At 40.1% G+C, this 70,216-nt stretch overlaps 6 protein-coding genes across 11 annotated transcripts in view; 4 read left to right on the top strand and 2 right to left on the bottom strand.

Annotated features, from left to right (window-relative positions):
- The first annotated feature begins 9,745 nt into the window (after nt 1–9,745).
- LOC111658272 (E3 ubiquitin-protein ligase TRIM62) lies at nt 9,746–22,142 on the top strand. Its single transcript, XM_023410739.2, has 4 exons — nt 9,746–9,925; nt 13,500–13,756; nt 15,682–15,797; nt 18,948–22,142. The coding sequence occupies exons 1-4, from the start codon at nt 9,836–9,838 to the stop codon at nt 19,496–19,498; spliced, it is 1,014 nt and encodes a 337-aa protein (XP_023266507.1). The 5' UTR covers nt 9,746–9,835; the 3' UTR covers nt 19,499–22,142.
- Nucleotides 22,143–26,018: 3,876 nt separating this feature from the next.
- On the bottom strand, nt 26,019–37,098 carry LOC111658265 (uncharacterized). Of its 3 annotated transcripts, XM_023410731.2 has the most exons (4): nt 36,964–37,098; nt 31,275–31,445; nt 30,529–30,678; nt 26,019–29,433 (listed from the first exon to the last, which is right to left on the bottom strand). In XM_023410731.2, exons 3-4 carry the CDS (start codon nt 30,674–30,676, stop codon nt 28,307–28,309), a joined length of 1,275 nt encoding a protein of 424 aa, XP_023266499.1. In that variant the 5' UTR covers nt 30,677–30,678; nt 31,275–31,445; nt 36,964–37,098; the 3' UTR covers nt 26,019–28,306. The 3 variants fall into 3 exon arrangements, with proteins under 3 accessions (XP_023266499.1, XP_087031374.1, XP_087031375.1); XM_087175248.1 differs by lacking the exon at nt 36,964–37,098 and having other exon boundaries at nt 31,275–31,596; XM_087175249.1 differs by lacking the exons at nt 31,275–31,445; nt 36,964–37,098 and adding an exon at nt 30,833–31,240.
- znf362a (zinc finger protein 362a) lies at nt 34,225–45,317 on the top strand. Of its 4 annotated transcripts, none has more exons than XM_023410730.2 (9): nt 34,225–34,392; nt 37,938–38,001; nt 39,195–39,402; nt 39,673–39,798; nt 40,590–40,917; nt 42,031–42,255; nt 43,534–43,612; nt 43,733–43,891; nt 44,014–45,317. In XM_023410730.2, the coding sequence occupies exons 2-9, from the start codon at nt 37,939–37,941 to the stop codon at nt 44,131–44,133; spliced, it is 1,308 nt and encodes a 435-aa protein (XP_023266498.1). In that variant the 5' UTR covers nt 34,225–34,392; nt 37,938; the 3' UTR covers nt 44,134–45,317. The 4 variants fall into 4 exon arrangements, with proteins under 4 accessions (XP_023266498.1, XP_023266496.1, XP_023266497.1 ...); XM_023410728.2 differs by having other exon boundaries at nt 39,162–39,402; XM_023410729.2 differs by lacking the exon at nt 34,225–34,392 and adding an exon at nt 34,436–35,079 and having other exon boundaries at nt 39,162–39,402.
- Nucleotides 45,318–49,932: 4,615 nt separating this feature from the next.
- LOC111658256 (N-acetyllactosaminide alpha-1,3-galactosyltransferase-like) lies at nt 49,933–54,057 on the top strand. The gene is made up of 5 exons (XM_023410718.2): nt 49,933–49,937; nt 50,076–50,165; nt 50,404–50,499; nt 51,292–51,429; nt 51,589–54,057. Exons 1-5 carry the CDS (start codon nt 49,933–49,935, stop codon nt 52,271–52,273), a joined length of 1,014 nt encoding a protein of 337 aa, XP_023266486.1. The 3' UTR covers nt 52,274–54,057.
- A 537-nt stretch (nt 54,058–54,594) lies between these two features.
- On the bottom strand, nt 54,595–64,965 carry LOC111658268 (uncharacterized). The gene is made up of 21 exons (XM_023410734.2): nt 64,547–64,965; nt 63,711–63,878; nt 63,514–63,634; nt 62,909–63,120; nt 62,555–62,650; nt 61,983–62,148; nt 61,645–61,695; nt 60,413–60,528; nt 59,513–59,617; nt 59,190–59,279; nt 58,898–58,996; nt 58,007–58,117; nt 57,611–57,712; nt 57,339–57,418; nt 57,080–57,206; nt 56,705–56,817; nt 56,238–56,379; nt 55,596–55,732; nt 55,348–55,465; nt 55,010–55,071; nt 54,595–54,914 (listed from the first exon to the last, which is right to left on the bottom strand). Exons 1-21 carry the CDS (start codon nt 64,559–64,561, stop codon nt 54,692–54,694), a joined length of 2,454 nt encoding a protein of 817 aa, XP_023266502.1. The 5' UTR covers nt 64,562–64,965; the 3' UTR covers nt 54,595–54,691.
- Nucleotides 64,966–67,078: 2,113 nt separating this feature from the next.
- Nucleotides 67,079–70,216, top strand: part of emp3a (epithelial membrane protein 3a (MAM blood group)) — a 3,254-nt gene continuing 116 nt past the window's right edge. The window contains exons 1-5 of the mRNA XM_023410735.2: nt 67,079–67,230; nt 68,634–68,744; nt 69,017–69,119; nt 69,280–69,420; nt 69,719–70,216. The exon at nt 69,719–70,216 is cut by the window's right edge and continues 116 nt beyond it. Of these exons, the coding sequence (XP_023266503.1) occupies nt 68,667–68,744; nt 69,017–69,119; nt 69,280–69,420; nt 69,719–69,894 (498 nt within the window). The 5' untranslated portion in view covers nt 67,079–67,230; nt 68,634–68,666 and the 3' untranslated portion in view covers nt 69,895–70,216. The remainder of the gene's footprint in view (nt 67,231–68,633; nt 68,745–69,016; nt 69,120–69,279; nt 69,421–69,718) is intronic.

Below are 70,216 nucleotides of genomic sequence, written 5' to 3'. Positions count from 1 at the left end.
ATAAGGACATACCTTTTTATATGTATGTATATATTTATCTTTATATGCATATGTTTATTTTTATCTTTATAACCTACTTCATATTCTCTATTCTTTTCTGAGGAGCAACTGTAACTCAATCTAATTTTCTCCTGGGGATCAACAAAGTATTCTGATTCTGATTCTGAAGACCTAAAAAAAAGAAAAAGGGAAAAATGATATTGGGTATTAAATGGAGAAACATGCAACAACTGCAGCTACCTAAACTACAGTTCCCATGAGCTATTTGTTGAGTTGCAAAAAAAAAAGAAAGCAGTTTTATCTTTCTTAAAGTGACCATTGTCCATTACAGTAGTGCATAAACCTTTGGCTGAGAATATGGACAGAAAAGCTTTTTCGGGAGCCCAATGAAGGCAATAGGAAATTGCATTGTCTGGCTTTTTGCAAGTGAAACAGTTACTTTAGTGCACTGATTAATAATTCACTTTATTTTCAGTGTTTTGTTTGCTCAGTGCGATGTTTCTCTAGATGGTCTCAACGTCCCTATGATTAGGACTACACGCACATGGCGTGCTTTTGATCTTAATGATATTCAGTTTAAGTTTTAGAAGCCTGACAAAGACCTGTGTGGGTTGAAAACGGTCGATACCGTACAAACAAGACATATTAGTTTTGAACAGATGTGTTTCTCCTGCTTTGTGCTTGAACAGTGCCTGAAGTTTGTTTTTTAATGTGATGATCCAGGCTACAATATGTAGATTATTGGAAGTCATCAGGGGATTTAATAACATGCAGACCTGACTGGAGGCTATACTTATAATTCATAGAACTGTACTGCCAGCGTCTGCAGAAACAGTCTGTTATTTTACAGTGTGAAATGACAAAAGAGGCATACATCCCAAATATTTATTTGATGTCAGGGGACTGAGTGAAAGAGAAGCAGACGCACACTTTATTTGGTCAGATAGAGCTGCCTAGTGCATACACAACAGCTACAACAGAATAGCTTCCAGCTGCACCGCTGCCGCTAAGACGAAGTAGAAGCAAACAAATCTGTTTGTTATCCCTGCCGTGTGGCGCTGGCTGGCATGCAACCACATCATGTTTTTTCACAAGGTGATTTGTGCGCCTGACACATACTACATGGTTTTACATTAACAACATGCTGACTATTAGAGGTTTGACTAATCCTAGGAAGCTTTTGCTAAAAGATGACATGAGCTCCTATTTGTTGGTAGTGAAAATCTGCTGGCAGTCAGACATATCCAAGGGTCATTTTCAGGGTGTGTTTACCCTGTGTGTCGACAGAATGAAGTCGCTCTGCGGCACAGAAGAGATAATAGTGTTTGTAGGAAATGCAGTTCTACAGAGCCACGTTGTTATGCCTTGATTTGAGTTTGGTTTCTGTGTGTTTGGTTTCTGCAGGGCCAGGTGGAGCTTCCAATTTTAGCTGTTTAAACCAGTCTGACTAATGACCCCTTTATTTGCAAGCTAGAAAAGGATTAATTTAAGTAAATTCAGGTATTGTGCTCACCACTGAAATTCTGCAGGTGAAACATCTGAAATAGTTTAAATGCTGAAACAGTGGAAGTTGTAGTCGAAGTGACAGTAAAAATCTAATTACTGGAAGCAAAGCAATTCAAATAGAAATGCTCTTTATTTTCCATCTTCTGTAAGACAGATCTACTACAGGATTTGCTATTAGAATTTGAAACCTTATGGATTTAAAAAAAAAAAAAGCTTGGTTGTGTCCGTTCATTCATTAGCTACACCCAATTATCCTTTGCAGAGGCGGGGTACACGCTGGAGAGATCATTAGTCGGTCACAGGGCTGACATAAAGACAACCATCCATATTCACCAAAATAAATAAGCAATTTAGTCTCAACAGTTAACCTAGCCTGCATGTCTTTGGACTGTGGGAGGAAACAAAAACTCAACCCACACAGGTTTAAGGTGAACATGCCATCTCCACACAGAAAGGCCGACAGTTTCAAACCCAGTATCTCCGTGCTGTGAGGTGATAATTGCTGCAGCCTGCTGCCCAAGGTTTATAGTTCCATCAATGGGATCAATAAAATATCCACAAAATTCACCAACACTCTCTTCTAAGGTAATATTTCTCCATCTTTTTGGTGTCACTTCTGCCTTCTACACCTTTCAGTCTTCTCTGTCAAGTCAAGACCACAAATCATATTTCCCTTGGGGGTTTTACAGCAACACAGCTTGTCCTTCGACACTTTGAATCAGAGCAGGAGGGAAATAGGAATCTGATCTCAACATGGGCCCTCGACTCACTCATCGAATCACCTCTGCTCTAGCCAAGGTGTTTACCCCGCGAAACCTAGAAACATTAGATAAATGTTTATATTACATTAGATACTTTTTTAATTACCATCTTTAACCAAACATATGGTATGAAAAACACTATTTACTGCTGAGAGACTCTGTTCCAAAGTTATTGCAAATGTCACTTCGTCTGGTTTCACTTTGACTCACAACAATATTAAACCCTGAAAAGTTTAATTGTGGTTGCTGCACAATCAGATGGAGCTTCCAAACATAGCTTAAACCAGTTTTACTAACAATCCCTCCGTTTGAAAATGATTACAGACGTCAGTGATTCACGGGTGAAGCTTGTGGTTTGTTTCTGGATACTATGTAATCTCGCAGGCTTAAAAGGAAGAACGTTTTTTGAATGTTAGTGTTTTCTTCTTTCTTTTATCGGTTGCCTGTTGACATGATGTACAGCCCTCCCCAAGATTAGCCTCTTGCTCTTGACAGGGTTGATCGATAACTCTTCAGAGACGGGTTGAAACTGGTTGAAACTGTAGTGATAACATTCTGAAATTTCACATCAGGCAATGTAAGCATTTAAACGGACTGTCTGTAAAATACATCTCCAACCTCAGTTTTGAAATGTATAGCTGTGTAGAAGCTAGTTCTGCTCCGGACTGAAGGGGAAGCTAAGTAGCTTCTGTCAAGCTGGTGATTTTATACAAGCAGCAGGCCTGCTCTTATCGCTCAACTCTGCTCAGATTTCCACTCTAGTGCCAACAACAAACCCTGTGTTCCTCTTAAATGGCTTGTCCTACGCTGTGTAGATTATCTAACCTAACACTGATGGCTCTGAGACCTGCTTGTCTTTCTTTAAACCCTCAGACATCCACCCACTTTGCTGCCTCAGTAGTACAACAAACTTTGTTCTCACTGCTCCCTCAGCCTAGTGTGTAGACTCTGTAGACCTTTGACAGCAATTCAAACATCATATAACTTTTTAATTTTAAGCATAAAAATGATTAAAACTGACATGCAGTGTTTTTTTGTTTTTTTTTCCATAGCTCTTCATGTTTGGGGTGTTACATTTGCATACTCTGTGCCCTTCCTCACTCCAGGAAGTGGAGCAGCAGCCTCTGAGCATTCATCATTTACATGACGTGTCCTATATTCAGAGGACTGGAGGAGGCTGCCAGCATTAGCGCTTCCACTCATCCCCACTGCTTTCAGCAAATGTTTCCTATGGAGTAGAAGTCATGGATGTGGGGGTCACTTGTGAGTTCATACTCAGACCTGGGATCAGTCACAGTAGATCTGTTTCATCCGTCAAGGAATGAGCATCAGAAATGTGCTGAAACTGCAATGGAAGATGGATTTTTGTGAGTGCTGCAGCTGTAAAGACTTTAAAAAGGACTACATCAGCTACAATTTGCCAAAAATAAGACCTGAATTGTAACTGAGGAGTGAATGGGCTTCACTGGCATGTGAGATGCTTACTGATATTTAGAGCTGAGAGTTTGACAGCACTAGTCCTGTGTAGTAGATGTACGCATACCCACGCCTTTTACAGTCTGCTCTCGTCTCACGCTGCCCGTCTCACTAGGACAGATGTAGTACACACTGCTGTCTCTGTCCTCCAGCTTTCTGAGCCAGAGATGCTCAGTCAGCTCAGCCTGCGCCTGCTCTGCTGGCTGAGCTCCGGCGGCAGGGACGCACTCGTGCCTCTGGAGAGGCTGCACACTCTGCTGATGCCAGAGGAAACAAAGCTTTGGGATGTAAGGCACAGCTTGAGCTCAATTTGATGTCTTGGAACAAAATACACCAGAGTTTGCAGCCTGAGACAGCATTTTTGTTGCTCTGCTTTTTGTTTCGTTTCACAAGTTTTTGTTTTGGCTGCCGCCCCAGGGCCAGAGGGGCTGGCAGCCATCACACCACACAGACAGGTGAAACATATTCATGACTGGCCTCAAATCCTTTGGCCCACGGTTTATCGTGACATTGCACACAGCTCAAATAAATCAGCCTGCATTGGCTTATCCATGAAAATGATGACCGAAGAACGAACTAAGAAACATTTAGAAAGGCTGCGTGCTTACAGTGTGTTGTATTCCCTGATTTCACTGGTCTGCATTTTTGATATTGTCCTGACTGGCACGCTTGTAAGACCAGTACGCCCGAGACGACAAAATATATTTAAAATCCTGCACCTCCCAACACGAAAGCTCACATCACAGCGAGTATTTCTGTGGTCGTGACATCAGTAGTGGCTGTTTGCTTGACGAGGTCTGCTGTTAGCTCGTTCTCCGCAGCCTGTGTCAGTGTCTTCAGGCTGCACTCGGTTTGGCATTGAGTGCTGCGAAAGGGTCTCTGCACTGTGAAGAGGAGACAGCATACAGGCTAGTCACTTGTCTTCATGTTTCACCAGGACAACCTGCTGATGAGATGGTCTGCGCTGTGCGCTGTTGGTTTTGTTCGTGTATTTTCTCTTACTCCTGGCTTCTGTATCCCAATTAGAAAACGCAGCACTTACTCTTCCTTTACGAGCAGATTATTTATCCTGGCTCCTTCCTCTGTTTTGTGTCTTACCATTATGTTCTGTTACTTTCAGCTGAATCTACTAATGACATAAGCGATTTTTCATGTTTCTTTTTGCTGTTTCACAAAATGTATTATTTCCTTCCTGTTGGTCTGGTCCAACAAAAAAAAAAAAAGGTTTAATTAATGTTCACAGTGACTTATTACCATGGACATATTAAAGGAACTGGATACTGGACTCAAACGGCGCCCACTGAAAAACTCTCACCTGTTACATGAGCCAAGAATAGAATAGTGCATGCACCCTGCCCAAAGACTTTACACTGGGATGATGTCACGCAAATAAAGGCTTTGGGAAAGAGTTTTAACTGACCATGTTCGCAATTTGATGCATCCTGTCAACAGTTTTCTTTCCTGTTTGTCCATGGGTAAAATGCTTTTTGGACCTCAGGGTTATTGTACAAAATCTAGGACGAATCAGCAGCGAGGCTGAGTGGCAATGCTGTATTCATCTCACTTAATACATGCATGCTTATTACAAGTAGACCAAGAGCTCTAAGCATGAGATCATATAGACAGACAAGCAGCTCACTGGTTGGACAATTTTGGTGATGTCATCCTGCACCATCATCACTGTATGGCCCCAATTACTAAACAAGTCATGCAGCACTTAATTGAACACAATGTGTTTATTTATATACTATAAAGGCTACACGCTGCTCACATACGGACGGGGAGATTTTTCTTAGAGCTCACAATCAGCAGATATCTTTAGCAGTATTTTACTTTTTTAAATTCCTTTATAAAATCAAATATCTACTGACGATGAGGAAAATTCACTTAATGCAGAGTTAATGGCTGTGAGTGTATAATGTGTGCATGTACTTGCAGGTGGTATTGCATCATGGTATGTTGTTGCCCATTTGACGCTGTACCTTGGCGTGAGCGACTTCTCGGCGTGGGACATATATTTCAGACCTGGTCTATGCTAAATCACAACAAGCCTGTAAAGCTTACTGGCTGACTGTAACAGCTGCAGTGTGTTCACTGCTGTGTTATTGGCTGGCGTCTTATTTACTCACCCTGTTATCTGCATTACAGAATTACACCCTCAGCTCCATGAAGGTTATGCCAGACTGTCCCTGTGAAAATCACTTGCAGTACATTGAGTTATTGTGGGCTCTGCTGGGGTTTGCGTTCTCTGCTTAATGATAAACCGATGAAAGGGATCCCACTGCAATTGTAAGTCTAAGTAGCATATTGGCTCCGCATTCGGTGCGTCTTCCAGTAAGAAGATGAGTTGCAAGTTTTCTCTGTTTATTTTTTTCCTGTCATCAGTTTGAATGAAATCACTGGAAGCTATTCATGTCTGTGTGCGAGAGGAAGTTCTCCATCCTGTAGGCTTTTTATTATTCATGCTGTGACACTGCTGCATGTTGTTTTGTTCGCCTCCTCATCGGCGCTGGCAGTTTGAAGCCAGTAACGCTCTTTAAATCCTGAACGAGCTGCTGAATATAATCAAGCTCACAGCTGTAAGGAAAGTTTGAGGAATTTGAAGCCTCGTACACACTTTCGAAGGAACTTGTAGCCTATTATTTTATTCATTTATATATAGTATATATCTACCCAAGAATGCTGGAAGAGGAAGGAAATGACAGCAGAATGAAATGAGTTTTAGATTTATAATCCCAAAGCCGTGACAACCCCCCCCCCTCCCCCAATTTCCTGCAACTTTACGACCTGGGGAAATGTCATGTCAGACTTGTGTTGGCCAGATGTGATGGACAGGAGAGAGACGCCTCCACATACAAAACAAAAACACACACTAACATACTGCTTGCACACACACAAATTTCCCTGTCACAGTCTCTGCCTGTACCAGCATTCATCCACCTGCAGGACTTGCTTTTGTTTTGTTACTTAATGATGGTCTGCTCGCCATAATGCACACTTTTTCCTCCAGATGAGTGTAAATTACATCTAATTCAGATTCAATTTCTTGTCCATATGAGTGGTGATGGACACCACAGCTGTGTCTTTTCTCTCCAGTTTTTGCTAGGAAAGTCATTACAGGACGGTTTTTGCTTCAAGGAAGATTAAAGAGGATTATGTAATTGCATGTTATGGAGGAGGTTCAGGGGATTGAAGTGTATGAAGATGATTCCACCAAGGCTGATTTTTGCTGTTTCTAAAATGCAGCTATGCCTGCTTAAATTCAACTCAACGTACACATGTTCTCCAATGTGTTTAGCATATGTTAGCGACAAGTGCTAGTGCAGAGGATGATGCAAAACTCTGAGACAGTGTGAATTTAACATTTAGTTAATTGAAAGAAACGTTCTGTAGAGGACTTTGGGTGTTCAGAGACGATTGGGTTCATGCCGATGCATCCGTCTGTTGGTGTGACGGCAGCAACAGTTAACATTGCCCTTCTCTGACCGGTCAATCAGACGATGCGAAAGCAGAAGTGTGGAGGAGCATGTTTCCTCTGCCAGTCTGTCAGTGTTGGTCTATCTCAGTGTGTGGGAGCGGCCTTTGACCTGCTGCAGACAAGCGTGTAGCGATGAGGCGGAGAGCCTGCTGAGCCTGCCGCACTCCTATCATTAACATGGAGAGTCACGCTCCCCCTCTGCACCAACCATTGTTTTCCTCTGTTTCTGTCCTTGAGAAGAAACATGCTTCAACTTCAACAGCCCACACAACCCACTGCTCCTTTTTAATTTTGCAGCTAATGATCGAGGTCAAGAAACAAATTGATGCATGGCTTATTATCTCCTTCCGAATGGTACTTTAACCTTTTTTGTCCCTGTAGACTAGATTGTTATATTATTATTATTTTTTTCCTATTCTATTAGATTTATCTGGCATTAATTTCAGCCCGGTAGCTGAGTGATGCTTGTTTTTATTAGCCCTACTAAGCTGATGGCTCCATTTGGTGGGTTTTTGCTGCGGTCGGTGTTGACGGGAGCTGACACTTTGTGGGTCACAGAGAAGGTGACACACAGGTTACATTAGCAAAGAGACCAGGCAGCAGGATGGCTTAAGTGAATTTTGAAATAAATGAGGCTTGTGTCAGGTTGTTTCATTTGATTCAATTTTTAATTTCCTCCTGGAATCAGAGCAAATGAAATGGTGCTATTTTTACACATGTATGGTCACTGTATGTAGGAGGCTTTGGTCCAATGCATAGTTAGTTCAATGTGGAGCTGCGCTGTGTATAATTAATTTCCGTCCATTTTCTTGTTTAAAATTTTGGCAAATGGCAAAGGTATCATTGGAGCGTAATTGAATTCTTTCCCCTGATGTTAATTTTTTCAGTTTTTTTTTATTTTTTTATTTTTTTTTTTTCACAAAACTTTTTTGTTGAATTCCAGTCATGATTATGGTGATGGATAGTTCAGGTTTTAATATTCTGCCTCAATAAATAAAGTGGTGGTTCCCGCTCAGATTGGGTTAAAACAGAATCCACCATCCATCAGTTTGACAAAGGGCAGGTCCATGGTGCAATGCATCTTCATACAGAAAAATGTCTGTTATATTTCATCCTTGCTGGTCTTTTTTTTTTCTCTATAAACAGCAGAGAATACCACTCGTTTGCTCTGATATAGTTTCTTTGCTCAAACACATAAGCATAACAAATAAAATGATTAAATGAGGCCACAGTATTGAAATCAGTTTGTGATTTAGGAGTGCCTCTATCCCAGTTCAAAAATCAGGTCAGATTCCCCGCAGATGTTGAGGAAAACTCTCAAAATTAAACTTGCACAACTCTTCTTCAACACACAACGCTTTATTACCCAGTTTTTTTTCATCTGGTTGTGTCTTTATCTTCTATTACTTCAAAAATAATATTTTATCATCAAAGATCAATGTAAAAAAAGGTGGCATAAACCTTTTTGATTACACTAGTGGCATAGTTGTAGGGATCAGAGAAAAATGGGTCTCGTCGCAGTGTCAGTTGGTTAATCTGGACTAAATTATCTCGACAACTATTTCAGTTGGTTCCGTCATTCATGATCCCCAGAGGATAACTCACGCTAACTGACAAGTTTTAGATGAATTTTCAAGATGATACCCACTGACTTTGGTGATCCTCTGACATTTCATGTAGCACCACATGCTAACATGCTAACCTAAAATGGGTAATATCATGCCTGTTAAATGTCAGAATATTAGCGTCACTATTCTGAGCAAGTTGGTGTTTTAGCATCTACCTGAATACAGCCTCACAGAGCCGTGGGACCCTCCTGAAACCCCAAAATGCCATCAGTTTCAATTTCCTCAAGAACCAACACGTCTGATCAACAGATTCAGGTTTTTGAGCAAGACACTGAATTTCAAACTTTCTACTTGCTTATTTGTCATCATTTGTCATCAGTTGCTTAGTATGAATCATCAGCCAAGTACTGATGAGCAAAGTGCAGGGCTGTAGAGTTCTGTACATTGCACATTTGTATATCCAAGTCTGTACTGAAGTTAGTACATCTGCTGAACCATTTCTGTCCAAAAACCTAAATCTGAATGCACTGGAGGAAAAAAAAAAAAACATTCGTGACAGTAGCCGTCCCAGCCAGCTCCTGCAGAGCCCTCCCTCCTGCCTTGGGGAGACTTGGAGGTGACTGAATGGTGCAGGTTCTGCCAGTGTGTTCCTGACTGGAGAGGAGACCCAGTTTTCTCTGACACAGCCCAATACCTCCGGAGATTTCATTTGATCTCTTTCATATCTCGCTCTCCGTCTGCCTTGCTTGCTTTGTAGCTGAGGCTTAAATCTTTGCCGCCTTGTACCAAAGCAAAGAGAGCTGTAATACAAATAATGCAGTTTAAATAAATAGAATAGAGGTTAGATTTGCAAAAATGTGTCTGCCAAATACATTGGTGTTATTTTTATGTAACTGACTTTGTGTCATCATTATTTGAGCAAACAAGTAGTTGAACGTTTAAAATGGACCTGAAATCACATCAGCTAATTGAATTTAGTTCCACAGTTGTGTCGTAGTAAAGTCCAGGCACAAGTTAGTGACCTGTTGTTTGTGTTGCAGAGGGAGATGAAGGAGCAGCTGGCCACGCTGCAGGACAGTGAGAAGGGACACACTGAGGCCCTGCAGCTCCTGCAGAGACAACTCACTGAGACCAAGGTACTGTAACATTATTAACACAAGATATATCATTTACAGAGCTGGGCCAGCACCGATTGTAGCCTGTGGGGCTGCCACTGAAAATCGTTTTCATTATCAGTATAGTCTATAAAAATGTCCAACATATTTTCCCAGGGCCTAAAGTAATGTCAGTCCAAAAATATTAAATTAACAAAGAAATAAAACAGGTTAGCAGAAAATCTCTACATTTCAGGAGCTCTGGTCTAGAGCTGAAACTATTTGCTGATTAATCAGTTAGTAAATCAAAAGACTCAGCTACTATTTTGATCATTGATTGCTGGAGTAATTTCTTAAGAAAAAAAGGTCAGTTATTCCCAAGCCTCTTGATTGTGAAAAGGCCGGTTTTTGTGCTTTGCAATAATAAACTGAATATCTTTGGTAGGGCTGCAACTAATGATCATTTTCAGTAGTGAGTAGTCTTCAAATAATTTTCCCTATTAATCATTAATCAATAAGAAGTCAGGAAATAGTTTATAAAATAGCCCAAAGTGACATCTTCAAATGTCTTTTGTCTGATGAACAATTTAAAATCTGAAGATTCTTCTTTTACTGTCGGCATAGAGGAAAAAATCTGAACATAAAGAATGATGAATAAACTTATTTTCTGTCATTTTGTAAGAAGGAATGATTAAGCAAGAAACAAGTGAGTAGTCACTTTAATTCCCACTTTGATCTAACAAGTAATTCTGCAGCAACAAATGCTGTCGAAAGTCAGTCGTAACAGAGCGTGTAGGTATCTACAGAAGCATGACATCCCTGCTTGAATCTTCAGCATCCAAATGGCAAAAGGAACATTCAATAACTAACCTCAGTAACACAGGTTCATAAAAGTAAAGGACAGGTCTGTTTAATGTGTGCAGTCTTTCAGTCACTGACTATCCACCTTCCTTCCTAACTGATTTGGACTGACAGTTAAATTCCGACACGTAAATTGGTTTATTGAGCGGCTGTTTAATCTCGACACCTTGTTTTAATCAGCCAGCCATGAGCATCTACTCAATATGTCAGTCGCACAACCCCTCACACACACACGCACACACACACACACATATATCTCTCTCCTCTCTCCTGTAGTGACATTGAAGCTATCACCCAGGTAAGGCTGTCTGGCAGAGACGATGTCGCAGCCGTCAGCGTTATTTGTCATTTAGGGACCTGTTTTTTCTACCTGCTGTCCAATGTCGCCACATCACCCATCTTTCTGTCCAGGTTCTGCACTGCAGTACCCTCTGCTGCCAGACTCAGTCTGACTGCTAGATGCAGGCCTTTCAGCTGCCCCCCATTCCTCATTGGAAATGAGCTGTTCTCATTAGATTTACATCCATTTGCAGAGTGCTCTGCCTGGAAGAGACACGCACTGTGACTGCATTGATCCCTGATGCATTTAGGCTGCCGATAATGAAATGTCTCCCTGCATAGCTTCTTCATCTTGCTAAATGTGAGGTTGCCTGAAGTTATTTTTCTTCTTTTTTACCTTATTGTTGCTAAAAGATGTGTTGATGTTTATCTTTAATGTTCATGACTGAGCTGAATTTCAGTTCTTGCACTAATGCTGCATTCATGTGCTCCTCAGATTGTTCCATTTCCCGAATTGGGAAGTCGTTCTTCCGACTTCGGTGTGTTCATGTGCTTTTAAGTGGGAATGTGGAAACAACATTAATGCTACAAAGAGGATGTGCTGTATTTTATTGCTCATAGTGTCAAAACAACATGTTGATAGCTGCTTCCAGTATTTGTGTTAATTAATATCAGGGTTACTGCTAATAAATAACTTTTCTAATTAATCTAGGTCAACAGTTACAACCTAATGCCATATTACAAATTACATTTTAGCAAAAAAATGCTATGCAATATGTTTCTCACCATCAACATAACATTTAGTTTCATCCGCCATGTTCCTGCGTATACAACCTCAACAACTCGGCAAAATGTGTACCAAAATTTTCACCAACATTCTGAGTTGTTGCTCCGACTTGAGGAGGCGTTCACGTAAATTTTTCCTCGTTGGAAACTCATTATTCCGATTATTCGGACACCACATGAATGCAGGATAAAATTGAGAAGAAAAGCACTGCAGCAGCCCAGCTCCCATTTTAACTGAATGTGCTTTCCTTGCACTCCAATTTGAGCTCTTGGCTTGTGTGTGCTTGGTTGGATCTCCGTCTGAAGGATAGACATTGTGTCCTATTCACATCCCCACCGGGGATTCGCTTGATAATCACATGCTTCCCTAAAAGGTAGCTAGCGTCCTGTCTCCAAGGGCTGCAGACTCCTTCTCAGTGCCATCACATGCCTGCTGGGCCAAAGCAGCAGGCATGTCACTGAGACTGATAGCAAGGCTGCTGCAGTCCTCCTCCTCCTTACCACCAGTTTTCAGCTCTTAAGTAGGTGGGAGGATGCTGGGATGCAGCCCACCTGAATGTCATAGCCCTCATGCTTGCAGAGAAATCGTCGTTTGAATAGGTTCCCACATGCGGAGAGAGAGAATTCCTGCCCCTGGTCTCTGAGAGAACAGGAGAAACATGCCTGCTGTTTGGAGGGGATTGATTGAATTTTTAGGCAAGTGTAATTAAACCTCAGATCACAGTTCCCAAATCCAGCTCCTCATTTAAAGATTAGAGGAGCGGTTTAAACTGTCCTCAGTTAAAGGCTTCATTCATCTAAGGTTTTGTACAGACAAGATTAATCTGAAATTCTTGTTTAGATGAACTTCACTGTGATTCAGTACTCATTAATTTTCTCAGTTGCTCTTTGATGGCCAGATGTTTGGACTTCTTTAGAGTCCGTGTACAAACACAAGTCCAACGTTTTTGTATAAAATGATGACTGCAAGAGACGGACAGGGAAAGTTTTCGCTAAATGTCTGAATTGAAGTCCAGTCTTTGCTTTCCTCAGAAGCTTCCAGTCGAAAGGATCCTCTGTGCGATTTGTACAGGGTTTTCACATCACACCCCTTTGTTCTGTCTCTCAGACACTCGGACTGCTAACACTCAGATGATTCATTCTCTTTGATGTCCAACTCCCCATTTTTCCTCTTCAGCAACAAATCAGTTTCTTCAGCTCTCAGCCTGCTGTCCCTTGCAAAGTGCTTGACTGTGCTTGTAATGACTTCTCATTACTCTTCTCCCCCCCCCCCCACTCCTCCTTGACCTCTTCTTTTTGGGTTATCACTGTCACTCTTGTTTGTTTCTGTGTAAAAGCTTTTGTATTTTCTCATTGGAAGGTTGTACTTTGACTGTTTTTGGAGAACCACTTAAAATCGATGCATGTTCAAGCTGAATCAATGAATGAATGTTAATGTAATATTAACACAATTTAGAGCACTTTGTCAGCCCTTGAATCACTGACTGTTATGTAATTAGGAGGCAGGCGATTGTAACTGAAACACTCAACAAACCCAGCTAACTATGGTACAAAGTCTATGTCACAGTCCTGTTATGGCAGTTAGAAATATCCAAGATGAGGGTGTGGTTTTTTTTTTTGTTTGTTTTGTTTTTTTTGTTTGTTTTTTTTAGTTTTTTTTAACTAAATCATCTTTTGACTTGTGTTTCAGTCCTCGGCCAAAAGTCTGCGCGCAACCATCGGAGATGCATTCGAGCGCCTTCACCGTTTCCTGCGCGAGCGTCAGAAGAGCATGCTGGAAGAGTTAGAGATGGATACGGCCCGGAAGCTCGCCGACATCGAGCACAAGATCCAGCGCTACAGTCAGCAGCTGCGCGACGTCAAGGAGGGCATCCAGATCCTGCAGGAGCGCCTCAATGAGACAGGACGACACGACTTCCTGGAGGGAGTAGCCGTCACGTCTGAGAGGTGCTTCTCCTGCCCAGACCTTGCAAAACAGTCCAGTTTCATCACTGCAGTCCCATAAGAAAATAAAAAAACACTTTTAGTCCAAGAAGGATCAGGTGTTGTCAACTCAAGTCATGTATCAACACTTTATCTAAAAAGGGAGTAAAATTGTTATAATGATAATTCTTGATAACCGACAGCTGATAACTTGCTAAATTTGGCTTAACGGCTGCTTACATTTCGTAGAAAGTACAAATTTGACCAACAGCGTCAGCAAATCCCTGAACAGATGGAGTATTAGGCCTGAAATGAACCAGCTGTAATGTTTAATCAGGGAGGGGGACTGGAGGACGATTTCATTGACCAGTTCACTCGACAAGAACTGTCCCCGGAGATTAGTAGGGTTTGGTACCAAAATGTAGCATCTGTAACACTGACAATCAAAAATGGTCAAGTATCGAGTGCAGGGCGAGACTCTTTGTCTTGAAATTTTTTTCCCCTCATATTCATTAGATATTTTCTCACCCAAATCAGGAAAAGAGCAAACCTTCCTAATTTGAGACTTTTCTTTAGTGCTAGATAACAACATTAAGCAGTGGAGCATGTTTTGTCACATGGGAGAAAAATAATATTTCACAGTATTCTTCAAACTTGGGTTCTGGAAAAGGTTTGGTCTCAATTTCCTATCAGTTTGGAAACTGTGGTATTGTATTTCCACTGGTGATGAATTTGAAATGTTGCAAACCTTACAGTCAGTAAATTAAACCCAGCCTCCGGTCCATCTTCCATGACCAAGAAAAGACAATCTTCATTAAACTGTGTCACCTCATTGCACTGACCACATAATAGTGTTGCTGTCAGGGGATCAATAGCACTGTACAGGCAGGTGACGAATTAAAGGACAAAACCTTGTAACTAAGTAGAGAAACATAACAAATGCAGATGCCTAGATGCAGGGCACATGAGGCCGCTGGATGGATTCAGGATCACATTTAAGGACCTACGGGAGACAGCACTTTATTCATTTATTTATTAGGGTCAACACACATGAGTTAACATCGGTATGATGCAAATATGTCAGATTTAGCCCAAAGGCAAATTTTCATCTGCAGTGGCTATTAATGTTATACATTAAAGGAAACAAATAAGACCAAAGACTACAGAACAACGTCAAAGCACATGCTCTCAATCCCCGTCATCAGAAAACCAAATGAAGAGATAAAAAGCTGTTCATCATCCTTCCTGCAGAAATCCCCCAATTTGTAGAGTCAATACCAAAGAGCATTAATACTTTTCTGGCGGCTTGAAGTGACTCAACACTTTACTTACCCATCCCTACACCCTCGCGTTCAAGTGGATTCATTCAGGTGGACGGTGATGGTTTCACTACCATGTCTTGTAATGAAAGATCTTAAAGTCACACAAAAACCCCAGACGAACTCGTATCATTCAAAACATTGCATTGCTGGAGCACCCTAGAAATGGTGCTTGCAGAAAAATTGGAATATACATTTTTCATTCCTTATTTTCAAGCAATATCTCACAAGTAGCCTGATGTTACAGGACATGTGTAAGCTCCGTTTTTCAACATACTGTGGTGTGACTGAGGTTTTCAGTGTGCTAAGCAACCCACTGATTGTCTTGCCTGAACTCTGGACTACATGTAGGAGTGCACTGAATGATTCATGCAGAGGTTCATCATATTGAATCACATTGTAATGGCGTTAGAGCTGAACCCCCTCCCTGCACGCCCTCTCTGATGTATTCATCTCTTTTTCATGAAGCAGTTTGTAAGCTGTTTTAACATCAATAACAGCACAGTTCAGACACACAAACCAGATTAATTAAGCGACGCTTCTGCATTGTGGGTTGAATAAGAGCCACCATTGTTTGGAAAAAGCTGAAAATTGGATTTAGACTGTTATTGATCTGTTTTTCTGTTGCAGGATTAAAGGGAAGATACATGAGACCAATCTGACGTACGAAGACTTCCCAACATCCAAGTACATGGGGCCCTTACAGTACACAATATGGAAGTCGCTCTTCCAGGATATTTCACCAGGTACAGTATGTGAACATGAGTGAAACATATGTGTAACTTAAACATGCAAGTGAGTAAATATACAGTGTGGAATCCAGTGTGAAGGGCTGCAGGTATTTGAGGAATAGTTTTGGGAACTATGATTATTCGCTCACTCGCATATCTGTCCATTAAATATAAGACTACAGCTGGAAGATGGATGCCTTAACTAAGCATGGAGACAGGAAACCATTTCTGACTCTGTCTGAAACACCGAAAGTTCTCTAACATGTTAAATCTTGTTTGCTTAATCTGTGAAAAAAATCACAGTTTAAAAACAACACTTTGGTTTATGTTTTTTTTTTGTTTGTTTTATTTCATTATACTTTTATGGAGAGTTATGTGTCAGTCTATTTCTTGGCTAGGTGCAGTGAGCCTGCATTAATATTGCGGGGATGCTTTTGAACTACTTTCCGTCCTCAGATGAGAAATGGTGGTGGGACCTGGAGGGCGGCGATGCCCTGCTGCGGTTGACAGTGCCGAGAGCAGCTCTACTCCCTCTGCCCTACAGCTATCACTTTCTCACAGGAGATTATTTAAAATAATGTGCTGAGGAATTTTTTTTTTTTACTCCCTCAATCAATCCTCCCATTTCAGCCCGCTGCCAGCTGAAGGGAGGCCAGGCACTTTTTATTTTTTTTGGCCTCCCTTGAGTGGCTGCCAAATGGAACAATTGGTTACGATCCATCACCAGCGGTTGCCAGAGACGCAACAAAGACATTCCTCCCATCATCCCTCAGCCCTCGCTGTCACCGATGGGTTAGCGGGAATAACTACCAGACGCCGTTGGTTTTTTTTTTTTTTTCCCTCTCATGTTCAGCAGCAAAAATTGCTTCTCCGCTGATGTGTGTGTGCTTGCATGTTGCTCTGCGTGGCACAAAGAGGCACTCGGGTTATGAAATTTTGATGACTTGATTGTAACAAACACTGGAGATGTCATTGACTGCAGAAGGTATTGTCCTGTCCGCTGGCTGGCCGCCAGACATTTCACCTCCATTTATCCCAGCTGATAAATATACAGACGAACTGGAAAGACGCCTTTCCCACTCTTTCCCGAGTCTCCCCTATGTTAAAGAGAGCAAAGGGAACAACCCGTTATTGTTCAGCCTGATATGGTTCCATATCCAAACCACATAACTGAGAAACATAACACTGAGAAACAGCCACCTTCCAGCCCGGAGCCTGTGGAGCGAGCTGGAGCTGCTCCCCCCATCACTGTAATTACTGCTTCACTGTATTGTTTGCACTCTTCACGTGGTCTGAAATTGCTCAAATTGAGCTACCCTATCAGACTCAGGAGAGCACTTGACTATAAAAGACTCTAGTTTATGCATGAAGGTAAAAACAGATTATAAAAAATGTATCGTGGCGTACTCAAAGTACCACTCGTTGCATAGCTCCTTGTTTCATTTTCCTGAAATAAGAGTTGTGCAGCAGTTGGGTGTGCAGTATAATAACAAGCCATCCATCATCTTTTACCGCAGGGCACGGCTTTGATCACCTCCTCTTACTCTGGCAGCAATGATATATATACTGTAATGTTTCCACCAGGTTGCTGGTCTGAAGGGGTTCAGCCAAATTGTTGAAACATATCATCTCACTTACAGTACCTCTAGTGTTATTTTGACATGGAGATTAGGTTTAATTGTCAAGGTTATATCTGATATCCTCCACTGCTAAACAATTTTGTTTGTGAAGCAATGAAAAAGTAAAGTGAAAAGTAATGAATCGGCACGCTCAACCCCATTACGTATAGCTGGGTGCAGAGTACCAAAAAGCAAAAATAAGGACGTGGTGGGGCTGGAGCTAATCCCAGGTTACACTGGGCGAGAGGCGGGGTACACTGTACAGGTCCCTGCTCTATCGCAAGACAAACAACCATTCATGCTCACTTCCACCCCTACGGGCAATTCAGAGTCGCTGCATGTCTTTGGACTGTGGGAGGAAACTGGAGTACCTGAGGAAACCCACACAGGCACAAGGAGAACATGCAAACTCCACACAGAAAGGCCCCGGCTGAAACCAGGGTTCGAACTCAGAGCCTTCTTGCTGTGAGGCGACAGTGCTAATCAATGCACCACCACCATTGTCACCACCAATATAAGTACTGTCCTAATACCAGGGGATTGTTTAGTAGAAAGTAGTTCTGCCAATGAGTGATCGGATCATCCAGAGTAACCTGGACACACACACACACTTCCACTTTCTTACTGGGAATACGTATTAAAAGCTTGAGCATCACAAAAGTGCTATTTCTTACCTCTAGGTAGTCTCCATACGGAGAGACAGAAAGAAAACATGTTTTTTATTTATTGAGTTACTGATTTTATTTCCTACTGTAGCGGGGCGAAATATATTGTGAAACCAGAAAGCTTATCCTGATTGGTGCCTTAATCAATCATTATAGATGCCAGTAATAAGTTCACAGCATATAACAGCTGGATATTTGAAAAGCTGCCTGTGGATATTATGTGCACCAGGGGGGAAAAAATAGAAATGGAGCATATAAAAACACAGGGGGTCATGCGGTGACTCCACCACACAGGATTTATGTAGATTCATACATTCGATAAAACGGTAGCCAGTCTGCTCTGTGAGGCAGGTGGGTTATGGACATTAAATGTGCCTCAGAAAGTGCCGTCTGTGCGGATTGCTCTTTAGGATGGAGGCAGAAACCTCAGAGACATGTAAATGAGATCATCATTTTCAGTGCCATCTCGGTCAAAACTTATAATCTTCAGTGTATATTTTCAGTATATATTCTTTCATTCAGACGGTGTCTTTTGTTTTTAATCAGCTGCCTGTAATGCAATCTTCTCACCGGGAGCATTTCAGAGATCCATTCTCTACCTTGACCTCACCTCTCCTGTGAAGTGGCTGAGCAGCCGGGGTGTATTCACGGACCGCCTCAGCATAAAACTGTTCTGCAATGATAAAGAAGGCGCTGAGAATGACACTGCACTCCTTACTTTTCTGTTTGGCCAAGCTGAGTCATAAAACATTGATGTGTTTGTTTTTTCTACCTGCTTATATCCACGTATCCCATTTATCTCGGCCGATTGTCGTCACTCCACATTGTTGAATTTAAAAGTAAATACTGAGTCTTCGTCTTCCTTTCCTTTGCCTCCTCAGTGCCAGCAGCGTTGACCCTCGACCCCATCACAGCCCACCAAAGACTGATCCTTTCAGACGACTGTACCATCGTGGCCTACGGGAATCTCCATCCGCAGCCGCTGCAGGACTCCCCACGCCGCTTCGATGTGGAGGTGTCTGTTCTGGGCGCAGAGGGCTTCGCCTCAGGTGTCCATTACTGGGAAGTGATGGTGTCGGAGAAGACCCAGTGGATGATCGGTGTGGCCCACGAGACAGTCAGTCGCAAGGGCAGCATCCAGATCCAGCCCAGTCGCGGCTTCTACTGCATCGTCATGCACGACGGGAACCAGTACAGTGCCTGCACCGAGCCCTGGACCCGTCTCAACGTCAAGAGCAAGCTGGAGAAGGTGGGGGTGTATCTGGACTACCCGAAAGGCCTGCTCATCTTCTACAACGCGGAGGACATGTCCTGGCTCTACACCTACCGAGAGAAATTCCCCGCCAAGGTCTTCCCCTATTTCAGCCCCGGCCAGAGCCATGCTAACGGCAAGAACGTGCAGCCATTGCGAATCAACACTGTACGCCTTTAAGAGCTACACACATCTGTGGTTTTGATTGTCCTGACAGATGAATCCATCGTAGGTGAAATCTCAGGACTTAAAGAAAAAATAATTAAATAAATCTGTTTAAAAAAAAAAAAGAAAAAAAAAGTGTTTAATAGGGTGTTTGAAATGTTTATTTCCTTCAGTTCGGTGTTAAGAATTGTGCTTGATGTTGCTCTAAAAACCTGTGCTGTTATTTTCTGTGACTTGAAACCACCATAAGATAACGGCCTGCACTTGAGCCTCATTCCACATCTTTCATTGAAAAGATGACAGTAAATGGAGACAGCGGGACCCCTGGGCTCCCCTGGGGTCTGTGGCAGCGTGTTTGAAAAAAGAAAAAAAGCGATTCCTGCGCTCAAAGTGACTGTCCCAGGCCCACCTTGCACACTCCCAGGGGACACCACTCCCATTATTAAGCTCCAGGCTTGTCAGACCTGACGTCCCCTCTCTGTCCAGGCAAGCAGGACACTGAAGACTGGTCACGTGTCTTCTCTGTGCTGTACAGTTGGCTTAGCTGTGTTTGTGGAACGTGATTGACAGCAGTCCGCTCTTTATTTTGAACTTGTCGAGTCCGTTGGCACTTTTTACTTCTGTCTGAGACCATGAACTTGGTTCCTCCTGTAAGACGTATCCACATCTGTCTGCTCAGTCTTCTTCATAACAAGGAAAGCTCCTAGTCCATGTGCACCAATGATTCTGCACGTTACCTAAGACAAATTAAATCAATGAAAAAGTTGTTCATAGGCTGCCCATCCCCATCCACTGCCCAGTCCTACCCATGCGTGATAGGAAGCTCTGTTTGGAGGTGGAGATTGTCAAGAAATATGCTGCTATTGACGGAGTAAGGACTTTCATATTTGTATTTAGTGTATTAAGGGTTAAAAGGTTTGAGTCTCTCATCATGCTGGCTCATGTTTTGCCTCCTTTGGTTTTGCTAGCCTTCAGCATACACTACACATGTGGGCTTTTTGTCCACTTTAAGTGGATTGGATTGGATTCAAGCACATTTCTGCTTCCTGTCATGATGTTTTATCATTTTGTCTTGGAATCAAAAGAATATGAAGTCATGCTGTCTAACTAGATATCCGCATGAGGCAGAGACCTCTGGTTGTTCTCAGATATGAAAATCTGAAAAGTTAAAGATGAAAATTGCTTTAAAAGAAAAAAGCTACAGAGACCAACTGTACTCCATTTATTTTAAATCGTATCTTTTATGTAAATGAAGTCAGTCTGTATGTTTTTAGAAAGTGGCAATTATCAAGGAAAATGGAGAAGGATGGATTGACTTGAGCACAACTTATGTGATCCTGGCATCGCCTTGGCTGCTGCTGTGTTACATAATAATGAAATCACTGATAATTCCTCTGAGGCTCAAGTCATCTTTTATTTCTTTGCCCCACGTGCCTCAAGTGCTCTTGTTTATCATTAGTTGCACACAAGTCCTGCAGAATCTGCTCCAAGAGGCTCTTGTCCCTCCGCCAAGTCCGGCACACTGAGAGATGTGTGTGTCTGTGTTTGAGCATGTTCACGGGTGTGTTTGAGTGGCGTGCTTCAGCTGTAATTTTAAATCAAGCTTTGGATGTGCTTGATAAAGCCCATCTGGCCCTCAAAGCAAAACCATGCAGTGGCCAAAAGTGTTTATTATGAAATTCTTTGGAATCAGAGAGAACTTGACAGATCTTTCTTCGGGAAATCTACAAATGAACAAACAAAAGGATCACCTCACCCTTCCTTTGCCACTGTACATCTTCATCCGTGCATTAGTGTATGTGTAGTCTGTGTTGTCCATTTAGAAGAAAATTGGGGCAGTGCCCTTGTTTTTGTTGGATGTGATTCCGGTATGTGCAGTATGATGCAAACTAGGGTCAAATTGTGAGCATCTCCAAACTAGTCTTGGTTGTTTGTTTTAACTTGCAAAGATCTGCAGTGATCTGATTAAAACCAAGCACAGCTCATTGTCTGTCAGTTTTCTGGGATTTACTCATTAAATTTATCCAGATAACTTGATGAGCTTGCTTGCTGAAAAATAATTTTATTTATTAATGTGTGGTTTCGAGTCCCGCATCGGACAAGCCCTTACCTGCATGTCATTCCCCCTCTCTCTGCCTCCCCATTTCCTGTCTCTTTCTACTGCACTATCAATAAAGGCACAAAAAGCCTGAAAAATTAATTTAAAAAGTTAATTAATGTGTGGTTTAGACAATCGGGACTGTATTCAGTTATTTTTCACTTTTATCCTCTTGATCTGTCTATCACTATATAAAATGTCCTTCCAAGTAAATCCCAACCTGCCTCGCTCATGCAGGTTAAAACAAATGTTAAAATTTGACCCCAGTTTGCTGTGTTGCAGACCTCAGTGCGGTCCGCCTCATTAAGACTTTCTGTTTGAATAGTAAGAAGGAGATTATCGTGAGGTGGTGTTGGGTTACTGGTGATGCTGATGATGCTAATGGTTAAAATGATTTTGATGATGATGATGATGATAATATAACTATGACACTTTTAATGATTGTGTCTTTTGATGATGGCCGCTGTGCACCCATCACTGTATGAACACACTCTAGTGTGCTTTTGCTGCTGGAGGTTTGTGGGAAATGTTTTAATGTACAATAAATTACTGCGAAAATCAGATGGTCTGTGTAACTTTGTCCTGGTTTGGATGTGCATCAACACTGTGCATCACTGATCCAATTTTCCTCTCTTCCAATTCACGTACAGAGTACTATTCCAGTATCGGAGCTCTCTTTTTCCCAGATTTATAATCTGTACATCACTGTGTGGAAGTGAATCATTTTTTATTTCGGCAACATGAACCAGAAATTGTTGCGGCACCAAAAACTAAGTTAGCATGACTGAATGAATGTAGCTGATGGAAAAAGATTTAATTTCATAATGACAATGACAGAGAAACTGTTTATTGTTGATTAGACAAGTCAAACCTGATATCTAATCAATAGTTCAGTATTGGGGTCATCCCTAGTTTCCAACTTAGGCAACATCCAAAGGGTCACGAGCGGATTAACAATTTAAGAGAGATTGAGGGGGGGGCATCCATCTGCTCTGTAAAATTATTTGTTATATTTATCAGGTACAATGTTCACATTCTCAGTTTAGCGTGTTAGCATGCTAATATTTGCTAATTGGCACTAAACAAAAAAAAACAGCTGACGCTGATGGGGATGTCATTGGCTCATTTGGTATAAACCAAAGTATTGGACAAATTTAACTTTAGAGTTCCTGCTGACAGTCAAGTCAGAGGTATACTACTATACTTCTTCCTCTGTTGGACATAAATGTCAACAAATGACAATGTTTTGGACAGACTGGTATTGCAGGGCAAAAAAACAAGCTGAGAGGGCAAAAATCAGTCTTTGCTTCAAATGCTCATAGGTCATGAAGACATGAAACCTTGAACAAGGGGTCACAAGTTAATTTGCTTAATATTAAAGGGTCACAGGCTAAAATGCTTGAGAATCACTGCTGTAGAGGACATAATCGCCAATTCACCCTAATGCTGACACTGCTTTAATGTTTTAGCCTTTAGTCAGATCTATCATATCACTTTGTGAACAAGAATATCAAAACTGAAACTCAAAATGAAAGATATCTGGGAGGCAGATGAATCCCATTTGTAGTATAGGAAGACTTTGCCTCTGCTTGTCAATATGTACTCCGGTTCAGCAAGAGTGTAATGCCAAACATTATATTTGAGATGTGCCAAACAAAAAAGCTATCCAGCAGGGAAGTGGGAGGCTGTGCGCTGTCTTTTATTACTCTTCCCTATTTTGGCATAGGCTGAGGCCCAGGCGTGTGACATGATGAATAAAAAAAGATGTCTGCAGGAGTTCAGTGTTCCCTCGCTGCGGGTGAGACGCAGCCTTCAATAGGTCCTCTTCATTTGCCATCTGTGACGCATCTGAATGACTGGTTGTTAAAGCGGAGAGAAGAAATCATTATGCAGTTTTAAATCAGGATCGAAAGCGAACATCTGAGTCATACACTGCATCAGAAAGGCTGAGAGTTGTTGTTTTTTTTTTTGTGAAACTTCGTACCCTGCTGTTTTATTAGTTCACACTCCAAAGCAATTGAGTCTTGTTGCATCATGATTACAGCTGTTCCATAACAAACTGTGCAGTTTGAAGCGGCGTGCCATTCATTCACAGCAGACCCTCAGGACAAGTGGCTCCATATTCTCGGCTTTGATTCTGGACACTTTTCTCAGCTCTCTCCTCTCTGATAGACATTTTCATCCGAGGAGAAGGTGTCCATCCTGTAATAGACATTTTTCCCTGAGGGGATAGCATCCATTAAAAAGTCACTGAGCTCTCCTTTGAGAGACCCATATCCGATTCCAGGCTGATGTGGCCCTCCTGAGGCGAGACTGTAACATTTTTAATCTTGTAAGGGATGGAAGAAACAGACATGAAGGCTCGCTTTTGTCATCAGCTGCAGCTATAATGCTGGTGGCATGAATAGATCCATCATCCCTATTATTGTGCATGTTTTCAGGATTGCTGTATATATTAGGTTAAATATGACTTGAGGGAAATTGTTATAAAACAACATCTCATTGCTGAAACAATTAGTTGATTAATCCATTACACTACCAGTCAACAGTTTTAGCACACCCCTTATTTTTTGAGCTCTTATTAAAATGTAGGCAGTTCAAGTACAGTGAATAACCTTAATGGTACAAGGTAGAAAAAAAAATGCATAAGTCACCAAAACCTGAAAAATTATGTAAATTTCATAAAAAACAGGCCTTTTGCAGAGATTAATCAATTGCTTCATTTACAGCTTTCCTGTAGTGTAAATGAAGCTTTGAAATTCGATGCAAACAATCCCTGACAGGTTACAAACCCCCTGTCTGTACGAACGCAGCGTTGGAACAAATTGTGTTACTGCACCCTATGATACATTATTAGGACAATAATGTACGGCAGGAAGTAGTGCTGTATATTTTCAGAAAACAAGTCACAAAGGAAGACAGACTGGTGGGTCAGGGGTTCATCCTACAGCAAGATAATGACCCAAAACATTAGAGGAACAAAAACAGCCGCTGGCTTCACATGATGGAAGAGTAGCACAGTCTCCAGACTTGAACCCCATGTAGCTGGAATTAATCTGGAGCTGTAACAAACTGTAGAGTAACACTAAAGATCTTCTGAAGAAAACCTCTGAAAATTACACCTGCTGTGCAACGTAGGAATGTATGTAGTGAAAGTGGGACCCATCCCACCTCGGAAACTGAAAGTTGGAAACTAGTGCAGAAAGTTGTAGGTGAATCAGAGGATTACTCATCTGGCTGGGAGCAGTTAAATCATTTGTGTGTGTGCTGTTAAAGCAATAAAACTGAACACCATTAGGAGGAAATTTATCTCAACCCTTGCACTTCCCTTTTCTCAACCATTTGCAGAGCAAAGTCCCTACACTGAAGAGTTACAGTTTCATGACTGAGGAAACTTACAGCAACTAAGACATTTCACCTTAATGTCATCATGCCCTCATTTAATATATAATCCTCAAGACCACAGCACTCATTAAACTTTTAAACTTGTCAGCAGAGCACGTCAGCTTACAGTTATGAAGCAATAATTTTCCTTGGGATACATCATTGCATTAACAGTGTGTGACTTAAGAGAGCATGAACGCACACGCAGAGGAACGTGGTCTTCTTGTGTGTGTGTGCTGCGGTTTAAGTATCTGTCTGCACAGGTCTCTGCACTTCCAAAGAAGAGGTGAGCTTCAAGCCTCTGGCTCCTTCAGAGGTAAAACAGCATAAAAAGGTCTTCTTTTGTTTCCCGAATCCCCTTCATCCCTCTCCTGTTACATCCTAAAGCTCATCTATGGCACATTTTAGGAGGCTTATGGTAGTGGGAGTTGCTGTTGTACCGGAGTGCCCTCTGGTGTTGACACCTGTGTCCCTGCTCACTAGTGGAGGAGAACACTTGTCAGCTCAGGCATGATGAGGGCACATCAACAGTTTTGCCAAATTGAGCTACTCTGTCTTTGATCGGGTGGGCAAAAATTAATTTGGGTGAGATTTTATAATTTTGGCTAATTTTGTACCTTTAGAGTGGTTTATGGCTGCTAAAAGCTCGGCTCTATTCCACATTTTCAAACTTGGTTAGAGGGAGAGACATGAGTTAAAGATACTGTGTGAGGTGAAAGGGGCAGTGACCTACAAACAACATGAAGTTAGTTATTGTAGTTTGGCTGGTAATCATCATAATCAACAGTTGCAGCAGCAGCAGTAGCAAGTAACACAGACTATTTTAAAACCCTTAATGCCCGCTTGCTGTAATTTGTGTCCAAAATTAGACATACATTTGTCAAATCTGAACACACACACATGATACACGTATTTTTTGATCCAGTTTGACGTAAACAATGCAGCGATGTTATTAGCTCCGATATCCATCACAAATAAACGTTCATAAACAGGCCTATAAATCATTGGAAAAAGATGCTCCTTAAAACTCCAGAACCTGTCTGAGAAACAAAGCAAAGTTTTCTCTCATTTATTGATGCTTGTTTTCACAGTATCCAACAGTTCATAGCAAACAGGAACCGCTAATGGTGAATTCAGCGTGTTATTTTTTTAATCCACAGCAACATTACACTTCCTGTTTCTTGTAATACTACTGTACTCATATTTAAACAAAACAAAACAAAACAAAACCCTCTACTGTAAAGTGAAAACTGGGCTACTTTTACAATGTTTGGGTACATTCAAGTCTGACCGGGCAACTCGGTCAAATCTGGCAACGCTGCACCTCGGTACCTTTGCCTGTTTAGTTACTTTCAGTGTCTCTACGTAGAATTTGCATGTATCATCTTACATTAGAAACAGTAGGAGCCTTTAAAATAGATCCTGTGATTTAAAGAAGGCGCTTATTTCCCTTTGTGCAGAGAGTCAAATGATAAGACTGATACCACTGAATTTGTGTCGGTACAGCAAATATAAAGCTTCGCCCAGCAGCTGTCAAGCTTAGTTTATCATGAATTATTACAAAGACTGGAGAGAGTGGGAAACAGCTATCCTGGCTCTGTCTGAAGGTAACAAAATAGGGTAAGGCACCATTTATAAAGGGTTTATAAACTGTGATAAATGGCTTTATTAATGGTTAAAAAATAATCTACTACAGCTTTTTGTGTAATTTATAACCCATTTATGAGAACAACTATTTGGTTGCCAGTTGTGGAAAATCCTCCTTCGGTACAACACATCTTTTTAGCTCCGTAGTTCATCAGGAGACTTCGCCAGTGGTCTATTTGACCACACACCTTTTGGAAAAAAAGAAGTAGAGCATCTGGCCCAAAATCTATTTATAAACTGATTATTACCATTGACAACCGCAGGTGTGTAACTGTTGAGATGCATGCACTTAAAGTAGCGCAAATATACACAGGAAAATAATATAAGTCAATGTGAAATGTTGATAGTAAGAGTAAGTTAAACTCTTGCATGAGTGTTTTACATGGCTATAACATGTTTGTGTGTTTCTATTCAGTAATGATGCAGTTATAAATGTTGGTAAACCATTAATAAGTACTGAAGGTGTTGCACTTTCTTATAAGCTATCAAGTTACGCATGTCAGTATGACATTAATAAAGGTTCTTGAGTTTCTTTATTTCTAATGAGCCTTTAGCAAAAGTTAGTCAGTCCCCTGCAATGATACATTTTAATAAATCATGAGTTGAACAATACGTCAAGTCTGTAGTTGTGAATGTTACAAATCTGTTTATAAATGGATTTAGGCCCAGATGCTCTGCAGCTCTTTTCCAGACGGTAGGCTAAGTGGTCAAACAGACCATTGGACAGGTCTCCCTAACGAACTAAAGACTGAAAAAGAGATTATGAGATGATTAGCTCTGCTTTACAAGTTTGTGTTTGTACTTTTCTCTAATCTTTCTGAAGTATTGAATAAATTGCCCCCTTTAAGCCTCAAACAATTATTTTAATGAAACCATCTGAGAAGGACAAATGTCTGTTTGGTGAAACTGTTAACAACTCATAAATGTGACAGAGAGCCCCACCCAGACACTGCTTATTTATCTCAAGCAAAAAAGGCGGGGGAACCACTGGTTTAATAGAGATATTGTATTTCATAAACATATCCTGTTTTTTAGTGCAAGCCTAATCTGAAAAATAACTAGTCACTATAGCTGTCAGATAAATGTAGTGGAGCAGACATGTTAAGTGGCATGAAATGTAAGTACCCAAGTAAAGTTCAGTAGCTCTAAATTGTGTTACTTGTGTAAATGTATTTAGTTACTTCCCACTTCTGAGGAGCAGTACAGTCCTTTTATAGAACAGAGACAAAACTACAAAGGAGGAAAACAAAAACCTGTGGTACACCCCCATGTCACTCAGTATTTATTTATTGCCTTATTCAGGGTTTATGATCATTATGAGATCATTACTTTCAAAACACTGTTTGCCCCTGGATTAGTCCTGTTTAAATTGGAGAGGATCATTCTGTAACCTATTGTGTAATGACAAACCGCTGCATATCTTAAGGCTCTGAATAGTAAAAGAAGGCCTTCGAGCCATCTGTTTCCGTCAGGTCTAGTGTCTTTCTACAAAGCACGCCTCAACCTGCCTCCTCAGCACCTTTCAGCAGTTTCCACATATTATTCCTCAAGTGTGAATAGCTGCTCAGAAATGCTTATTTATGCTCTATTCAAACCAGTGTTGACAGGTAGACCTGCTGCCTCTGCACATGCAATATTAATCTAGTGATCCCGCCTCCAATCAGCATCTACTTTTGCCTCTAGCCAGTTTGGTTTTATACAAATGTTTCATTGAGGGAGGCAGATGTGTCGCTTGTGTTTGCTGAAGCTCCGACTAAAGATCTGGCACACATCTCCAGTAATGTCTCTATAGTCCTGATCAGAAGAATGTTCACACTGAGGTTCAGAGGGAGCACAAAGATGGAGAGCACACCCACGAACCCTATCATTACATTCACCCCCAGGCAGGGAAAACCCCACTGTCGCCACCCAAGCTTGCTCCTGTATTGTGAGTCCACGTGTTCCTCCGTGATAAATGTCAGAGGTATCCCTCTCTTTGTCCTTTCGTGCTCCTGTCCTCCCCTCTCCGCAGACAAACACCCGGGGGAGATGAGGACAAAGTCTCCATGGTGATCCGCCGACATCTGCACAATGTTCCAGGAATATGCTCTGTGAACAGTGCAGCTGCTCTCTGTTTTCTCTGGGTCAACACACTGTGCTGGCTCTGACACCGACATCCCAGGGTTCACAGGTTTGGAGGTTGCAGAGTGGTCTGCAACTGGGTCTTGCCAGCAACTGTAACTGTTGTTGTTAACTCCATGTTTCACTTGGTGTGTGTCCCCCATATGTGCAGGGTGTCGTCTATTCGCTCCGCTGCTCGTGGTGAGGAGGAACAGGAGAAGGGAGAGGAAGGCCATGCCCCAGCAGGGATTCACTGCGCTGGGCATGGGGCTGAACAGGTTGGGCAAACATCTGATGAGGGAGTTGGTTGTGTGCAAGCAGGCCGCAGCCCAGTCTTCCTCCAGCTTCCACCGCCACCTGACATTCAGGGCGACGGCGACCCACACCGACAGGCAGCAGAGGTAGCCGGCGACGTGAGACAACCCCTTGTCTTTGTCTTTGTCTGGATTGTTGCTGTCCTCCTCCTCGTCCGCGATTCCCCCCTCAATATAACAACGCTCTCCAACAGAGTCCACTGTTTGGCTCACGGCCCTGTGAGTGACGACGAAGTGAGGCCACAGCAGTCTGGTCAGAGTCTCCACGGCAATCAGAGGTGTGATCAGGAGCAAGACTGCACCATATGTGTGGCTGAGAAACAGCAGGAAGCGCAGGGCAATGACATCACCGAGTGTGGTTAGTTCAGTCAGCCATGACTCAAAGATACAAAGGAAACTTAGGAAAACTGTGGGAAAAACAAAGCAATGCATCAGTGAGTTAGATGTCTCTGCTGGGATTGGATTAGGTGCATGGACAGACTGTAGAGGAGCTCAGCTAATTTAAGAAAGTAGAAATTAAGGGGGTAGTCCAGCTATTTATTACTGCACAACTACAAAGTCGGGGGAATAAGAGACAGACAAAATGAAGAAATCAGAGCAGCAGCAGCTTAAGACATAGAAACCCAGTAAATCCTCACAACTGAGAAGCTGCAACTAGAAGTGCCTAGATTTGGTGAAATGACTTGTCGCAGTCATTTTGTTGCTGTCCATCGAATTGGCAAGTAATTTTATTTGTATAAAAAAAATAATATCATAACAAAATGCACTTTAATATAATTGAAAAGTGATACATAACATCCAATTTAAAATCCATTCAGACACAGTCTTGGAAAAAGAACAGTGAAAGACTCGCCACTTTTATTCAACAGTTACTAAGTGCTTTGATTTTACAAAACATATAATCAACTTATAAAATATGATACATTATCATAAATTAAAGGTCCCTTATACCCAAACAGGTGTTTTGGGTTATTATGTTAATTAAACCTTCACAGGTTGGAGGTGTGCTGCTATGCTGGGATTGAGGTCACCATGTACTAATAAGAATCATAAAGTGCGAACGTGTCTCCCAACAAAATTAAGAAAAAAAACAACCCTGAATTCCTGAAAAACATCTTGCAGGACAAGATAATAACTTGGGTGCACAAATTTTTATCTCGCTAATTTGAGATTAAAATAATGTAACAATCTGAAAGGGGGCATTTTTTGCTTTACTTTACTGTAATACTTATGTACTTTAGCTCAAGTAGAATTGTGAATGCAGAACTTGTACTAGTATATAAAGTATATAAGTATTTTTACAGTATCTCTTTTGTGGTATTGCTACATTTACATTTACACAGGATCTGGTGGAATACTTCCTCCAACACTGTTCAAACGTGGACCTTTTTAACTTGACAGGTGGTGACTACAGCGCTACGGTGCATCAGTTAACAAAGATTGGAAGCTACTGGATCAGAGCCCTGTTGCGACCAGCACTCTGATCATATCTTGATAGTCACCTGTGACTAGGAAGTCGGTGAAGATCAAAAGGCAGCAGCAGCAGAAGCTGACAGGGCTGTAGGAGGCCGTCAGTGAGGGCAGGAAGAGAACGCTACAGACCAGTTTAAATACACACAACACTGCCGCTCCCTCCAACACACCATCCATGTCTATAACAAAACAGCAAATACACACAGGTCAACATATTGAAAAACATGGTTTTCTTTTTGCCTCAGGACGGAGGATCTCAGGAATTCCAGACACTCTGCTGACAATACCAACAATGAAAAATATTTCTGTGGTTTCTACATTTTATAAACTCACATTTTTACAAGATCGTTCCACTTCGAGTGAATATTTCCGCCCCGTGGTTGTGGATCAATATTTCAGTGTGTACATTAGTAGTGAACCCTGGACTAGACAAAAATGTGGAAACTCAGGAATTTCAACTGTCGTCCTCTGTCAATGTGCATTATATTTAAATGAATTTCAGCAATTATATTTAACACCATAAATGCCATTAAACTTCTCAGTAAGTTGAGCACACATGCTAATTTGCAACGGACTTGTGTGCACAGATTCTGTTGCTATGTCCAGTCTGTAAATATGTCCACCTCCTCTACAGTACTATACAGTCAGGCTGGTTCAACCTGTAAAAGATATTTCCTTTGTCTCTATCACATGGTCATAGTGGAGGATTCAAACCATGTGTAACAGAAAAATCCAGTCTAGAACAGAAACTGCTTTGAAGTTCATTAGTTCTTACCTGTGCTCGCAGGAGCCTTCACTGCAGCATGTCAATATGAGCTTCAAATGTTTCATCCGCTTTCTTCATCTCCCCCCTTTGCTCCGCCCTCTCGGTGAGGGAGGGGGGAGGGGGGTAATGACCCTCCCTCCTTCCCCTCACCTCCCCCCTCCTGTGCTCCCTGCACCTGGCCTGTTTGGAGGTGAGAGAAACATACTTGTCTCAGAAGGTGTGGCACTGTTTGTGTGGACAAGAAAACCAGTTTAACAACTGAATAACTAACAGTGAGAGATTCGAAGGTAAATGTCATAGTGTGTGTGTGTGTGTGTGTGTGTGTGTGTGTGTGTGTGTGTGTGTGTGTGTGTGTGTGTATTTACTGGGTCGAAGATGTTTCAAGGTGAAAATATTTCTGTGTTACACCCACCTTGCTCAAACTACTGTATGTTATTTCAAGGCTCACAGAAAATAAGGAAAGATTAGACAGTAGTTGACATATACTTTATCATACTCATTTCAATCTTTAGTCTATACAGCAAAGGTTTAATATTAGGTTTAGAAATATGACTCATTCGTATTTAACCTCAGACCCTAAAGTGTTGTATCATCGTGATCGCTTTTGTATCCAGTTAGTAGCCACTGTTTGGACAGGTGTGATGGTTCTTTTAAACCACTGGTACAATATTTATCTATAAGACTGTCCTGGGAAAACTGCTTCATTAACTCTGTTCTCTCATTGCATCTAAAAACATCACTTATAACACCAGGTCACAGGGCAGTTTGAGTGTAGCTGTTGCTCATATTCAAGCAGTTGCTCTTATCATATAGAGTAGGATAAAAAAATAAAAAAACATATGAGTTAAATCTCATTTTCATGTTGAGCACCAGTTTCACCATAAGGTCCATTTAGTAGCTGTTCCGGAGGTTTTCATCACATCAAATGGTCTTCTTCAGCACATGAAGATCACTGAATTATCATAAAATTATAGATGTTCATGTTTCTATTTTCTCTGAGCACTAAGTTGGATTATACTTAGGTGTTCTTAATGTCACTGAAATAGTTTGTCTGTTGTGTACGTTACTGTAATTGTGTGTCAATGTTTATTTACTTTTTAATGGGTTTTTTTTTCTTTTCTTGTACACAGGTCTCTCCTGAAAAAGATGTTTTGGTCTCAGTGAAAAAACTGTTTAAATAAAGTATTAACTACACTGAAAACAAGATTTTTTTCCTCTGGTGTTTGAAAGCCTAAACAATTTGTACGAGATGCTTGGTTTCTTGTAACTAAAACTATTTGTGAAAAATGATATCTAATCACATTTTAATCAGGTCATGGTGTTAGTGAAGTGCCAGTATGAGGATCGTAGTGTACTTTTAATTGTAAACAGAGGCATTGTTCTCTAGCAAGGTTTGAAACGTCTCCTGAGCTCTGCACTCCCTCTGTGCTTTATCTCTAATTATTCTACTTTGCATTTTGTATCCTCAGACTGACTCATGTCAAAGCGATGAGGTGGAGTTCCTATGGAGTTTTGCATTTGCTATGCTTACATGAGCATAAATTTGAATGTGTGTGTGTGTGTGTGTGTGTGTTTGCTTGTGTGCGTGTGTGTGCGCATTTGTGTGTGTGTGTGTGTGTTTGTGTGTGTACGCACCATTTACAGCAAACGTTAAGGTAATGAAGAAACAATGTGTACAGGGTTGGGCACTGACATTCAAGACCGAATTTTGTTGTTGTTCAAAGTATAAACAATACATTTATGATTCCAGATGTGATGATGAAAAAACAGACGACACGTCAGTCGTTCTCCGTCCACAATCTTCTGTTCAACTTGACACTCAGTTGGCAGTTTATTAGGTACACCTGGCTAAATATGAAACAATCCTGCAATAAATCCTCCTTCATGGAGGTTCTAATGCTCTGTTTTTATTGAAGCTGTTTTAGAGAGGTGAAGTCTCAGCTGTATGATCATTTAGTTTGTTGCTGCGTTTCTAATGAACATTTAGTAGCAGACGATTATAAAAAAAAAATATGAAAAGAAGCAGGATCACTAATTGTCAATAAAGTGTTTACTGCTACATTAATCAGAAGCACTTTATAAGAAAAAGTTTGAAGTTGCCAAGTTGTGAATAATCCCTTTGGTTTACAGTCCTCCACATTTACACGAGCACAACATTCGAAAGTGCATTGTTACCAAACACAATGGACAAACACCAGTCAAACCTCTTTTCTTATTAATAGCTTCTAAATAATAACTTCAGTAAATGATTCATTTGTTATTACTTATGACCTCACAAATTCACATAAGTTTGTAAGTCACTACAAACATTTTAAAGAGTGGCTTATTAGAAAATAGCAGGGTTTCTTATGGTCTAGATGGGATCTCCGCCATGACCTTAAGGTAGAATCTGAGCAGCATGTGTGGTTAAGGAAAGGTCAGTTAAATGTAAAGGAGTCATTCATCATAATTTCAGATGTAAAGCACCATGGTCACCAGTAGCTGAACCTCTCTGCTGTGGCAGCAGTGCCATCTCCTGCTGAGCTCAGCACAGAACATATTAGCAGCCTGTCCTGCTGCTGCTGCTGCTACTGAGAGGATTACACTTCATATTTACTGTGCATGACCGCTGTGACCTGGGACAGACTGACAGCTTCTACACAGAGTTTGAATTAGCACCTGTGATGCAACAAATCACTGTCACTATGATACACTTATACTGGACCTCTGTCTCTCTGATTACAACTATAACATCCTTATCTGTGTATATAAATGAGACTACAGTCGGCGATGACAGGCTCAGGAGAAGGTGAACCTCACACATGCAATAATATATGAACAGCACAACTGTCACTGGACAGGAAACCCATCTATGACCATCAACTTCCCACGCACGTGTACAGTTTTATCTACCGCTGCGGCGCAGGGGCGACCACAGTCACTGCCAGAAAATAGCCAGCGTCCACAATACAACCCAGAAAATGGGTTAAAAATCAGTTTCATCTCAGTGTTTTTACGCTGAACAATTGCTCGCCTGCAGCACCCAGAAGTGAACAGCAGGCGACCCGGAAGGTTTGAAGTCCGACTGAGAGCGAGCAGAAAGAAGAGACTAATCCTTTATAAAATATTTCTTCTCTCGCTGGTTCAGGTATGTTGGCCGCTCGATGCAATTTATCTGCCTGTTTTTTTGCTCCTTTCTCTCACACACAGCTCTCCCGTGTAGCTTCGCCACCGTTTCTATTCAAGTCGTGCAAAAGTTGCAATTAAAAACTGAGCATTTGCAGCGCAGATATGATAAAGACTGATTTCTTTTCTCCTCTCGAGCGAATAAAAGCTTCCATTGCGCGTCAGTATTAACGTCGACATTTGAAATTTACGGCTCGGTAGCTGCAGAGCATTCAGCAAAGGCATGGTGATTGTTGTAGGAAGTGTCAGCCTTTTTTTTTTCCTCCTCAAGCCGGGCTATTCAAACCTGCAAATCAAAGTAAACAATCATTCGTACGCTTAATGCAAATATGCCACATCCAGGCGCGTCGCGAAAGCGTTTCATTACATCTGGGGAATTATCTGCCTATAATATTCGGATCTGCAGAATATGGCGTCCAGTGCTTATAAAAATAAGACAGGGCTGCCATTTTTGTTTTCCTTTTGTCTGAAATTTTTTAATAAACTGTCTGAGAATGTGGGAGAGGCGGCGGAGAGACCGAGGCGCAGCAGCAGCAGCAGGATCGCTCCTTTGTGGAGATGTTCTCGTTTAAAACTGCTCACGTTAAGATTTGAGAGATCAGCTCCTGCTTGTTTTGGTGTTTAACGGCGGAATAATCCAGCGCAGCAGGTACAAAGATGTAAAAAGTTAACCCTAACTTTTGTTTGAAAGGTGGAGTAGTATTTCCTTCCAGAGATGATCTCACAGGAATTATCCCTTTTCTCTTTTTTACATGCAGTTTTTTTTTATTTTATTTTTTTTATATTGAATTTATTTTATTTATTTTTTTTAAATGTTTAAGTGTTTGCATTGGAGGTGCTACCTGCACACCACTGTGGTGACACTTGACCCTCACTAACTGCTAACCATCTGTAGGATTATTACCGCTTTCAACAGAATTAACAGCATGTAGCCTAAACCGATCTAATATTACATCTGGACCACTTTCTGATGCCCTTTATAAGGGTTTATAAGTTGTAACTAATGGATTTATCAATGATTATTAATTAAATTATTTATTAGGCCTATTGCTTGATAGATTAGTTATAAACCATAAATAAGATCTATGGGGTTTCCAGGATGTGGCTGGTCTCTATTTGGTGATAATCCAGAAATAATTCATGTATAAATGTTCAGGGAACTTTCTAATAAACCACCAAGTCTCCAGTTATAAAAGTTAATGATTGCATTTATAGTAACCAGTCAAAGAGATTTATCACAACTTGACACCCCCAAAATCGTCATTTTAAATGGTTCTTCTAAATCTTTACTGAACGATTTATAAACGGTTATTGAATTCATTAGTGACAACTCACAAACCTTTTCTAAAGAGTGGCTTATTAGACAGTGGTGCACTCAGATGATTAGTTGTTTATTCTGATAACTGATTAATGAGCAGAATGAAGCATGAAGCAAAAACGTTGGTTCCCGCCTTTTCTTTGTCACATATGTTAGTGAACTGAATGTCTGAGGTCTTTTGAGGCTGCTAGTTGGATAAAACAAGCAATATGAATGTGTCACCTCGGGCTCTGGAGAACTATCATAAGCATTTTATAGACAAAACAAGTGATCAATCAGTCAACAAAGTAATACGACAACAATTAATGGCAATAATTACTTGCAGCCATAAAGAGCTGAGATATTGAGCTCCTCTCTGATGCACCTGCATCAAAAATAAGTCAACCTGAGCAACCGTTTGCTGGTAAAAAATATTTAAGCCTTATTGAAACTTAGCTGCATTTGTATATAAAAAAAAAAAGAAAAAAAGAAGAAGAAAACTCTGGTGGTAAAAGTGGCACAAGTAATGCAGTTTAGATGTTTAGACTGACATCTGTATGCATAAGGAACCTGCTGATTGGAAGGACTCTGTATAACACACATCACCAAACAGGATGAATGAACAGCAATAGTCATGTAGAGCACATTGCTGTCATAAATATTTTCCTGGTGAAGTGTGTCCTTCTAAACAGTGACACAGAGATGTCCCGCAGCAGTCAAACTCCTGAGCCCGCTCCCGAGAGGCAACAAGCCTCCAGGAAGTGAACCTGATCCTCCACCGGCATCATTAGAGAAATATTTTGTGGGGTTTACTGTACGCTCGTACCCCTGGACGTATCGTTTTTGTTTCTGTTGGCTCGCAGACGTGGACTGTGTTATGCCTCCGCTAAGCCAAACAGACTTAGGAATGGTGAAGTGTGCCAAAGCACGCAATGCAAAATGTTAAAAAAAAAAAAAAAAGAACTTCATACGGGGTTGAAAAGAGAAGCTATGGAAAGAAAGGCCTTCAGATCACAACGGTAACAGCAAGCAGCTCTCTCTCTCTCTCTCTCTCTCTCTCTCTGCCTTAAACATTTCAATGTTTCTGTCAAACAGTCTAGAAAAGCAATTGGATCAAACATTGTGCTTACTTGTAGTTTCTGAAAATCAGGTATTCTCATTTAAAAAGAGAATCATGCTCTTATTTTGCAGTCACAGCCACAGATGTATAAGGAAAAAAATTGCTGTGTCACTTACTAATACGTGTTGCCTCTGTGCAGCATCCTCATTTAAGTTGTTCAGTGTTCATTCATTACTGACCTCTCAGCTTTTGAGACTGTCTATGTCATTCGGGTCTTGCTGTGCTCTGAGGTGAGACTGTGCAACTATTCTCCCATTTCCCAGCAGACTCTTACTTAACCAGCAGGGCCCCACGTGCCGAGGAGGAGACAGACAGCCACAGATTAGGATTTGGACCACATCACTTTCAGCATTTCTGTTTTCTCAGATAACCATTTTGAAGAGTTCCCTAACTAGCTGTTGTAATCACGTGAGAGCCTATCTCTAGGGCAGCGTGGCCATCGTGCAGACTTGTGGTTGGAAATCCTGAGAAAAAGCTGCTGGACTCTGTATCACTCAATGAAACATCCTCCTTTTTAAAAAAATATATATATTTCATGCTGACGGCACTCACCGCGGCAACTCAGAAACATCCTCTCTGTTGTCTGTGACGAAGCTCGGAGAAAGAGAGAGGACACTAGGACTGCTCTTGTGCTTTTGAGAGAGGAGGAAAGCTAATACAGAATGTCTTTGAAAATACACTATCACAAGACTGGGACTAGTTATCTCAAATTATAACATCAAACAGTCAGCTGCTGACTGGGTGGAGAGCTACTGACACAAGTTTTTAACCCCTGTTTTCTACACTGACAATAAATCCACACATAAATTTATAGGACATTTCTTAAGAATATTTTACAACAGTGGTTTCCAACCAGGGACAATAAACCTGAGGGGTCGTAAGATGATTACTAGGGAAAGGAAGTTAAAAAAATAATATATATTTTCTTCTATACAAACTTCAAATTTTCCTCTCATCGTTCTTTATTTAAGGGGAGCAACTGTCTAATAAGTTTGACTGCAATTATGTACTCACTACATATACTGGCAGGTCTGTTCACTGATGGAGTCATGCCCTTGTTTTGTTTATGATTCTTGTGTCTTCATTTCAGGATGGCTGAACCTCGCTTTAATAATGCCTATTTCTGGCCTCCACCTCCTGCGATGCCTGGCCAGGTGAGTGATGCTGGTATCCACACTTATTTCTGAACATATTAACACTAAGCGGCAAAATCACTGCATTGTGTGTGTAAAGGTTTATTGTATTTTTTTTTATATATGATTTTAAATGATGTAGTCTCTATAGGAATAGTTCAACATTTTGGGAAATACGCTCATTAGCATTCTGCCCCAGAGTTTATCGAGTAGATTGATACCACTCTCATGTCTGTCTGCTGAATGTGAAGCTACAGCCGGCAGACACTTAGCTTAGCTTAGCTTAGCACAAAGACTGGAAACAGCTAGCCTGGCTGGTAAATAAAAACTCCCTGCTATTATATATTAATTAACACATTACATCTTGTTTTTTAAATCTATACTGAATCTGATATGTAAAAACGCAAATTTGCTGTTTTACAAGGGGTTATGTGTTGGGAGCAGTAACCAAGAAATAGTCCCGGACACATCTACCTGTAACACTACAATGTGTTGTTTTCACGCTTTGGTTTTTGTACAAATGAGACAATGTACAATATGTTAATTTGTGACCTTTAGAGGTGTTAGTAGTTAGATTTTCTTACCTTTTGGACAGAGCCAGGGTATATGTGTCCTGGCCTGTTTCCAAACTTTATGCTAAGCTAAGCAAATTAGCTGCTGGCACAATAATTAGAATACTGATGTGAAAGTGGTGTCAATCTTCTCATCTAACTCTCACCAAGAAAGCAAATAAGCAGACTTCCTTTAATACAGTGGTTCCCTACCTGGGGAATAAGAACCCATCAAGCGGTCCCAAGATAAATCAGAACGGTTCCTACATGATTTTAAGAGATAGGCCTACAGTAAAAGGATCTCTCACACAAATTTGTCTTTCTCTAATTTTTTTTTCTTTGATTAATGAAATAATGTATCGTGTGTCTTCAGGCTTGAACATCTCCTCCGCTGTGAGAAATCCCTCAAATAAATCATACACCTGATTTTTCATTTTAAAGCGTCAAACAAACCAAAAAGGTCGGGAACCACTGGTGTAATACTTGTCAGCTCCTCATTGACGTTCAGGTTAGGCTTTAGTTACAATGTCACACGTCAGCCATTAGAGGGAACCATCGCGTCATAAACCGACACTGACTGAACTGATGATGGCTGTTCTCTTGTCACAAATGTCGTTTCCTGGCTGTCAGCTGGATAACCTAGTCTTGATCAATAAAATCAAGGAGCAGCTGATGGCGGAGAAGATCAGACCGCCGCATCTGCCCGCCGCCTCAGCCCCTTCCCAACAGCCCTTACTGGCTCCCCCGAGTCAGGTAGAAAGCGGCCTGCACGGGATGTCCAAAGCCCAGCAGATGCAAGTTCTCCACAGCCACAGCTCATCTCAGCCTGATATCGCCCTGCACGCCCGCCCCGCCTCCAGCTCCGTCACAGGTACTCCCGCTCTGTCCACGCTTGCAGATGATTTGTGACGTTTGTGGTCTTTATTATTTTTATTGTGTTATGTTTATTGTTTAAACTGTGTGGATTGTCTATATTGGTGAGACAAAGACAAAGCTGTCAGTGCTAAATGGTTGTTTATTGTAAAAATATTTTGTCAAATCTTAACACCAACTGTCAGATGTAAAGTATATGGTGTATTTTTATTTTATAATATATAGATTTGTTTTTGGTTGTTTTTTTTTTTTTTTGCATCTTTACCAGGTCGTATTCTGGGGGACGTAAACTTGAATCTGGATGATAAGGCAGCTATAAAAGCCAGAGGATTATGGGAAGACTGGCATTTGCGTCAACTCATAGATCATCCCTCCAGGACAAACCACGTCTCAGGTAACCACACAGCTCTCAGTGTGATACTTCCTGTTGTTGCAAACAAAGAAACAAAGTCTGTTGTCCTACTCAGATCAGCAGGGTTGGGCTTTTCTTCATTACCAGGACCAGAGAATTTTGGTTTATCTTTGAATGAATAACATGAACATTTAATGTAAAATGGCTTTACCTTTAAAATTACTGAACAAACTTGCTACAAAGGTGGGTCTGGGGGTGGGTTGTGGATAGTATGGTTTAGGACAGATTTAAACCTGTGTCACATGATCACAGATACCCAACTGCTGTGCCCTCAAACCTCAAACTCCCTCCCCTGGAAGTCTCCGAGCACAGAGAGTTACAGTAATCCAGACGCAGTCTGCTCGAGATAAAAAAAAAGGTGTTTAACTTTTGCAGTATTTATAAGTTGGTGGAAGCATCCTTTCACTACCTTCATATTTTGGATGTTGAAACTTGAATAAGCTCAGAGTCAAAAAATCTCATCTAAATTGTGGGCAGTGTGCTCGACATCGGTGGGACAGCTTACCAAGATTAATTTTCAAGGGGTGGGGGCCTGAATAACAGAACTTCAGATCTGGCCTTAACGAAAGTGAGAAACCTGGTTATACAAGATCATACAGTATCCAGGTTTCTGATTGTTACAGTACAGTACAGTAAATAAAGATTAATTCAATATTATCTTCTCCATGATTCATATTCATTATTTTTATACTTTCAGTGTGATGTATTTGTATGTAACCCCTCGATGATAACTTATTTCCCTCATGTCCTTCTCTTCACATCACACCCATCAGGTGTGGCGCTGGCATCCAGAACAGGCAACCTCAACACCTCAGAGATCATCACTCCCACCACGCCCACCTCGAGCAACCACAGTCGGCTGGGCGGAGCTCCCACCCCTCACATCATCTCAGGGTTAGCCTGCGGCCACGGGATGGAGCCTGGCAAGAACAGCGGGGGTTTTGTGGGACTCCTTGGGCCTCCTCCAAAGGATGAACGAGGCCGTAAGAAGATCAAAGCAGAGAATGGGTCTTCATTGTTGGTGGTGCCCTACCCGATCCTAGCCTCAGGCAATGACCAGTCCTGTGTTACCATCACTGCCAAAGAGGGAAAAACCTACAGGTAAAATAGGTTGTTTTTTATGCAGATGCTCTCACCTCCGTTCCTCTGGCTCATGGCTCAAGATTGTTTTCAGATGGTTAGGTTTCAAATCTTCCTCTGTACTCCTAGAGAGGCGGAACTACATTGCTTGACAAAACTAGTGTTTCAATCAGCAATATAGAATCAACTGCATAGAATACAACTTAATATCCACCGGACTGGAAAAATCGTCTTTGATTCACCAACACATACAGTAAGAGCTACCAAAAACATTGGAGCCACCTTAAGCCTTCGTAGCTATGGAAACCAATGTCTCATAGATAAGGATGCACAGAAATGTATGACTTAGAGAAAACTGCCCATAGTAATCACAGACAAGGGATGCGTTGGAAGAAAGGCAAAAGGCAAGACACAGTTATCAGTCAGGCCAGACATGTGACGATGACCAGGTTTAATTGATTCACACATATAGGTAAAAACTACAGAATAGCCTTATTTGGGTATGGTATGAAAACGTGTCGTAACCATGCACGTAGGAATATACGCCCTGTAGGAGAAGACATCTTCAGGAATTGGTGTGACATTACTCTGATTCACTTACTGACTCATCTATTTCTCCTTGGTGCGCATCAAGTTATCAATAAACACTCCTGTATGAGCCATCTGAACTTCTGATGAACTCCTTTTCTTCAGCTCACAAGAATTTCCACCACACATTGGAGAACTGTATAACACAGTACACTAGTGAAATATTGATAACTTCCTACAAACGGCTTATTAATATAGGCTGTTTGGTTGCCAGCCAGAGTTCAACATTTCATATGGAGGAAATGAAGGATGAGAACTGTCGGTTGGGATGTTTATGACTTCATCTCTTAATCTCAATCTATACGAAGTGTTTCAACAAAATTACACCGTTACAATTTCAAAAATTTCTGTAAACAAACAAATGTGCAACGAGGAAGCAAACACAAACCTCTAAAAAGTGAAGCAAGACAAGAGTCAGGATAAATCTGCAATTCAGCAACATGAAAGATATTGTACAGGCACCATTTGTTCTGTGCATCTGCTTGTCTCTCTTGTGCATTTTCTTCATGTGTGTCTTCTATCTGTGTCACTGTTTTCTTGATGCAGGTGTAAAGTGTGTCCGCTGACTTTCTTCTCCAAGTCAGACATGCAGATTCACTCTAAAACGCACACAGAGGCGAAGGCTCACAAGTGTCCTCACTGCACTAAGACCTTTGCGAACGCATCCTACCTGGCCCAGCACCTGCGCATACACCTGGGCGTCAAACCTTACCGCTGTTCCTACTGTGAGAAATCTTTTCGCCAGCTGTCCCACCTCCAGCAGCACACCAGGTCTGACGTTTCAATCATGTCATCATGTTTGTGACAATGGAGTTTGGGATTTTATTGGTATCTATTATTAAATATACTCTGTTTTGCCCCAGAAATCCCACCTTAATAAAAAAGTTCCATGCAATAGTTTCCTAATCAGCATACAAATATTGATCTGTTGTGGAATATGATTTTAGTCAGGTCACTTTCATGTGATATAATAATGATGATAAAATGAATTAGATTAGGTTACCTGTTGTGTGATACAGTGTTTAAAGGATAGGTTTGTTTGTTTCTTTATATAATAGTCAGGTGACCATGCGAACAGTGAAACAATTGGCGCGATGATCATCCTGTACATAATTTCTATTAAAAGATCCCTTGCTAAAATGCTTTCAATGGAAGAGATCAGGAACAAAATCCATAGGCTTCACTTTGTTGAAGAATATTCAACAGTTTATCTCTAATTAAAGGCTCCAGGAGTCTGAGTTGGAGAAATCAAGGGGATATCTTCCAACGATACAGCCTTTTTATTATAACATTTCCTCTTTAAGCTGAAGTGGAAGAGTAGTCACAAGGAGAGGGAATTTTCTTTCTAAAAAGACATTGGGAGGTACTCACTTGATTTTACAAAGCAATACTCCTGACACTTCCCCCGCAACTTCAGATAAACCTCTGAGGAGAAGTGTAGATTTTCATATGAGCACCTTTTAAGACAGACTTGAAAAAATGTGACCCTATCCTTTAGATAAAAAAAAAGAAGAAAACAGGATAATGGTATTAGCATGGCAAGCGAAATGGCAGAAATCTCAGAAATGATAAATCAAAACGTGGACAAATAAAATCAAAATCCCCTGCTCAGTACCACCAGAAGTAATATACTGTAAACTTGAGCTTGGTATATTTTTTTTGTACTTTGGGTGAACTGACCCTGTAAAACAACGTTAACTTGTTGTGACAGTGGGAACTGATGCTTCAGGTTGTTGTGTCCAGTCTGATGTGTTGAGGAGAAGCGCGCACAGTGTTCAGATGTAGAAGGGCCCTATTTTACTCCTTGCATGCCAGCAGCTTTTGTTGCTATGGGCACATGTCACTGTGTAAAGACAAGGACAGTTTCACCTACATGTTACACTGGAAACAAACCTCCACCATGTTTAGTCTTTAACTCTGAATTTAAGGAAGAGGTGAGAGATTTATTTTGGTTTCTTTTGAGAATTTGTGTCTTTAAAACTTCCTGTCTGTCTTTAAAAAAAAAAGCGTTTCATTTGTCTCACGTTTGTTTCATTTTTCCTGCATCAGAATCCACACAGGTGACCGGCCGTATAAATGCTCGCATCCAGGATGTGAAAAAGCTTTTACACAGCTATCTAATCTGCAGGTAAACATTAATTTCTTCTCTCCTCAATCATTCACTGCTTGAATTCATTTGTGACAGATAATGCGATAATGCAACAATAAGGTGACTAAGCTTCTGTATGTTTTATCGTACTTGCTCAAGTCTCACCAGAGGCAGCACAACAAAGACAAACCCTTCAAATGTTCCAACTGTTACCGTGCCTATTCAGACTCCGCCTCGCTGCAGATCCACCTGTCTGCACACGCCATCAAAAATGCCAAGGCCTACTGCTGCAGCATGTGCGGCAGGGCCTACACCTCAGTGAGTTGGAAATCCATATTTAGTTCAATTCTAAAATCTGAATTTACTGCAGCAGTGACATCTAAAAGTGTTGTTTATCTCCTGTATGTTTGTTTGTTTTGTTTTGGGTGTTTTTTTGCCAGGAGACATACCTTATGAAGCACCTGGCTAAGCACACAGTGGTGGAACATGTGGTATCCCATCATTCCCCTCATCACAGGACAGAGTCACCCACCCTCCCTATACGGATCTCCCTCATCTGAGCTCCTGACCCGTCTCCTTCCCCTCCCGTCACAGACATTTCCTGTGATATTTCCGCGTCCCTCTGATGGACTTTGAACCCACAAGTGGGTTCCAAAAATGTGCCAGATTGTTCTCGTATCTTGTGAAGAGGTGCTCTTTTGATGAGAATATCCTCCTTTCCTTTCTTGCTGACCAGATAGTATTATCGGGGACATCCAAAGATGATTTCTCAGCACTTTCAGGCCCGGAAATGACAGGCCTAAAATTTCTTTTTCTATGTGACAGAAAAAAGGTATTGCTCTAGGCAGCTACATGGAGAATCTTTTTAAACTTTCTGCGTTATAACAGATTACTTTGTCTTTTTTATATGGTCCTTTACTTTCTTTAATGAAGTCTTTGCAAAAAAAAATATATATTTAGATCAGAAATAGTCTTCCGTTAGCCGGGTGGCCAACTGAACATAAAGGTGAATGCTTATATGATGTGTATTCATGTATATTGTGCCACTTCTTATGTCAGTGTTTGAAATGTTTCACCAACCATGTGGCCATAATGCACACATACATCAATGTGTTAACCTCTTTAATTTCCACCCTGCTGCCAACATCACCTTGACCAGGATGTGTGACACATATGGATGGGTTTTTTTTTTTTAATTACAGATATATTCTGCAGCATTATAAAAATATGCTCAAGGCAAACACAAGTATTCAGTTTCATCTGGTCAATATGGTCAAATATATAACAATTGGTCGAATATGTAACAATTTATATGCCAAATTCATCACAATGAATGATGCACTTATGGTACATTTTTGTCTACTTTGTATTTCATTGGGTGCGTAAATAAATAAATGTAGTCATAATGTGACTGAAACGTTACACCACCACTCTGCTGCTGCCACACAGACATATGTGTTTGTTTTTTCCTGAAAAACATTAATAATGAGGTTCCTCTGTTGGTTTTTCAGATATAATGTGTAATTGAAGCATCAATTCGATTTGAATATTCATTTTTCTATTGTTTCATGAATGAACACTTTTCCATTTTGTATGCATTTAAGCCTTAACTTTGTTACAACTCTAGGATCCACTTAGTTGTTTTTATCACTTTACATTTTCCTTTTACGTCATAGCATGATATACACTGTAAATAAACTATAATAACTGTCAGCCTGTTTTATAATAAATAATTATATAATTACGTTCTTTCAGTTTTCCTGACTCCGCATAAACAAGTCCAAGCTTGTGAAAAAATAATCTTGGTAAACATTGTCACGTGTTGACTATCATGCTAAAGTGGAAGTGGAAGAAACCACTGATTGTTGTTAATTACTAATACATTGAGAAAATGTCAGATCCTATAGATCCTTAGCCAACACCTTTTCACAGCGCCGCAGGGGTTGAGTTTCTCTTTTCACTCCACACAGAAGTATACAGTTACCCATGAATCTGTGTTTATAGGGAAATGTGATTCAAAGCTGTGGACGTGATGGCACTTGTGACCATCAAGCATTGAGACAGATGAGGATAATGTTTCAGTTGGCTTCAGAAAAGAACGAGCTAAAAACGAACATTATTTAAGGGCTTAACTCCACTCGACTCCTTTTAATACCTCCACTCCTCTACCTTTTCATTCTTTTTCGCCTTCACCTGGGGCGGCAGGTTCTGGTAAGAGAAGTTTGCTGCTCTTTAGTTCTTGTAATTTGTATGTAAGTCTCAGAGAACCCTCATTATACTTATTTCTTTAATACGTACATAATTAGACTATTTTAATCTTTATACTTTATTGTTGTTTCAAAACCCCACTGGCCATGTGTGTCTTCCTTTTTTTTCATGTTCGAAATAATTATCTGAGAATAAAACCCCTGTTGGATTGGATATACTGTATGTTTAATGGCCTTCGTTCTTTCATCCTGCATCCTGACCCCACGCCCATGGTGATGGTGAATCAATTCTCTTCTTTTTAACCTTATGTTGAGTTTTAATAACTTGAGATCTTTCTCAATTTGCTTATTTACAAATATTATACACAATTCATCCATGTGATTAATTATTCCATAATGTTATTTATTAATTTAAATTAAATGTGAAATGATGTGACAACATGAACGGGTCGCTCATAATGATGAACCTACAGAGGATTATCATCTAAATCTGTAGTTCCCTTCAGCTTTATGGAGCTTTATAGCAAGTTTCTGTTTATAGCTCCCCTGCCCTAAAGCAGCAAACTTTTTGATGCAGAAGGCAACTGTTTTCTGCATCAAGAAGTTTTGAAATCTCACTGTACAGCACCAAACAGCACACAGACACAGTAAGTAGTGAGCTAGTGGAGCATTTAGCACCTAAATAGAAAGATATTTTCTTCAGGAGTTGGCAGAGACTAAAATCAGTGTTAAAAAAGAGGGTCGGTATTGGACTTACATTTGCCAGGTGAGCATAAACATGACTTCAAATCATGTTGCTCCATAACTGCTGAACAGGCAAATCTTTGCTAACAAGTTTTTAATATCGACCTAAAAGTTGTGTGTTGTGATAACAACCCATCGTACCTTGGCAGTTGCTCGGGAACATGCAGACTGAATAATCAATGACTTTTGCCTTGTACAATGGAGTTGTTGTGGTCAATGTCATTTTTCTAGCCTTTTTGACAATTATTAAAGTTTATTTGGACCCTCACCATCACCATGTAAAACCTGACTCGTCATTAGATGCTCCATAGTAAACTACAAACACGAAGTCAAGGGTGGGTAAAGCCCTGAAATGAGGGATTTTGTAGTATTCAGGTTTGTTTATTTGTAGTTGTCATGTCTGTCTAGGCATCAGGTAATTTATCTGTGCAAATATAAAAACTTGTCTGTATCCACGCATAAAATATGAGTACAGAAGAACATACAAAAAACACTGGAAATTTACAGAACTTAATGACTTTATGACCACTTATGAGTTGAAACACACAAACCAAAAAAGGTATAAAATACTATTTGCAAATTATAGAACACATCACTTGACATGACATTTAGCTGAATTTAATAGTTCTTCAAATGACTGCTGATAATTTTGCAAAGCATCCTGTAGTGTTTCATTTTTCTTAATTTATTTTTACAGCGCCTTTCAAGCAGCCACTGGTTTCCATTAGCTACCACTTAGCAGACTCCTGAAACTTGCTTCAGATCTATAATTCATCACTGATGTTATTGTTCTGAGGCCACATACTGACTTTCAACTCAGTCTGCACTTACACTGCATTACCAAGGAAGGAAAGCAATAATTATCAATACAAATGTAGGCCTGACAATGTTCATTGTTTGCTAATGTATACTTATATAATCTGGGAAATTACTTACAAAAATCTGAATAATATAATGTATAAACAAATTGTAGTTTAAGAGCTAAAACTTGCAAAAAGTACTGATATAATCTGCACACAATTTGAGCAACCAGTGTTGTAAGAATTCAGTTTGTTTACTTGCAGTAAGTAAAAGTAACAATGTAAAAAGCTCCTGTAAAAGTATTGAAGTATTATCAGCTAAATAAACTCAGAGTATCAAAAGTAAAGTTATTCATTCTGCTGAAAAAGAATATGGATATATTATATATTGCATTATTTGATTGTGCTACTGTAATACTGAGGCATCAGTGTGTAAACTAAAAAAACAAAGTTCTGCTGCACAAATTAAATAATAATTACAAATATACAGTTATTTTTTTTACCTTTCTCTAATTTTTCTTGGTTTGGGAAAATATGGACGATTTGGAGAAGTTCAAAGAAGAAATCTTTTTGTTGGACATTGACATCTGAAATGTGAACTAGACATCACATTTTTTTGTCTCAAGCCAAAAAGATTGCGAGTCACTTAACAATGCCTTCTGTTATATAAAGTGAAAAGTTCACTACAGCTGTTAAATAAATGCAGTGGAGTAAAAAGTACAAAATCTCTCTGAAACATAGTTGTAAGTTGAATTTTGACACATTTGGTTAATATTCAATATGAATCTGGATAAATTGTAACCTGGGACTAGTCTGAGTGGCGGGAACATACAACTGTGAGACAGTAAATATAGTTCTGACAATTTTTGAGTTTATAATGGGTTTGTTTTGTGGGGAATGTTCAGATGATTGAGTGACTGCCATCGCAGCTAGAGTGAGGAGAAGCTGTTCAACTGGTCTGAAACATTTCTGTTTAACTGATCACAGAGACTTTGATGACTTAAAAATTGGCTTATTAGAATTTCTGATGATAACAGTAGAAAATGAAACTACCGAACATTATCCTCGTAAACAAACTCGGACAAGCTTCCCCTTGTCAGATTTTTCACCCACCGACTGGTCTCATTGGGGAAGACATTAATATTCAAATTGGATTCAGGGCGCGTCCGGAGGGCTCTCTGGGCAAGAAAACTAATCTCTATGCATGTGTGTGCTACACAGGTTTTCCTTTCCCCTACACATCAGCTGTTTTGACTTTTACCATTATCCTTTGTGTTTGCAGTGAGGCTTGTGCGTAAAGTTTTTTTTTTTTTTTTTCATAATTTGACCCTGCAGCTAATAAAAACACTTTACTGCTTTTTTGGTGCATTTTTTATTAATTGTCCCTGTCCTAGTTAAGTGCAGTTTCAACAGGGCTACAGGTGCAAAAAAAAAAAAAGGCAAGTAATCTCTAACCACTACAGGTTATTGGTCCAAAGAAATGTGGTACACCTACTCCTGTTGTACGTGTGCTGCTGCCAAACCATACGGGAAAATACCATCAACACCGGGACTATGTGCTTTATCAGGAATCTGAAGCTCACAAGACATTTGAAAAGAGCCACTCCCTTTGTATTTAGGCCTAAAGTCTCAGAAAACCTCAGGTTTCAACGCCGAAATGATCAGCCTGTGTGAACCTTACACAAAAGCCAGGATAATTTTTTGACCTGCAAATATTTTGGATGAGTTATGGAAGTGTATGCACAGGTGGGTCACCAAACCCTTTCATCTTACTTTGAAGATTGTGTAGGCTGTAGCTAAAGAGTTCGTTTAATGAACTATATCTTTTTGTTTGACTTAAAATTAGGTATTAACGTGTTCAGTTACATTTTAGGGCGTTGAGGATTTCACTAGCTTTTTAATCGCGACGAAAAATGTATAAGACGAGAGATTATTCGGTGAAAAATGGATGATGTTTTAGTCTTTGATTCTTTGGTGCAACTCGTTTGGCTTATAGCCAACACCTGGTTGTTGTGGCATCTTCATCGCTTCTGCGAACAGCCTTATCCAGACGGATTCTTTCAAAACTCCAAGTCACATACTCCGTTTCAAGAATACTGAAACTACATTTTACAATAGTTTTTGTGATTATGAAATTTAGGTTTAAGGGCCAAACTTCAAAAATTGATAACTAAATGGATATTTTTACATGAATTTTTCGAGTAGATCTATGACATTAACTGTGAGGTCCTCGGTGAGTTGGTATGGAAGGATCCTAACGTATTAGTTAACTTAATAGAGATGTTTTTATTTTCTGTGAGTTTGTTTTATTGAGTTTTCTGTTTTGTGTCAAGTCTTTTTGCAAAGTGTTTTTAAGTGTTTTGTAGAAAAAGAAGAAAAAAAGTGTAATTTTAGATTTGATGCTAAAACTGAAGTATTGAATCAGCACCAGTACCTAAAAAAAATCAAATGATAGCCTATCGGTAATGTGTGAATCACAACTGGTGAACTTGTAAACAAAATAACTCTGAACAGGTGTCCTTCTTTTTTCTCAGTTCCCATTTTATCAGTGAATCTACAGCTGATTGCAGTGCAGTCTACTGAAGTTGGATGCCGGCATTTTTCAAGAATGAGGTTATTTTATGTCTTTTTTAAATAAATAAATAAATTCTTTATCTATACTATTAAAAAAACATTTGGTCTTGCATAAGTTTCTGAATTAAGATTCATTGTTTCCAGTTTAATCTGACTGTTTTGTCTTTATTGCTGCAGAGTTGTTCAGAAGACGAAGAGTGTTTCAAAGTGTGTGCTTTGTTTTCCCATTGCGCTGTTTGTTCTCTACTTCACCTCTACATCTTTCAAGTGAGTACCAAAACAAATCTGTATTTAAATTTAGGAGACACCACACACGCCTACAAATGAGTTTATTAGGAACGGCTAACTAAAGCTAATGCAGTCTAGTGCCACATTCTTGCAATAAATCCGATCTTCATGAAAATCACAATATTCAGTTTGTTTTAAACAATTTGTATGAGGTGCTGATTAAATTTAATGATCATTTTGGAGGATGTAGTTTGAGTAGTTTTTATCTTTACACCAGCCTTTTAATAGGCCTCCTACCTATGGACAAATGCCATTTGGGAAGTGGAAAGAGTCTGATTCTGGACAACAGTGTGGATGCCACCCTTGACCTCAGGTAAGACCTTAAGTTTTATTTATTATTTATTGGTTTGATGTGCTGAGAAGCTGAAGTTTGATCATACATGTGGAATTGCAACAAAAGCAACAACAGAAAAAGTGAAGGGATTATCCAGTTATCTTTTAACTCAGGTTTTCAGGTATCATGGAGCTGATTAAATTTTAACTGGGATCGCCATGATAACCAGGGTAGATCACCATGGTGGCACAGCTGACCTGCTTCAGAGCAGGTTAACTTCAGATCAAAACCCCGAGAGGGTGATAGATGAGCCTGAAACTACGACTTGTGGATTCGAATGAGTTTATTTGCAAAGAAACTGAACCGGCTTGAACAACACTAATATTTATACCATCACACTCAGACACAGTTTTCCACTGCCCTTTCTCAAGAGACATGGTGGGGGGTTCCAGGTTTCCTGTTCTTCTATATTAATGATATGCACACCTTCCAATTCCAATTACCCACTTCACATTTCCTCTGCTCTAACACGCACTAACACAGTCCATCTAAGCACATTCATTTAAATCATGTAATGCACATCCAATATATTACATACATTCATTATACCATATCAACAGCGCCAACTACCAACCCATCAGATCATTGTTCAAACTGAGTCATCATTCCTACAGGATGACATTGGGCGAGGGCGGGGGTACACCCTGGACAGGTCGCCAGTCTATCACAGGGCAAACATCGAGGCAGCAAAACCACTGCAAAATTCTTGGAAATCATTTGCTGAGCCTGACATCTGTGGTTTAAACTTTAAACAGTGTTCTTTTGTTTCAGGTCCAGACACGACGTGCAAACATGCACATCTTGGAAAGCTCCCATCATGTGGGAGAGGATGTTTGATCCTGATCTTTACGACCAGATGCACAAGAAGTTAGGATCATCTGTGGCTCTAACTGTGTTTGCTGTAGGCAGGTTTGTTTCCACATCAGTACTGTTGCGGTAAACTGTTGTCATTCCCTAACACACCTATAATCTGTTCAATCAGCTGTCATTTTATTTAGTGCATTTACTGCAACTGTAGGGATATAAGAATAAAGCATGGAACTGCTCTTGTGTCCACCTCCATCAAAGGTACCTGGATGCTTACCTCAAGACCTTCCTGAACTCATCAGAACGTCACTTTATGCCGGGTTTGCCGGTGACATATTATGTGTTTACAGACTTTCCAGAAAAGGTGCCAGACATCAGGCTTGCTCCTCAGCGAAGCCTGAAGGTGTTCAAAGTGGAGAGGTACTCCAGGTGGCAGGACATCTCCATGATGCGAATGAAGGCTATTTCAGATGTCATTGAGTCGGATATTCGCCATCACCGCACACACGTCTTCTGCTTTGACGTGGATCAGGTGTTTACTGGGAGATTTGGCTCAGAGGCTCTGGGTGATTCTGTGGCTCTGCTCCACGCCTACTACTACCACCTTCCAAAGACATTTTATACTTATGACAGCAACCCGAAGTCCAAAGCATACATGAAAACTGGGGATTTCTACTACCACGCTGCTGTCTTTGGAGGCTCGTGGAAAAGTGTGCAAGCTTTGACTGACGCCTGCTACCAGAGCATCATGGAGGATAAACAGAATAACGTGGAGGCTTTGTGGCACGATGAGAGTCATCTAAACAAGTACCTGTGGTTACACAAGCCAAGCAGGGTGCTCTCTCCTGAGTACTGCTGGGACACCAGTATCGGCTACAGGGGCGACATACGAGTCACCCGACTAGTGTGGGCACCAAAACATTATGATAAACTACGCACACCCTAGTGTGTATCAAATATTAAAATGCAAAATCACCAACTATGTTTGGTAACAGTGTGAAAACTACCTGACAAACATTACGCCCCGAGGTTCTTTTACTTTTATGGCTCTTTTGTTCTCTTGGGATTCATTTTTCTATTGGAGTGACAGCCTGCGTTTTCAGAGGGTTTTGTGGGGGTTGTTTGACTCAGGTAAATGTATGCCAATGTTGGCTTTGCTTCAGTGTGTGTGTAGCATTATGTGGTGAACAAACAGACAAAAAACAAACAAAAGATTTTGATTGCTAAACAAATTAAGTGTGTTATTGTTTCCATCAGTTAAAGTGTGCTAATATTAATTAAGTGGCAACATAACAACTTACGAGTTATTTGCTCTTCAGGTAGTGATTTTTAAAAAAATCTAAATCTAAATTTATTTTTAGATGTGACTATGGTACAGTTTAGTTGCAACCAGAATCTAGTAGAGAATACAGTATCTTGGTTAGTTTTTGCTGCATTACATTAGTGATTGTATATTTATGTTTAAATGTTTGACTGCCTTTATTGGTTGAGTCAAGTTACATTTATATCTGTGAATAAATGTAACTTTTTTGATCAGGGAGTTCATAAGCCCATTACATTATCCTAATCAGGGAAACAATTTGCTCCTCTTTGCTTCTGTAACCATGGTACTCATGTCAAAGTCATATTAACATGTCTGAATTTCAGACAGATTTGCAGCTTCCAGGATGTCAGTGTGTCATTAGAGTGACGTCTTTTAAGTTGCTCTAAGTAAAGGGTTTGATTAAAATGGGGCTAGCTGACATGATACAACACAAACCTTGTTAATCAGGTCTGTACTTTTCACGTTCAGAGGAAGATTAAAGTGGAAATTGTTCATAGTCTGACAATGTCTAACAACAGAACAGCTTTGTCAGTGAAGCTTTACCTTTATTCATTCAGAAACCAGGCTCAAAGGGAGTGAAGAACAGACACAGCAACTGCATTTATCTCATAACTACAGTCAAGACACTAGCTGCTTTTGTTTCTCAAAGATGTGTAGAGTTTCATAATGTCTTGTTTGTGAAGACGATGGCCTGAAAGGTGAAACCGCTTTTTTTTTTTTTTTGCTTGTTCGCTGTCGGGGATAACTGGGTCAGCTGCCCCAGTTTCATTTCTGACGTTTATTCATTTTGATACGTACAGTAAAACACTGAGACCTGATACCTGTAACATGTAAACTGTAAAATCCCAGGTTCAGATTACATTTGATTTGCATAGACAAACCCTTAGAGCTCAATCAACATTGAAAAATTATATTTTGTTTACTTTGCATTTCACACTTTGGATGATGATGATGATGATGATGATGATGATGATGATGATGATGATGATGATGCCCTGGCTACTGAACATTTCATTAGTTTTAACTGTTTTGTAAATTTGCTGATTGCTTCTTTCTTGAAGTGTCCATTTTAATTTTCAAAACTTAAATTAGCTGGTTATGTTTATTTCTTTAATTTTGTATTTTTAATTCAATTCTAAACAGCACTTAATCAATTGATGATGTTGATCGTTTGGATCATATTGATTGCAAATGCAATGTGTCTTCTAACTGTAACCTCACTCTTTAAGCAGAAGTGTGGCTGACATTCTTCTGAGCTGCATTTTTTGCAGCTGGAGACACGGCCACACCTGCAGGGCCTGCTTTTTTTCTACAAAAAAACAATACCTGTGTTTAGAGTTTAAAGCGTTTCTCTACAATTATTGGATACTTGTGGCAATGTACATTTTTGTAGACTCTTTCAAGGAGAAATACATGTACAATATACAAAAATGCCTCGTCGCCTTTTTCTTTTTAAGAGGCAAAGTGTGAAACTATCACTGACTGAAATGTAGCTGCTGTCTATTATAATGCCTTTTAAGACTTTATATGACTGACTGGTCAAATGACTGTTCACTACACACCATACATACGTCTAGATAAACTGTAGCTTCACCACCAGAATTGGCCCCAGAGTGCTGTGTAAAAAAACTTGTTTTGAGTTTGTGCAAAGAAGAAAACCAGAAAAAGTATAAAGATAAAACTGAAACTGAGTTACACTGTGTGAAGGCACATATGTCTTTCACATTAGTCAGTGAACACAGACCACAGACATGTTTCAAGTCTATATTTAGAAAAGATAAAATGTGGATTCATTATCATTATGACTGTAACTAACAGTAACTATCATTATTTATTCTAAATGGAGAACTTACCAATTTGTGACATATGTGGGAAGGCCAGGTCGAGAGATTGAGAGTAAATTTAAAAAGTCAAGTGAAAATGAATTTTACAGAGCAAAAGGAAATTCTTCAGTTATTTATTTATTTAATTGACTCACAAATAAAACAGACAGTATATAATATACAGTAAACAGTATATTCATATTGCAGATAGAACGTTTCAGGAACCTGAACTTTCTGAGCTGCTGAGGACAGCCGGGGAAGCCGATTGGTCCGAGCGGTTCTGAGCAGAGGTCAGGTTCAGGTAACCCATCTCTGCTGATCGAGACAGGGCCGCAGAGATCAAACAGTTTGGGGAAGAAGTCACACGTGGCTGCTTGGCGTGACCGCTCTGAGTATCGTCCCATAAGGTCTGGATTTCAGAAGGCTTAGGCATCATCACACTAGGGACACAATCAAAGTTCACAGACATTTAATGGTGTTTTATTTTACCAAACAAATTGGTTTTGATCAAGTTCTGAGCTGTGGTCAGACCTACCTTGAAGTTTGCACAGAGTGCGATGTACGGATCTGCTGAGGATTATATATTTTCTTCAATTCCTAATAAAACAAAATAAACATCTTCGTTAGATATATACTCAACAATTTCAGCATAATCAACCTTCCTCTTTACGGTCAACTATCTTGACAAATATATTCAATTCAGTACAGACATGTATTTTTCCCAGAGGGTGAAACATAAACACTTTGGAGACCTGCTGAGGATGTCTATGAGGCAGTACAGTCTCACAGGGTTGCTGGCATTTAAAACTACAGCCGTACCATCACCAGCAACTCTAGATCCAGAGATGAAGCAGGTTTAACTGTGCCCAGTACCTCAGCAAAGTGAAGTGACTGCATGTTCTGTAGGGTTCGTTCCAGGACAGCCAGCTGATTGGACATGTGAAGTATTTTGTTTCCCAGTTTCTTGTTTTCCATCTCTAGAAAATCCACCCTGAAGATCAAAACAAACATCTCCTCTTTGTCAGTGAACACATATTACCTAAATTACTTTTGCTATTTACTTTGAGCATCATGTCTGGACTCATGCAGTGACGTGTTGACCGACTGTGTAAATTCAATACCTGCATTTGGACAAAGCAGCTGTTAGATTACTGTCTTTCTTGTTGTGCTCTTCCTCGTTCAGCTGTTGTAACAACCTCGTCCTCTCAACAAGTAGTTTCTCATTTTCTGCAGTTATACTTGCAACGAGCTCTTTCTCCTGGTAAAGAAAAAACATTTCAATTACAAAGATAATTTATCAGCCCCAGTTTCATATCATCTCATTTATCTGAAAACAGGCTATACTGAGACTTGTGTCAATACAAAAATTACACATTGCCAGAAAGTCTGTGACCATGGTTACTGAATCAATATAACATACTGTACATACAGTAGGAAAAATAAGCTGAGTAAATATGTGTTAACGTGGGTCGGGATAAAAAGTGATGTTGAAAACCATCGAGTGAATTCAAAAAGCAGGGAGAAATCTTTACACAACAGTAATTATGATACAATTTTAAATGTAATTCAAACCAGATACATTTAAAAAAAAAAAAAAAATATATATATATATATATATATATATATATATATATATATATATATATATATATATATAGATACATTGAGAATTGCAGTGATCTGAAGTATTACTGAAATTCAATAGTCCCTCCTCAAACAATATGGTTTCTTTTGAGTAAAGCAGGACACATCTGCAAATCTACCTTTGCCAATGAATGGGAACACAGAGACAGTTCTCGCTCTATACTCTTTATCTTCTCATCTCGCCACATGGTTTCATCATCATATTTTTGTTTGGCCCAAAACAGTTTAGCCTTGTGTTTTTCCTTCATGTCGTAGTATTTACTGTAAACAGATGGACAAACATAAAACATAAAACATAATCATATCATTCATAATCTAATCTACAATTTAAAAAGAAAGTTAGACATTGTATATTATTCTTATTATATTCTGTTTATTATTATACCATAAAGGGACACGCTGTCAAAGTTCTCAATGACCTCTACAGGATGAAAGGTCTTTGGTGTTTGCTCATACATACATATATCATTGGATGAAATTAAAGTAACAGCTTATTAGGTCTAAGACAATATTTTGTTTTGTAGTTTCTGATTAGTTTGAATATTGGAGAGTTTTTCAGCTGGCAGCAACATTACGGGCCTCTTACCTGCGCTCTTTGTCAAGGCATTTAAGGGTCTCACAGATCTCCTTCTTAAGTGTCTCACACTCATCCTGGGTGGACAGCAGATTCCTGTCTGCATTTTGATGATCAGGACACTCCTGTGGTCCACAATACAAACATCAGCAGTGACAGAGACTGATGGTTTCAGTGTTTAGTCTGTACAGTACATTATCCAACTCACTTACATCTTTACATCTTTGTCTTCTCTGGGCTTAAAACATGGTTGGTTAACTGTCTCTCCTCTTTACTACATGTAAATAGTTGCGCTAACACAAGCTAAGTTTTAATATGTAACCAGATGTAGTGCTGATATATTTCTGGTATATTCAAATATACTATATCTACCATATAAGAAATTACCATATGCAGTTTGTTTTCCTTGCACAGCTGTGATTGTGGCTCTTTATCCTCTGCTGTATAGGAGTCTTCCAGTTGCCAGTGAGTGTTTTCACCATGTTGCATATCTACCTCTTTTTGCTTCCATGGCCTTCACATAGACACACACACACACACACACACACACATACACTGTTAAACCTTCACTTACTGCAACATTAAGAGTTGATATGGACATAGAGTATTTACTGGAGCTGAAAGGTATGGAGGTGGAATATCCTACTTTTGATCCTGAGGATTGCGGTCTTTCTTGCAGATGGTAGCTATGGCGTTATCCAGATCTCCATGGGAATTATCCAGATGCTGTTTAAGGGAATGTATCAGACAGGATATGGAAAAGTTTTGACATAACGTAAAAGGAAAGAAGGAGGGTCTTAATCTGCCATTGCAGCCCATTTCTCTTATAAATAAACCAGATTATCAGTTACTTAATTTGCATTTAATGTAATGATCTGAAACATATTACTAATGTTTTAAATATATTGATTCACTCACTTCTGACTCCTCCTCCAAGAGGCTCTTTCTTGTCTGAGCACTGAGCGTATTTTGTAAAGCTCTGCACACCTGATTGCTCTGATTCAACTCACTTTCCTGGGACTAGAAACACAACAACAATAACAATCAGGAATGTATTGACCACGACTTCCTTTTCTTGAGTTACATTTATTTATATTAATGTGTTCAACATTATGTTTCGTGGGAATAAGATTCTCTAGAAAGACTGACTCAGTAATACAGTCCTGTTTGGTGAAAAAATAGTTTTTTTTCCACAGAGGTAACCATGTACAAACTAGTCACCACACTTTCTGATATTAATATAAAATACTTTTCTGCTGATGACAGGTGTAATCTTCCCATATAATGATCAAGGTTTTCCACAACTGGACTTACTTTAGCCAGCTCATTGGCCTGCTGAGCCTGACCCTGCACAGTCTGGAGCTGCTGATGCTGCTGCTGCAGGGCTGACTCTAGCCGCTCCACCTCCTTCTGCAGAGATACAACCTGAGAAATGTAGCACAGATCAATGTAGGTATCTAATGTCTGTCACAGCACAGGGTTCACATTCATAATGCATTTTAGAGGTTTAACTAATGGGAGCTTTTACATTTGATAACAACACAGGCACCAAAACTTCCAAAAGGTGATTATTTGTAATTTGCAAATAATCCATGTCTTTAAAATTGACTGCACCCAAACTGAATCATTTCCATGTTTTCTCATGAATGTTACAAACATTTTTATGCGCCATAGAGAACAAATACCTCAGCATTATTTAAAGCATCGGATACTGCAACATTCTATATTCCAAAAAACACATTGAAGTCTCACATCAGCCACCCCACACACAGTGATTTCATTTGTCTGTAATTTTATACTTGTTGCGCTTGTTCTTGTCTCCAAGCAATTTCAAGGTTAGTCTACAATTCCTAGGATATAGAGTATTTTCCCCAGGATTTTCTTTATTGACACATGACAGAGGTTATTGATGACTTAAACATACATACAGCATATTGCACTAGGAAGTTAAACTATGCAAATTAAAAAGAAGTTTCAGTGACATAAATATTGGAGATTATCAGGTGGGCTTTTAGGACTTACTGCAAGGGTTTGGAATCACACCACTTGGAGTATGTTTCATAATTACAAAGACACATTTGATGGTAGCTTTGTCAAACTACCAACTACCAATTTGCTTCAGAGAGAGATGAAATGAAGCAGTCAGATCAATGTCACTTTGTGTCTCAGTTATCTGTTCATCTTTTCCTGTGTGTATGTACTCACAGTTTGCTCCATATCTAAAAGACATCTTGTCTGAGCAGCCTGTTTCTCCTTTAAATTTCTACAGGTCGTGTTGCTATGTGCCATCTCTGCTGCTTGGAACTAAAAAAAAAGGGACAAGGAGGTACGTTTTCAACAGGAACACACACACATGCATCCATCACATGGGTCATTTTGGAGCATTACATGAACAAGGCATTTGAACTGGTGTCTTGGCAGAAAAGTCAATCATTTAAGTGGCATCTCTGCTTTACAATACATGTTTTGCAAACTCATTGGCTTGGCCACCATGAACCTGCACAGTCTGCAGCTGCTGCTCCGCCTGCTGATGTTGCTCCTGTAGGGCTGACTCCAACCGCTCCACCTCCTTCTGCAGAAATACAACCTGAGAAAAAACATACACATGTACTGCAACTGTGTCTCTGACCAGGGTCCATGATAGTTCAGGCAAGTTAAAACCAATAAAAATTGTATCTTGACAGTATACATATATAGAAATAGTTTTTAAATGGAATTTCAATCAGTACTTGAACACTGTAGCTCTTGAATACTGTGCTACTATTCTGAATGACAGCAATTTTATTTTCACATTTAACGAGTTTAAGCAATGAGATTTACTTTAGCCAGCTCTGTGGTCCGGTCGGCCTGAACCTGCACAGTGAGGAGCTGCTGCTGCTGCAAGGCTGACTGCACCTGCTCCATCTCCTCCCGCAGAGATACAACCTGAGACAAAGACACATGATTGTTTTTTGTTTAACTAATTACTCATGTGGTTTAGTAGTGAAAAATGTCCATTATAATTTCCCCTGGCACAAGTTTATGTATTCAAATCCAAAATCCAAAGATGTACAGTTTACTGTCGAAGAAAACATTTACAAGACATATTTAATTTTCAGTTGTCGCTCCATGGTTAGCTATTCTAGACACAAGGTTGGTTACCTAACCACTGCTACAGGAAAGGCATGTGGTCAAAAGTAGCATCGACTGCTCGCTGTAACTGTCATTTAAGAAGAAGAGTTAATGCTTTATTAACACTATCAGTCCACTGCTTTGTTATTATGACTATTGGGACAGTAAGGTTGCCAGAATTAGATTTATAGACATTACAAGGGCAACAGCACTAACCATGCACTTCATTCAGGCTTAATTGTAAACTCTAACACACTCTCCCAAAAGTACGATTCATTTGCACTTTTAATATGGACCCATGGTCTGAAATAAGGTCGACTGAAATATCTGCCTCTGTTGACACAAATGAGGGAAAGGATTAATGAGTTTATTTGACCCCTCATATAATTTATCAGCTCAAAGCAATAATGACACTGAAGTGTGTGGTTCCTACCGGTACTACAGCATATTATTGAAACTGAAATGGAAATGATTGAAAGTCAAAAGTATTTTGTAGAAAACAAATTCTTTAATTCAGTGTGACCTCACCATCATCTTATCTTATCTTATCTTATCTTATCTTATCTTATCTTATCTTATCTTATCTTATCTTATCTTATCTTATCTTACCGTCTGCTGCAGAGAGCTCTTCTCAGCATCCAGGGAGCGTACCCTGCTCCTCAAGGCTCTGATCTCAAGGTCCAGACGATCGTTCAGCTCTTTGGTCTTTCGCAGTTCGACCATTTCTTTAGAAAAAAAATCAGATAATGCAATCATCAGACTATAAATAGCACATGCGGAAGAATGAAATAATCTATTATCAAGCATTCTTCTCTATGAAATACTGATTGGTTTTAAGTATACTAACTGAAAACACAAACGTTCAGAATTTAAGTGGACAGTCTTTCCTTGCTGAGCTGCAGCAGAGGGACATCAGCACAAATTTTATAGTAAAGAGAATTAATGAATGTGTATGAGTGCTAGCCATGCAATACACCGGCGACCTGGCAGCATCTAAACAGGATAGTTGAAAAGGCCAGTACCAGTTGGAGGATTCCACATCACCCCTCTCTGAGTGGTACATTCCAGCTCACCAGTGCAACACATGTAGACTTTTCTTTCTCTTTTAAGCGTTTCTAAGAGACCTGTTGAGTTCGGGTGTGAATGCCTTTGCTTTACTGTTGCGTGTGCGTCCATTGACCAGTGAGTACATTTTGTTTTGTTTTTGTTTTTTTTTGGAATTTCATGTTCACGTTTGTTCATATGGCTTTGCATTTAGGTTTGTTGCATTGGCTGTATTTTCTATTTCACCATGTTGTAGGCACATTATCTTTTGTGCAAGTGGAAATGTATCATTCATTTTTATAAGTTCAACCTGCTTTGATGAGTAAGTGGTTACTTGTTTCTTATCTGGCATCATAGTGTCTCATAGTTCCACCTTGTGGCAATGTGGCAATGTGGCAACGGAAACTGTTCAAGCAAGGTGTTATTTATGTAATAGTTTGTACTATATTATTTTTATGTTGGTTATTTCTCCTCCTTCCAGAAACCACACACACTAAACCATATGCAACCCTGCATGCACAAAAGGGATCTTTTGACAGACCCTGTTATTCAGTTCAGTAATAAAGGCCTCCTCCTCTGAACTTCTGGACTACCAGTGATTTAATCAGTCACTTCAGTGGTGGGCTGTGATTTCGGGACCCAAGTATGAGAGAGAGGCCACTGTCAGTCAGTCTCTTCATTTTAATAGTGATGCACACAAAATAGATAGATCTGAGCTGTGTGGAGATTGTAACACAGATCTTTTATGATTATTATTTTAAAGACCTTAAACGTGAAAAAAAAAAAAAAAGTCTCACCGTATTTCTTCAGGTTTTCTACCTCCTGTTGTGCCGCCTGCAGCTCAGGCTCTGATAATCACAAATGATAGAATAAACACATATGTTTGTACAGTGCACTTTACAAAGTTCCTGGCAGAGTTTCCTCTTAAGTTAGAGCAGCGGAAGTTGGTGGAAACTTCAGTTTTAGTTCAGAAATGATGGTAAAATAACAACATTAGTAATATACAAATATTTGTTATTTAGGATCAGACTGAAAGTTTAGCAACCTTGATTTAATGAGCAGCTATTATATTATCACCATGAGGAATCTGTGAGAATGACAGTCCGTTTATCAGTAGCTGATTAATATCTCTCACCATAGGTTTTTTGAGTCAAATGTGCAGACTCCAACTCATCAGTCAAACGTCGGATCTCATTGTGAGCCATTGCCAGCCGGCGGGAGCCCTCCTCCAGATCCCGCTCCAGACGGGAACACTTCCTCTCCACACTATTTGACTGGCCAGTCAAATGCCTGGCCTCAGCCTAAAGAGAAGAGGGAAACAACTCACCACAATTGACCACAATTACAGTGACTGCCAGGCTTTGAAGGGAAGCAGTGAATACAAACAAGAATATTCAGAAATACATGCCAGAACAGACAGGAGACCTTGAGAAGTGCAGGGGATCAAGATGCATCTGTGGTGTGTGGTGTCTCGAATTTCTTCTGTCATGCAAAGTTCCCTAGTTTGTGCTGGTAACAGAGTTTAATAACGCTGGAAGAAAAAAAAGGGGGGTTGCAGTCAATGTGGATGCTGCTGAACAGAAGTTTTGAACAGACAACATGCAAAAAGATCGCCACATGCAATTCAGCAGCAACCTAAGTGCAGTTTTTAGTATTTGTTAATATTGAGTGAGATGCAGTAACATTGCTGTAGATAAAAGGACGTACAGGAATAAAAGTATGTTTGCTCTGTGACGCTTTGTGGAGTCCAAAGAGTCTCCTCCATGGACTCTGACCGTGACGTGGTGCCCCCTTGTGGGGATACTGAGGAATAACATTAGATCACAGAATTACACAATAAATCATTTGACCAGGGAGAAAATTGTATGGAAGGTGTGCTCTCATGACAACTGGAAAGCTCTCGTCAAACTAAATACAGAAAATACTGAAAGCTCTGCATATTTAGGTTCTCATAGTATCAAAGCTAGAAATCACCTTCTGACCCACGGCTCTCGCTTAAACAACATCTTTCTATCTCTTCTAACTGATCATTTTCAAATGAATGGATGTTCCTCCTCTAACCTGTCGTGCGTTGCTGTTCATCACTTGTGTCTCTGTCTGCAGCGGGCTCATTGTGTTCCCAGCACCCATCAGGTTGAAAGGATCCTCACTCGTCTCAAGTAGGGAGGCCCTCTCCACCAAGAGGTATGCCACCTGTTCACTGGGGCTGCTGTGAATCAACTCTGTGAGACCCTGCTGGTACAGCATTTTAGCCACCTCGCTTATCTGGGTGTCTATCACAATAAAGAAGGGAGAGGAAGGAAAAGGATTTATAATGTTTTATTTTCACTACTGCTGAAAATGTGGAGTTACAAGGGAGAGGTTTATGTAAATATACCCCACTAATGGCTTCACTTATACAGTATTTTGATTTACACATCTCTGCAGATTGAACAATAGAACAGGACACTTGGATTACTGCTCAAATTGAGCTGTCTTTTGCTTTATAAAGAAAGTCTTTCAGGATATGAGACAAAAGCATCTACATTATTTTCTCAAAATACACTATTACTCTATAGACAAATGCCGTACAACAATTTGGAAATGTGCATTGAAATAGTGAAGATGAAGACCCAGAGGTATGAGTTTTGCTATGGTGATGTGGTGTACTGGTAAACATTTCCAACCTTGAAGGGATATCAGCTGCCGCAGCTGGTCCTTGAGCTGGTCGTTCTCATCTTGTATCTCCTGAGCCAAAACATCTTTTTGCTCTGTAAAGATGCGGATCTGCTCAAAGGACTTCCGCACCTTACAGACAGAGAGACAGAACACCAGCATCAAATGTCGCCTTTACAGACCTTCTCACACGGCAGTGATCACTTACCTCTGCCATCTCTGCTAAGTGTTGTGAGCGCTGCTTGTCCTGGTCCCTTGTCAGACTGCTTTTTGTGCGCTGAAGAGCACGCCATAGCAAACACAGCTGAGCTTCCTTAGGGGAGTCAGAAGCAAGTCCCTCCTCACTAAACCATGTGGCAATCTGCTCCAGATCCTCCTGTTGAAAGCATTGTTGACATTATTGCATGCTAAGAGAGGGTGATGATACAGGCTCCAAAGTGAAAACACAGCAACACATGGACAAGGTTTTGAGGCAGATATGGATGATCACTGATTCCCAGCATTGTGGGTTTTCCGTAGATTGTCAGTGTTTTCATCTTCCATCTAAAATGGTTCTAAAAATTGTCCCAGAATGTGCCCAAAACTCTGAGCTAGAGAGAGACAACTGACACTTCTCTCAGCTGTGGCTTAAGTTGTTTGCACACTTTGGAGCAGCTGTGTCTTTCTGTGGAAACAGCTGGTATTGCCAGTATGGTTGTGTTGAATTACTTCTTCTATGTGCATCTGCAGAACAAAACATAATAATATCTGACTTTATCTTGTACAGTGCGCACATTTGTCACTATAAACACAAGATATGCAGTCAGACTTGGTGAAACCCACAGAACTTTATTTTTAATTCTAGTGTATCCCAAAGTTTCTAAAGCAGCCGTACAAAAAAGAACAAACAAGAAAATTCACTCAGTGTAAACAAGATTTTGAACAAGCTGATTATGGTGTGTGATGCAGGAAACAGTTCATCACTAGTTTTACGGTGTTAGTTTAATAAACTAAAAGTCGCAGGTTTTAGTTTAGTAAAAAGAAAAAGCAAAATGTGTTCAGTACCTCTGGTTGGGCCATTTGTCCTGCGGTGAGAAGCAGCTTTCCACCGCGATACACTCACACTTTAGCTTTTATTTTTGTCGTTTTCCGAAAAAGTCCGATTGCCAACTGTCACTGCCATGGAGACAGAACGTAGCCTCCCGTTCCAGGACACACAGCGACGTAACCACGCGAACCGACCGTTGTTTTTACCCCGTAGTCTAGCGGTTATAACGGTACGTTACTAGGAGGAACGTACTCGAAACGTTCACGTCAAAACCAGCTACAGAGAGTGAAAACATAACGTGGGTTGATGCTGGAGGAAACTACTGTAAAACACCGCTTTCTGTGGCTTGAACAAGTGGCGAAGTTCTGTTAGTTCTTCTTGAGAAGACTCACGGCTTCTGCGCACTGTGACCGTGGTTCTGTTTGTGGGTCCCCGAAGGCGTCTTATGGGACCTTTTAACAGGGTGAACAGTTTGAAGTCCCCGGTAACATCAGTAAAAACGAAAACTTTGTGCAGGAACCGGAACCCATTTTACATTTGATAGTTGGCATAGTGATGGCTGTTAAATTATGTTATATGATGTTATATGATGTTATATTTACATTATAGGCAGCCAGTTTCTACTCAAGTCCTGTAGCTACAAATATTACTTGAGTATTTACATTTCTATTTTGCACTCATTATACTCCACTACAATGGCATTGTTGTTAAAGTTGATATTAAGTGGTATTACTGCGCAACATAAAATAGTTCATATTAGCATCACCTTGATCGACTACAACAGTGAAATGCTGCTCACATTTATGTAACATTCATAGTAATCCATAATAGGCTATAATTTATAGGTGATAGATGGAGGTGGACAAAGTAAGCTACACAGCGCCATTACTTGAGTCAAAGGATACACCTGGTCAAATATTACAATACAAGTGAAAGTTGTTCAGTAAAACGTTGACTTGAGTTAATGTAGCCTACAGGAGTAGCTCACTTACCTTTAAAGATACTTAAGTAGGCCTATTCAAAAGTAATTTTTTTGTCAACACATTGTTCTATTGTTCCACAGTGCATTTACAGAACCTAATGACTCTGAAACAACCCACTGAATTGATTGACTTTCTTCCTGTGGGATAAAAAGCTTGTAGAATATGCTACAAAACATATAGAAATTTCCATAAAAACAACATTCAATCAACAAAAGGACAGAAAAGCATAACAGTGATGAAGTTTGGTCATGCTAAACACACTTCACATTCAAAATGATAGGAATCTTTCTTTATTTCGAAAATTTCTAAACATGGATGTAAGACAAGGCCATGTGTGCTCTGGTGAAGAATCGTCTGCCTCTTTCTAATGTAGCCATCGTTAGTCCACTGTGCTGCCAAGTTCAAACTGAGCTGTTCAAAAATGCAGCAAGCACAACATGACTGACAGTGCAGGAGTTGGCTGTGATTGTTTTTTCTCCTGTGATGAACAAGGTATGGTCTATCACATTTTCAAAAATAAAATAAAATTCCTTAACCAATAGCTCTGCTTCAAAGTAGATACTTCATAGAAATGTAGTGGAGTCAGAAGTGCAATATTTGTCTTTTAAGTTTAGTGGAGTAAAGTCATAAGGTGCTTTAAAAATATACTCAAATACAGTACTCAAGTAAATGTACTTTGTTTATGTCCACCCCTGATAACAGATAACACTCACAGTGACCATTTCCTGCATTGAGCACTTTAACTTTTGTTAGACCTACTTAAAGTAGCCTACATTTTGTTAATAACACTGTACTCTGTGTATATTTACTTGAGTGATATTTTTAATTCTGGACTTTAATTGTAATGGAGTATTTTACAGTGTGGCATTAAGTAAATGATTAAATAAATTCTCCCTCCACTGATTATTGTTTAACTGATGAAATTTTACTCATAATTAGGTAAAGGCATCCACTGTTGCTGCAGCTGCTTGTAACTCTGCGTTCATTATACAAATAACAACATAAATTGCTATGGGGTGCAGAGTTTCTACACAATTTAATATTCTTTCTGAGGATTTGATTTTGCATGTTGTATCTTGGGTGGTCTGAGATTTCCTGCTCATTTACAGTCAAAAGTGTTCAGTAATCAGCCCTTATTTCCTGCCTTTTAATCGCCCCACTTAGGAAGTCTCCATGACCGTTGTGGTCTCCATGCCAAGCTGCACAGCTGGATGAACAGCATGAGTACATGGGCAACACTGGGACAAAAAAGTGGATTTAATAATAGAAAAATGTACCATTGCCAGCCCACACATCTACCATCGTCAGAGTTATGAAAAATATGCTTCAACTACCTGATTCTTTTTGTTCTTCAGTACGGTCGGAATGATGGATTTAATCATGCACGACCGTACAATATTTTGTTCCACATTTTACAGCAAAATGGCATGTCTGTGGTATAGCTTGTGCTCTGTGTTTTCGCAGGTCCAGAGGAATGTTATTTTTGGTGCCGAGCTGGTCCAGACCTCAGATTTGAGGGGGGAGGGCAGGGAAAGTTGAGAGGAAATGGGTGTTGAGAACTCCTCCTATATCTAACTCCACATTCCTCTCCTATACCGTTCTCTCCAAGTTTTGGAGCTAAAACGTCTGAGAGGGAAGCAAGAGCACAGAGGGAGGATAGCAGCAGAAACGCAATCAAAGACGATCACTGAAGCAGATTCAAAGACACAAGCTGAAGGGTAAGAACTTCATTAACACATCTTGGTTATGTTGGATTAAACAGAATACGTATTCCTGGGTTTTTTTATTACTATCTGACACATACAGCTTAGTAAATGAGGAACCTCTTGCCCAATGGGATGCAGGTCACACCCAAATGTGATCTAAAGTTAACAGCAGATCCTTTAATGACATTGTTTGGATGCCTATGAAGATGCTTTTCTGTTCTTCCAGCATGATACACTTGTAGTTTATGTTGTCATTACTTTTGTCCTGTCTGTGCCAGATACCTCAAGCTGTTATGTAAACCAGATGTAGTAGTATGTAATCAAACGCATGCCTCTCTGAATTGTCCACAGTCTAATAGCAACAGTGGTTTCCCTCTATGGGCAGAGCTGGGTGGGAAAGACAAACATATGCAAGGCGTAGAATACCAGGTCCCAGCAGTCAAGCTGCACAGTGAAGGGTATAAACAAAAGTTAAAAGTTTGAATCTAGCACCCACATTTGAAAATGGATTAAATGATTTGTGAAATCATGCATCAGTCTCTCTTCCTGGCCACAGGAACAAATGTGTCAGATGCACAGTGTTGGTACTATAGTCATGTTTTAGTAAATAAATCCTGATGTACTGGTTAGGCCACATAACAACTTCTGTGTTTACTAATTTTAACAGCTGTATCTAGAAGAAGTGAAACCAAACAGCAACAAATCTTGCTTAATAATATGACTTCCCCTTATGTGGTCCCAAAGGTTTTTGGTGAAAAAGCCACACTGATTTGATGGATAGGATTATAACAGTTCTGTTCATTCTCACCAGCTTTGATACTGTACTGACTGTTGTAAAAACAAAACCCAACCTTTACACAAAAGACTTTCTCTGTATTGATAAATGAGAATAATTAAAGAAAATCGAAAAAATGTTCATATTCGTTGTGTAATGACAGATTATCTTGCTTTAAAGAACCTGAACTCAAAAGACACAATATCTTCATCAGACCGGTGGAAGATAAAGTTTGAGACCACATGCTTGTTTACAAAGGTCACAGGGCGCTGATGTTCTGATGTATTCCCCAGAGACTAGACAGCCTCTGAAGCTAGAGTGAAATCCCCCCACTGTGTGGCATGATTGTGGCTTGATAAATGAGCAGAGATTGTCAGAGTAGATGTTGAGAAGAATGATGCAAGTGCTCAGAGTTTCCTCGAGGGCAGACAGAGAGTCCACTGTTTTAGGCCACCGCCTTGAGAAATCTGCTGGCTATTTTGAATGACATGGAAGAAAGGGACGGTCTTTAGCAATGGCAAACGGTGCTTCTTTGACTACAGAGCTTCGGTATGAATCCACCAAAAATGATTTTACAGGATTACTGGTCTTGTACTATAATCTGTAATCATAATAACATCACAAGGTTGTTTGCACACAGGATACTAGAGTCTTACCTCATCTCCAAGCAGTCATGGTCTTCCTCCTCGTATCCCTAACTGTACTACATCTGGTCACCTTGGCCATGCTCCTCATCGCCACCCTGGAGAAGGTGAGATGCGCACATGAACTGGTTTATTAACTCATATTGTTCCTGTTATGCATGTCATTGTTAATTCGTGTTTGAAGAAAACCAAAGACAAAAACGCTGCACATCAACTAACTGCGGTTTTTGGCATGGAGTCATTTTGAAATCTGATCCATCAGTAATTATAAACAAAATGACTGTGCGTGCCATTTGACCTAATATAGGCACAAATTCAATGTGATAAAAACTTTCTTTCACTCTATCGCTCTTTCTTTATTCTTTCTTTCTGCCTGCAGTCCTGGTGGATATGGGCTGATACAGAAATCAGAGACCTCTGGTATAACTGCTTCCATGATAATGCCACAAAGACCTGGTTGTGTGCTGCTACCAATGAAAGCGGTAAATTATCCGAGTGCTTGTCTGAATGTTTACCTACACACTTGCAAGCTGGTTTGTTTATGTAATGGTTATATTTATATTTCTGTGTGACTGGATATTGCAAATTGTGTGGAGTTTTTAGTTTTACTTGTGAGCCAGTGTTGTGCACCTGTTCTCTCAGACTGGCTGCAGTCAGTCCAGGCCCTCATGGTCCTCTCTGTGGTCTTCTCCTCCATCTCCTTCCTGGTTTTTCTGGGCCAGCTGTTGACCATGTCAAAGGGAGGACTCTTCTACTTCACAGGCCTCTGCCAGGCGTTTGCAGGTGCTTTGAAGTCTTATTCCTTAATCCACATAAAACTGTGCAAATGAAAACCTGACATTTTATATTACAACAGGCATTTTATATTATCATTCTTCAGAGGACTCATTTCTTGTGATATACTGTATGTACTCATGTTTTGTACATGGAGGAAGTAGCCCAGATTTGGGATATCAATGGCTCAATGGCACTAGATTGTACAGGTATACCTAATGAGGCAGACAGTGTCGTCTATAAACCACGAAAATGTATGAAATAAGATCATTTCGACTAAAACTTTTTTAACATCTTACTCTTGTAGGTTTCACAGACTTTGCGGCCTGCCTCATCTTCACCTTCCACAGAAAGGAGATCCTTAATGACTCCAGAGATCTGAGCAAAGGACGCTTTGGCTACTGCTTCATCCTGGCATGGCTGTGTGTCCCTCTGCTGCTGGTCAGTGGAGTCCTGTATGTCCACCTGCGCAAAAAGCAATGAGCCAAAAAAAGTAGAAAGGATGAAAAGGAAAACCTTTTATAAAGAATGCAACTCTCGTTACTCAACTTCAATCATTTCCCAGTTATGAGTAAGCACATATTAGGAAATAAAATGACTGATAATCAAAATACCTCTTTAAAATATACAAATCTATTTTCTGTCTGAGTCAATATCCACCCTGCTGTACTACATCGTATGCGGGACATTTCATTTACATTCAAGAGCAGATCAAGAAAACTCATCAATAATGTTGTAAGATACAAAGCTCTTCTTAATGTGTCACATTTTATTACATTATTAAATAAAAATATTAGATAATGAA

The sequence above is a fragment of the Seriola lalandi genome, unplaced genomic scaffold, assembly GCF_002814215.2.
Source record: "Seriola lalandi dorsalis isolate HSWRI2012SDOR001 ecotype SW California unplaced genomic scaffold, Sedor1 jcf7180002054431, whole genome shotgun sequence".
Taxonomy (NCBI): Eukaryota; Metazoa; Chordata; class Actinopteri; order Carangiformes; family Carangidae; genus Seriola; species Seriola lalandi.
This window is presented reverse-complemented; position numbering and strand designations above follow the sequence as displayed.

What these genes read in the sequence shown, in the direction of transcription:
- znf362a (XM_023410728.2), top strand. Translation starts at nt 37,939, where the DNA reads ATGGCTGAACCTCGCTTTAATAATGCCTATTTCTGGCCTCCACCTCCT. An exon ending in CTCCTGCGATGCCTGGCCAG is followed by an intron (nt 38,002 to 39,161) that starts GTGAGTGATGCT and finishes CCTGGCTGTCAG; the next exon opens with CTGGATAACCTAGTCTTGAT. An exon ending in CGCCTCCAGCTCCGTCACAG is followed by an intron (nt 39,403 to 39,672) that starts GTACTCCCGCTC and finishes CATCTTTACCAG; the next exon opens with GTCGTATTCTGGGGGACGTA.
- LOC111658265 (XM_023410731.2), bottom strand. Translation starts at nt 30,676, where the DNA reads ATGGATGGTGTGTTGGAGGGAGCGGCAGTGTTGTGTGTATTTAAACTG. An exon ending in CACCGACTTCCTAGTCACAG is followed by an intron (nt 29,434 to 30,528) that starts GTGACTATCAAG and finishes TTTTTCCCACAG; the next exon opens with TTTTCCTAAGTTTCCTTTGT.
- LOC111658256 (XM_023410718.2), top strand. An exon ending in GATGCCACCCTTGACCTCAG is followed by an intron (nt 50,500 to 51,291) that starts GTAAGACCTTAA and finishes CTTTTGTTTCAG; the next exon opens with GTCCAGACACGACGTGCAAA. An exon ending in ACTGTGTTTGCTGTAGGCAG is followed by an intron (nt 51,430 to 51,588) that starts GTTTGTTTCCAC and finishes CCTCCATCAAAG; the next exon opens with GTACCTGGATGCTTACCTCA.
- LOC111658268 (XM_023410734.2), bottom strand. An exon ending in GTTCCCATTCATTGGCAAAG is followed by an intron (nt 55,733 to 56,237) that starts GTAGATTTGCAG and finishes TTTCTTTACCAG; the next exon opens with GAGAAAGAGCTCGTTGCAAG. An exon ending in CACTCTGTGCAAACTTCAAG is followed by an intron (nt 54,915 to 55,009) that starts GTAGGTCTGACC and finishes TTGTGTCCCTAG; the next exon opens with TGTGATGATGCCTAAGCCTT.
- LOC111658272 (XM_023410739.2), top strand. Translation starts at nt 9,836, where the DNA reads ATGAAGGAGCAGCTGGCCACGCTGCAGGACAGTGAGAAGGGACACACT. An exon ending in GACAACTCACTGAGACCAAG is followed by an intron (nt 9,926 to 13,499) that starts GTACTGTAACAT and finishes CTTGTGTTTCAG; the next exon opens with TCCTCGGCCAAAAGTCTGCG. An exon ending in GTAGCCGTCACGTCTGAGAG is followed by an intron (nt 13,757 to 15,681) that starts GTGCTTCTCCTG and finishes TTTCTGTTGCAG; the next exon opens with GATTAAAGGGAAGATACATG.